At 46.0% G+C, this 70688-nt stretch overlaps 5 protein-coding genes and 1 non-coding gene across 9 annotated transcripts; 1 reads left to right on the top strand and 5 right to left on the bottom strand.

Moving 5' to 3' along the window:
- Positions 1–1232: 1232 nt before the first annotated feature.
- Positions 1233–1374, bottom strand: LOC111591034 (small nucleolar RNA Z247). Its single transcript, XR_004856798.1, has one exon. It is a non-coding gene; the product is annotated as a small nucleolar RNA Z247 (small nucleolar RNA).
- A 3363-nt stretch (positions 1375–4737) lies between these two features.
- Positions 4738–6960, top strand: LOC100277680 (uncharacterized). 2 transcript variants are annotated; one of them, NM_001349007.1, is made up of 2 exons: positions 4738–4868; positions 5954–6960. In NM_001349007.1, exon 2 carries the CDS (start codon positions 5973–5975, stop codon positions 6651–6653), a length of 681 nt encoding a protein of 226 aa, NP_001335936.1. In that variant the 5' UTR covers positions 4738–4868; positions 5954–5972; the 3' UTR covers positions 6654–6960. The 2 variants fall into 2 exon arrangements, with proteins under 2 accessions (NP_001335936.1, NP_001335935.1); NM_001349006.1 differs by having other exon boundaries at positions 5963–6960.
- A 2551-nt stretch (positions 6961–9511) lies between these two features.
- On the bottom strand, positions 9512–11170 carry LOC100277696 (GLABROUS1 enhancer-binding protein-like). Its single transcript, NM_001151198.3, has one exon. The coding sequence runs from the start codon at positions 11045–11047 to the stop codon at positions 9731–9733; it is 1317 nt and encodes a 438-aa protein (NP_001144670.1). The 5' UTR covers positions 11048–11170; the 3' UTR covers positions 9512–9730.
- A 12205-nt stretch (positions 11171–23375) lies between these two features.
- LOC100381521 (Protein disulfide-isomerase like 2-2) lies at positions 23376–28893 on the bottom strand. The gene is made up of 9 exons (NM_001361438.1): positions 28732–28893; positions 28480–28638; positions 27142–27255; positions 25894–26075; positions 25527–25626; positions 24650–24826; positions 24419–24564; positions 23891–24037; positions 23376–23801 (listed from the first exon to the last, which is right to left on the bottom strand). The coding sequence occupies exons 1-9, from the start codon at positions 28849–28851 to the stop codon at positions 23627–23629; spliced, it is 1320 nt and encodes a 439-aa protein (NP_001348367.1). The 5' UTR covers positions 28852–28893; the 3' UTR covers positions 23376–23626.
- Positions 28894–31161: 2268 nt separating this feature from the next.
- On the bottom strand, positions 31162–38669 carry LOC103647476 (protein HVA22). Of its 3 annotated transcripts, none has more exons than XM_008672009.4 (6): positions 35650–38669; positions 32418–35486; positions 32287–32313; positions 32048–32170; positions 31733–31910; positions 31162–31599 (listed from the first exon to the last, which is right to left on the bottom strand). In XM_008672009.4, the coding sequence occupies exons 2-6, from the start codon at positions 32462–32464 to the stop codon at positions 31570–31572; spliced, it is 405 nt and encodes a 134-aa protein (XP_008670231.1). In that variant the 5' UTR covers positions 32465–35486; positions 35650–38669; the 3' UTR covers positions 31162–31569. The 3 variants fall into 3 exon arrangements, with proteins under 3 accessions (XP_008670231.1, XP_020404098.1, XP_035821310.1); XM_020548509.3 differs by having other exon boundaries at positions 35661–35797; XM_035965417.1 differs by having other exon boundaries at positions 32418–38669.
- Positions 38670–66490: 27821 nt separating this feature from the next.
- Positions 66491–68115, bottom strand: LOC100280691 (uncharacterized). The gene has a single exon (NM_001153610.2). It carries the CDS (start codon positions 67797–67799, stop codon positions 66603–66605), a length of 1197 nt encoding a protein of 398 aa, NP_001147082.1. The 5' UTR covers positions 67800–68115; the 3' UTR covers positions 66491–66602.
- Positions 68116–70688: the final 2573 nt, after the last annotated feature.

The raw sequence follows: 70688 nt of genomic DNA on the forward strand, positions 1-70688 counted from the left end.
ATGTTTACGTTTGGCCACGCCATTCTGTTGATGAGCGTGAGGGCAGACACCAAATGAGTTATTCCAATTTGGCGAAGGAACGAATTTATTCTTACGTACTCACCACCCCAGTCTGTCGGCATGGCAATGATCTTACGATTGAACAATCGTTCAACGAGTTTTTGGAACTCATGAAAGACTTGGAACATCTCAGAATTGTGACGCAACAATTAAATCCAAGTAAATTTGCTATAATCATCAATAAAACTAATATAATATTTTTTGTTTCCAAAGGAATCAGTGGCTGGACCCCACACATCAGAGAAGATGAGGTCGAGAGGAGCACTAGATTTGCTAATAGAAACATGATAGGGAAGCTGACATGCTTTAGCACGTAGGCAAGCATCACACACAGATGTCTTATTTTCTTGAGCCGAACATAAAAGATTATTTTGATGAATGACACGAAGAACGATCTCATGAGCAGGATGACCTAGGTGAGCATGCCAGCGGAGCATGGTGGGCTTTATGGCGGAGAGAAGATGCTTCTGGTTGGGGTCAGCATGCTCGGAAAGGGATAGAGTCCTTCTCTACATGGCCCGTGAACCAGCACCTTTCTCGTGTCCTGGTCCTTTATCAAGAAAAAATTGGGATGGAATTCAATAATTGTGTTGTTATCCAAGGTAAATTTATGAATAGAAATAAGATTCTTATGTGTAAGAGGAACATGAAGGACTTGACGAAGATGTAACCGACGAGTGGAGGAGGGTATGACAGATGAGCCAATGCAATTAAAATTCATACCTGCGCCGTTGGCTGCCCGGATTTGATCAGTTCCAGTGTAGCCTTCATGAGTGGTGAGTTTCTCGAGCTCACCTATGATATGATTAGTGGCACCAAAGTCCAGTAATCATTGTGGATCATTACCTTGAGAGTATGTTGCAGACGCCGCGAGGCGTGAATCAGGAACATAGTCCTCATCAAATCGGTACCAGCATATGTTTGCTATGTCTCCGGTTTTGAAGCAAACTTGGCACTGTGGACTGTCATCGGAGGAACGGGAGGCACCATTATGCGACGATTGTTGCTATGTGAGAATCCACTGCGCGAGTTACCAGATGACTGCCCAAGTGAGGGTGCACGACCACGACCACACCCCTTGTTGCCATTTCGGTTCCAAGGAGTACCCCGACCCCGAGAGGCCGAATTTACAGATGACTGATAGGTGCCTCCAGATTGCCAGTTCGTGCGAAGTTCATAGCTCAACATTTGTGAGAGTAATTCAGAAGGCGTAATAGGTTCAACGCGACCAAGAATGGAAGAAACCAAAGGATTATAACATTCTTCATCAAGGCCAGTGAGGAGATAGGATACAAAATCTTCATCATTGAGAGGCTGTCCAGCAGTGCTCATGTCATCTACATATCCTTTCATCTTGGTGTAGAATTTCGTCGTTGTGGCAGCGCCTTTCTTCGTGGTTGCCAACGCTATGCGCATGTTGACGGAGCGAGCACGTGTGTGGGACGCGTATGTCGCGACCAGCGTGCTCCAGACCTCGGCCGAAGATGAGAGCGTTGCGACGTTTGTAAGAACCTCACGCGTCAACGAAGACAGGAGGTACCCCAAAACAGCTTGGTCGCGCGCAATCCAACGAGCGTACTCGGGATTTGGTACGGTCGACAAGGTGTCGCCGGGCTTGTTGGTGATGGTGGTCGGTGGTTCTGGGTCTGCACCGGTGAGGACGCCCTCTAGTTGCGCCGCTCGGATCGACAGCATGATTTGGGCACGCCACAACATATAGTTCGTGCGAATAAGTTTTCCAGTGATGGGAATTGAGAAGGAGGAGGGGATGGTGGTGGCTAATTCGTGTGCCATGTCTGAATGTGCTAGAGGTTTGACTCTGGTACCATGAAAACCTCAATTAGGTGAAGCGTTCTACCACTCTTGGTGGCCGCGGGTTATGTGTTTATATAGCGCCATTAGCTGGGCAAATAATAGGTACAAGAGATGAGGATTACATGGAGATAAGATCGGATCTATAGTTATCTAGTTAGCGGAGTAATAGCATCCTGAACAATAGCGTAACAACCTGCTACAAGTCCGTGTAACAAATAGTGCAGTTACGACAGGATCAAATCCTCCTCCAATCACCGTTCCGTCCAGTTGAGTTTTTTAAATTGGTGCCTTTAGTTTTGGTGGTGTGCTCACCTATACCCTTAGTCGTGTTTTTAAAAAAAACTCATTAATAAAATGATAAAAATGTAAAATATAATTTTCCCCTCGTTATACCACCTAATTTCTCTCATTATGACCGGCTGCTCTTCCCTGCTGCTCGTGTGCTCAACGACGAACTTGCCGGAGCGGCTTGCGGCCCTGGCCCTTGCCCCTTCACTCTCGCCGCCGTCATCAGCTTGTACCGCCAAGCTTGTCATGGCGTGCGTCTGAGAGCAGCACATGTGCTAGCATAGCCGCCTCGAGCAGCTCTACGTTACATACGCCTATGGCCTGTAACCCCGGCGGCCTCGACATCATCTGCTCTGCCTCTCCCTAACTCCTGTCAGCAAGTAGATACGGGATGCGTGAGACAGACTAGCCCACATGTCGGGCGGGCAGCAGCTCGAGCTGCACCAGAAGCCATGGTCGCGGGCGACGGGGAGGCTTGCACGAGCACGAGCTCGCCTGTGACGGTGTCCAGGTGGAGGGCAGGGGCGGCGACGACACGCGGGACCTGTGCCTGGCCGGCAGTGGCGCGCGGGAAGCGCTCGCGGTCTCGGCGCGAGTCCCCGTCGACCTCGGGCTCTGCTACTTCCGCGGGCGCGAGGACCAGGCGAGGCGCTCCAGGCAGCCCTGCGTCGGACTCCGTCTCCGGCGTGTCCACTAGCGGCGGCGAGGATGGCGAAGGGCATTGTAGCGTCGTCTGCAGGTGTGCTAGCTCGCGGTTAAATATATGATACGGTTGACATTTTTTTAAAAAAAAATTGATCATTTGTTTTATTAAAAAAATAAGTTATTATTTATTTTTTATGATTTATTTTATTTTTATGCATGACTTGAAATTTTACATTTTTAAATAAATATTTTATAAAAGACGAACGGTTAAAGTTTTTTAAAAAAAAACCAATAATATCATATATTTATAAACAGAGTTAGCAGGCTCTAAGACTAGGGGCCATTGGCCAAGAGAAAAGCCTAAAAGGCTAAGGGTGTATTTGGTTTAACTTTTGCCCCCTAAAAGGCAAATCAAAGGGCTGAATCTAGAAAACAGTTTTTTCTAAAAGCTTATTTTCTCGCAGTACAAAACTGAATGGACCTGTTTCTAATGGCTTTCAGACGAAACTGTGAAAACATATATCGAAAAAATTTTAACGGTTTTTATTGGTTTCCATCAAACGGTTTTTAGCTTTTTAACAACTCACAGTCCACAACAGCTTTTTTCACAGCTCACAACCCACAACAGCTTTTTTCACAGCCATAGCCCAACCAAATAGACCCTAAGAGTCTAAGGAGATCTCGTTCGTTCTATCTGCTGCCAAAGGATGGAGAGCCTCGGGAGTTGGAGGTTGAATTTCCCTAACATGAGGGCACCAATTTTGCTAAAGCTAAGTTAGACGTGAGATCCTAAGGGCACGTGGCTGGTGCTAGTGAGACCTCCAACGAATTCTTATGATCTTTGGAGGGCGTTTTGGGTTTTTTGTGCTGGCAACAGTTTCTTAGGCTTTCTCCATTAAGGTGCGCTATATGCTCCTCTTCTCTATATTTAGCGTGTGTTTGTGTTTGTGTCCTTTTTATCTCCAGCAGCATGCGCCAAGGGATCCACTAAAATAGTGCACGTCCCCGCTCCCCGGCGTCCTCTAAGGCTATCCGCAACCGTTACAAAAGCTAAGTTAGACGTGAGATCGTAAGGGCACGTGGCTGGTGCTAGTGAGACCTCCAACGAATTCTTATGATCTTTCGAGGGCGTTTTGGGTTTTTTGTGCTGGCAACCGTTTCTTAGGCTTTCTCCATTAAGGTGCGCTATATGCTCCTCTTCTCTATATTTAGCGTGTGTTTGTGTTTGTGTCCTTTTTATCTCCAGCAGCATGCGCCAAGGGATCCACTAAAATAGTGCACGTCCCCGCTCCCCGGCGTTTGTGTCCCTTCGTTTCAGGCTTGCTCGGATAATGCAACAACATGTGATGGAATTGTTACTGTAGCCTAAAATAATGTAGAATGATTACAACATCATGCGGTAAGAATGTACTATGTATAGTATTTTTTTACATTTGTGAATGGTACTTTTTAATAAAAAATGTGTACTATTTTAGGTGAACAAAAAAAAATATACGCCGTATCTTAATACGGGACATACAAACTAATTTTTCTGTTCGCCCGATACGAAAGAAATGTAGAAAACAATGTCTTGTTCATATATAGAATGAAATTTAGAGAACGCGGCTAGAGTAGAAGAAAATATAGATGATATAATTTTTTAGAGTAGAAAAGATATAGATGATAAAATCTTTTATAATGTGTTGTAAAGGATACAGAATATTTTTTAAGGATAAAATTTAGAGAACGCTGCCTTAAATGCTAATGAAATTTGTTAAACTTTTAACCGTCTGACATCAGAAATGTGTCATGTGTGAAAAAGAACGTCCCAGGAGGCCCGCATGCGAGTGAGCTCTCCGCGGGCCGAACAACCCCAGACTGGGCCGGCCGGCCGGCCGTCGCATTTTCCTTCCTTTTGGGAAAATCCTTCCGCACGACCCCGCGTTCCGCCTTCGTTTCTCTGCCTCTCGCCTAGTGTCGCGGTCCGACGACCGGTGTCGCCGCCGTCGCCGCCGCCGCCGCTCTAACGCCAGGTGCTGAGGCCTTCGCCAGCCTCTTTGCCGGCGACGAAAACCCACCAGGTATTCCCACCCGTTCTCTTCCCTTCCTGCTGTGCGAAACCGAGCACCCAAACCCTAACCTAAGGCTATTTGGCTATTTGATGCCTCCTAACTTCGAACTTCTTGGTTCTTGCAAAACTTATCGGCTGTTCATCGATGTCCCTTGGCTGGGTCCAGCCCTGGTGCACACGATGCCTGGCTTCCTGTTCTGATAGTTAGTATAAAGAAGATTTTAGAAATATCAGACACAATATTCCACATGGGCACATATGCCTGTGTGATGGGATTTGGTTTGACAGTTTTACTATGTATCAGTATCACCGCTGATGGTTGATACATATGTTTTTGCATGTTTCATGTAAAATTCGTGTTTCTGCAATCACGCCGAAGTTCTTTTAAGTTTCTCTGTTATTTTGAGTTGTTAGTCTCTACTTCTTTACAAGTCGCAGGACATTTGAGTAGAGGTCCAATTTAGGCGCAGTCACATGGTGAGAATGTGTTGGAATTACTGTACCTTAAATTTGTTCTGTTTGAAATGCCATTTTTCCAGTAGCAACCATAAATATCCAAGTTGTCCATTGCTATGGGGTTTCTAGGAATATAAAAAATGGACCTTCCCAATCTCTGTGGTGAAAATAATTATGCGTCTCTGGTATATGCATGCCAAATACATCTGATTTCCTCTGAAGCAGTTCCCGAACCAAAACAAGAGGTTCGAAGTTGGCAGTAACAGTGCCCACTGAGTTTCTGATCAAAACCAGGCATTTCTGTAACTTGTAAGTGTTTGAACTGTTTGGTAATTTGATGGAAAAATATATATTGCCGTGAATGAGGTAGTATCAATGTTCAGCTTGTGTTTTCCATACTTATAGAATAATGATCAGGATAACAAAGTAAATTGAGTTTGTTTTACTAAATTTATTATTAAGCTATATTTTTTTATTCTTGACTATGTGATAGGTCAGAGTAATTAAAAATATATATAACTTACCCTGTGCTAGCAAACATACTGTTGTATTATGATCCAGGGTCCTTCAGTTTATAGTTGTAATATGGACAAAGTGAATTTCTTTTAATAGACTTCATGGCATCTAACTTGCTATTAGATCTTACAGTCCTTTCAGGATGACCAAGTATACGAGGAACAAAAAAAGTTCATCTTCTCACAGTAGTTCCAGATTCAAAAGAGTTTCCAGAAAGGAGATGTCATTTGCAGTGGAGAAATACGCATGGACAAATGCAACTTGTCCAGTATGCATGGAATTCCCACACAGCGCTGTTCTTCTACTCTGTTCGTCACATGGCAATGGCTGCCGTCCATATATTTGTGCGTCCAGCTACCAGCACTCAAATTGTCTTGATCAGCTTGTAATGTCATGCAGAAAAGAAGCCTCTGAGGACCCAGATGCAATAGAGCTTATGTGTCCCCTATGCCGTGGCGAGGTCAAGGGATATACCTTGGTTGAGCCTGCTCGGAAGCAGCTGAATCGCAAGAGGAGGAGCTGCATGGAAGACGGCTGTTCGTACATGGGCACATACAGAGAGCTCTGCAAGCATGTCCAAAAGAAGCACCCTACTGCAAACCCACGAGCTGTGGACCCCTTGCATGCTTACAGATGGAAGCGGCTTCTATTTCGAAGTTCATTGCATGATATGATTTGTTCAACTACTTCAGAGGCTATGCGAAGGTTTTGTTCTCACATGCTGCAGATTGAAGAGGTTGTGGCTGCTTTGCGAGAGGGTGGTGATCATCGTGGCGCTACCAATGACGATCAACTGATCCATGATCTCTTGACCTCTCGCTGAAATGTGAGAACCTGTGTTGATCCTGCAGGCAATCTTTGCATGAATCCCCAACTTGGCACCCCTGCCGATTCACATTTTCTGACCCGACAAAGCAAACTAGTCTTCATCTGTCCTCAATGAAACAGACTGTTAAAGCTTTGATGGATTTATTCATTCACAGTGATAATGGCTGGTTGAATGGCACGGGGCTTTTTTTCGTACTCATCTAGCCTCTAGTGTGTCATGCGATGCACTGTTCCTGTGCACCCTCCCACTGTATGACTATGACATAACTGTTTCTTATGGAACGCAATGTGTTCCTGTTCATAAAACGAAATCTTGCCCCCTTTTTTCTGCATTTAAATGGGCTCGTTTGGTTTCCTCCCCGGCGAAGCTGCCTGGCTCATGCAGCGCTCCCAGGCGTTGGATTTTTAACGCCTGGGTCTGGGATGGGGCCGGGATGGTTTCCCTGGCAGGCAATTGTTGCCTGTGAGGGTTCCAACCAAACAAGCCCTTCTGCAAGGCGAATGCTGGGTATTGTTGCTTTAGCCTTCATGGAAGATCTGTAGCTTCGTGCTTTCAAATGTAATGGCTCTGTTGAGGTTTGGGGCTTGATTGGATTGTTGCCTAAATTGTCATACTTTGTCTAACTTTTCTATATAAGGTTAGTTCAATTCAAACGATTAATCTTAGGTAAAGTGTGGCACAGTTAGCCACGAACCAAACAGACCTTAAAACTCTAATTCCAAGCTTCTACTGAAGAAGTTAGTTTCGTCAAAAAATTTCTGCGTGTGGATCTCATTGTCATTGGCATACCAGTTTGATGCAGTGAAACTGGGCAATGCACAGGTTTTTTTCTTCAAATCAACCAGTTCCAATAAATTGACGATCTCATTGGCTTAGAGGCAGGCGATGTGGTCTAAACTCTAGGGTTCCTGGTAACCAATGGAAGCCGCATGGCCAATCGTTGACAGAAGCGCAGCTAAACCGATGTGGCATGTTTTGACCAGACGCCGCAATGAGGCTTGTTTGGTTTGTGGCTAACTGTGCCCCACTTTGCCTAAGGTTAGTCGTTCGAATTGAATAACTAACCTTAGGCAGAAAAGTTAGGCAAAGTGTGGCAATTGGGGTAACGAGCCAGCGGCGACCTCGTTTTGCCGCAGCAAGGTACGTGCCTGGATCAGCCTTGCCAGAAGCCAGAACAGCAAGAACAGATCGGCCAAGATACAGCTCTTGCCTCTTGTCTTGTCTTCCGGGAGAAGCTCGGCTCCACGTATGTCTTGTTTGGTTAGCTCCCAATTCATGTGGATTGAGTGAGATTAAGTAGTTTTAAATCACAAACAAATCAATCTTTTTTTTAACTTTTTGCAATCTCATATAATCCATAGGTAATGGAATTAACTGAACAATGCCTGATTTCCATGGATTTTGCAGATGGGGAGGGACTGGGTTACTGGGGGTGTATCGCTGGTTCGGTACTCCAACCCCAGGAATTAGCTTCTCCCAATCAGCAATCGATGCAGCAAATCGTTGCCTATGAACATTTAGCGGCATTGTTCTTCAGCGGCTAATTCCGGGCTAAAACGATTCGAACGGAGGACAAAAATTGCGGTGTGTTTGTGATTCCAATAGGCTACCATGATATGACTAGAGGTGTTTATAGATCGCGATCTAAATATTTCTTCACAATTAGGTAGACACTAAATTAATTTTAGTTAAAAAACTAAATAAAAATATAGTCTAATTCTAATCTAATCAAATTCTTAAATTTTATAGTGTAAAATTTAGAGCCTATACACCCACTATTCCCCTCATGAACTCTTTTTCAGCGACTTCGGCGCACCTTCGCCGCCGGCGAGCCCGCTAGCATGTCCCTTGGTCGGCATGTACCTTTTGAGGCAAGGCGTAGTATACCTTGCTAACCAGTTGAACCCATGAACTCATGTCACCAACCACATCGACATATCGAATAGACAATAGTGGTAAAAAGAAAAGGTCACGTCAAAACCCAAACGCCCGCAGTTAGCCATGATCAGTAAAGTGCATTTATGCGACAGTAATCAAAGTAACGGCAAACTTCACTACATAGTTCGATTTGGACTCGTCCTGGAGCCGGATCGTAGTTGCTCAAGCTCAAGTGTCAGATTTTCATAACTTTTTTTTTTATCACAATAGAAGAAGCTAAAGTTTGGAAGCATATGCGGTCAGCAAACTTTACAGCGTATGGACCATAAAATCAAATCAACACTGACAACAAGAGCCGGCGTCCTGTGGGCTGCCTGGACGCCTAGGCGATATGGCGGTATACCCTGTGGCGCGTCTCACCGCCTAGGTGATGACCACCATGAATACGAGCGGGTCAAATGTTCAGCAAAAGAAAAGAATTACAGTCTGATTTTCACATTAGTAGTTCAAAAGTCCTAAACGTCATATTCTGTAATCGAGTGCCATGGTGCCAAAACATTGTCCTGGAATAAATGTTGAAGTCTTCCATGGCAACATATATTTCCTCCGTTTTGACCATCAACAAACCTCTCCTCTGAACCACGATATTAAGAGGATCACCAAGTACGGCATTCCAGTCTGTAAATACAATCGGAAAAAAAAAGCACCACAAAAGGAGTAAAATAGAACAAAACCTTCATAATGAAGATGCATCAAACCAAACTTGACTAAACATACAGACTGTATACCATATAACGCAAAAGTTAGCACATGTATCATGTATGACACACAAAACACTATGGTACCGTTTGGTTCAGATATTTGTAACGTAATGGGTAAGTGATAACGTTAAATCATGTTTGTTTTAGTCCCACCGTAATCAGATATCATACTAAAAATTGATACCGGACTATTCAAACTTGTTACCAACAGTAATCGAATGTAAACCATTACCATTACCCTTTGCGTTACATTTCTTAAACCAAACAGCACATATGATCCACAGGAACAAGGGAAACACCATCAGTCTCACTTTCTTTCTGTACCTATATTCTTACTGAGACAAGTGCACCTTTGTCCATAAAAGTTAAGTAACTCAGCCACAAAAACTCTATCTAGAAACAAAAGAAGACCAGAAGACCATTCAGTCTCGGTCAACCCTCCAGCGCATCGAGCACCATCTTCACCGTCTCCTTCATCAGTTCCATACGGCGCAGCTGGTGTCTGATCTCTGTCAACCTGAACTTTCGCAGTTTTTCCTCCATCCCACGCGCTTTGGGGCCTTCGATCGACTCGAAGGCCTTCTTGAATGCTACCCCGTTCGGGTGCTCCTTTGACAGATCCTCCACAGTCTCCCAAAGGTAGGGGTAAGCATCCTTTCCCTTCTCAGTATCAAACTTCCCTCTGCTATTGGCTTTCACAGCCCCCAACCCAGCCCCGTTGCCGTTTGCCATGGCGATTGGCATAACCCTCCTGTTCTTGCGGGCACGTTCATCTCGGCCATTCTCCACATCCTCGTCACTCTCTCGAAACTCATGCTCCTCTTCGCTGTCACCACCAATCTCGTACCCATCACCACCGGTACTTCCTCCACCGTTAGCACTTCCTCCCCAAACCTTCTTGCCAATCTCATAGACGCTCTGTTCGTGCTGGCTGGGCAAGTCTGGATCCCGCCCGCTCTTGCCACGTGACGCAAGCAGGTTGTACTTCTGCTTGAGACGCCGTACCTTGTCACCGAGCTGCGTGGTGGTTACCTTAACGCTGAGCTCGCTCCGGATGCGGCCGTGTAGCTTAGAAATGTCGTACGTGGAGCCGGGGAGGACGCCACGCTTGGCGCGGTACGTGGCCAAGCCCCGCAGGATGACGATCTCGTCGTGGAGGCTCCAGAGCCGCGTCGGCCTCTTGAGGTGCTCCACGGATGACGGGACGGCGACGCTGCGGGGGCGCTTCGAGCGCTGCTCCGAGAAAGAGGGCACCATGGAGCGGCGCGGCGGATCCATTGGGCGCGAGCTGATGGGCTTGACGGCGGCGGCCTCGGCGCGGGACGGGCGCGGGGGCGCGAGCGGCGAGGCGTTGCCGTCGTCGGCGGAGTCGGCGCCGTCTACGGCGGCTGGGTCGGCGTCAGCGTCTGAGGCCACGCCGTCGGAATACGAGGCGGCGTCCGGGGAGCGGGAGCGGGAGCGCGAGCGCGGCCTGGTGCTCCTGGGCTTGCTCGAGGGCGACGCCGCGTTACGGGGCGCGGTGCGGTGGTCCGCGTCAGAGTCGTAGGCGGCCTCGGAGCCGGATCCAGCCGCGGTGGAGTCCTCCGCCGCCGAGGTGGGGCCAGCGGCGGTGGACTTAGGGTTAGGGTTGGGCGGCGGCGGCGTCTTGGACGGAGACGGGGATGATGGCTGGTGGTGGCCCGCGTCCGCCTCCGCGTCGGATGCCTCGGACGCCGACCCCGAGGCGGCGGCCGGGCGCTTCGGTGCCATGCTGGCGGCGGGGAAGCAAGCGCGCCTAGGGCCTCGGCACCGGGTGGTTCGGCGACTGCGGCGGAGAAACTCTTCTTCCTGTCGTCGCGCTGGTGTGAATTGCGACTTGTGGTGGGTTGGTTGGGTTTGTTCCTACCTGTACTGACCGATTTTTTAGGACGGGCGGAGCGACGCCGCGTGGGGTTCGGATTCGGTGAGCTGTGTGCCGCAACGCAACAGGCCCGCCGCACGCACCCGAGTTCTTTCCCTCTTCGGTGTCAGTGCGCCCGGACTGGGAGCGGGCGAGCGGCTGGCCCACTGGCCGTTTGGTTGGAATTGGTCATGATCTTCGCAAAGGGGGATCATTTGTCATTTCCTGCGGCGTAGGACTTGAGTGGATTTCACTTGGTTCATGAACGTGATGCCAACCATGACTTGAGGCACGACAATTTGGTGTCCACCTTTTTTTTATGATTTTCCTCCGTCCCAACTAGAAAGGTGTTGACGCCTTTTCGGAGCGCCAATTACTTAAGAAGAACCGGCGGCGGTGCCTTCTGCACAGGGGCGGACGGTCCGCGCGCAGGGGCCGGACGGTCCGCGGCCTGGTGCGAGGCGCGGTGGTGCTCTCTGCGCAAGGGCGGACTGTCCGCGGCCTGGGGCCGGACGGTCCGCGGCCTGGTGCGCGGCTAGGGCTCCTGCCTGACGGCCGGACGGTCCGCGCCCTGGGGCCGGACGGTCCGCGCGTACGCAGGGACGGCGGAAGATCGCCGACGGCGCCTGGATCTCGCTCCCGGGAGGGACCCCGTCAGGGAGTAGAGATCCTAGGTGGTGTCTAGGCTCGGGTAGACCGACCTAGACTCCTCTAATCGACGTAGAGTCGAGGAGAGGCGGAGAATTTGGGGATTGAGAGGCTAAACCTAAACTAGACTAGAACTACTCCTAGGATAAAATGCGAATAAAAGTTGTATTGATTCGATTGTTGATTATTACAAATCGGCCGTAGACCTCTCTATTTATAGAGGAGGGGGGCTGGACCCTTTACACAACTGATTCCGAGCTAATCCTGCGATTTTAGCCAACAACCGTAGCACAAAACTCGGAACCCTAATCTGATCTGCGCACGCGCGGACAGTTCGGCCCACAGGCGCGGACCGTCCGGACCGCGGACCGTCCGGCCTCAGGGCCGGACAGTCCGCCGGCTCATTTCTGGTTCGAACATATGCCCCCCTGCCTTTTGGTGGAGCTGGGCGAACCAAAAGCAACTAACTCGATGTGATTACATCGGTTTTCTTAGGCATCTTGCCACATACTAGGATGGTACTGTTTGAGGAAACGCCCATTCAAAGCCTTAGGTAAATCCTTGCCTTGTAATGTTTGTAGTAAATAGGCGTTACCAGACATCACCTGTTTCACTTTATAAGGACCCTCCCAGCTTGGCGACCATTTCCCGAACTTTCGGTCTTTATTCTTTAGAGGTAAAATGGTCTTCCACACCAAGTCTCCTACTTGGAATGATTTTGCTTTGACCTTCTTGTTGTAGGCCCTGGCTACCATGATCTTGTCCTTTTCTATTGCTCCCAAAGCTATCATCCTCTTGTCGGTCACCTCATCAATATTATCCATCATTGAATTATAATAATCAGTAGCAGTTAGATCATTTTGTCTGGCAAACCTGACAGCATTCAAACTTATTTCCACAGGTAACACTGCTTCCTGCCCATAGACAAGCTCAAAAGGAGATACTTTAGTAGCACTATGTTTAGATATTCTATAAGCCCATAAAGCTTCAGACAAAATCTTATGCCAATGTTTAGGATTATCAGATACCTTCTTCTTTATCAAATTAATCAACGTCCTATTACTAGACTCGGCCTGTCCATTGGCCTGAGCATAATATGGAGACGAATTAAGTAGCTTAATTCTGTATAATTCAGCAAATTCACGTACCTCCTTTGACATAAAAGAAGTACCTTGATCTGTAGTCAAGGTCTGGGGAATGCCGAATCTATGAATAATATGCTCAGTTATGAACTCAATTACCTCCTTGTGCGTCATGTTCTTTAGAGCAACGGCTTCAGTCCATTTGGTGAAATAGTCAGTGGCAACTAACACAAACCGATGCCCCTTTGATGATGAAGGATGGATTTCTCCAATAAAGTCTAATCCCCATCCTCTGAATGGCCAAGGCTTGATGATAGGATGTAATTCGGCTACAGGGACCAACTGTAGGTCGCCGCATTTTTGACACACTTGGCACCCCTTGTAGTACTTGAAACAATCAGCTGTCATACTAGGCCAATAAAAACCAGACCTTCGCAACAACCACTTCATCTTTGGAGCTGATTGATGGGTACCACAAATTCCTTCATGTACTTCGGCCATGGCTAATATAGCATCATCTGGGCCCAAGCACTTAAGCAGGACATCATTAACCGTTCGGCGGTAAAGTTCATCACTCATCAAAACATACTTGAAAGTTGTTCGCCGAATGTTCTTATCTGTCCTGATATTGGGATTTTGCAAATAATTAAGTATAGGTGTCCTCCAATCACTTGTATCGGCTTCATTGTCAGCCGAATCGATTAAGAGAACCTTTCTGGTAACCTCGGACGGTCCGGCGTCAACACGCGGACGGTCCGCGACCTGGGAATTTGGCTCTGCACCGGTTATCAGATTTTCAGTTTTGTGAAATTTCCCTCTCTTTATCCGATAACCCGATGCATCTTGTGCCAAGTTGTTAGCTCTATGATTCTCAACTCTAGAGATATGTCGAATACTGAATTCGTCAAAAGAATGGATTATGCTCCAACATTTCTCAAGATAGCTATTTAGAGTACCATCAAGACATTGATATTCTTCTAACACTTGTTGGACAACCAGCTGAGAATCACCAAATACCATCACATGTTTTACTCCCATACCATCTAAAAGTTCTAAACCGAATAGGAGGGCCTCATATTCAGCTTGATTATTAGTGCAATAAGTTTCCAATCGGCTAGAGAAGTCAAAGGAGACATTACTTGGTGAAACAAGCACAATGCCAATTCCTTGCCCTTCATTGCAAACCGATCCATCAAAATATAAAGTCCAAGGAGTAATAGTGAGGTATGACATGTCTAGTTCATGAATATCATTAACCCGATGTTCTACAATAAAATCCGCTACGACTTGGCCTTTCATAGATTTCAATGGTTCATAGGCCAAGTCATATTCTATGAGTGCATAAGCCCACTTACCAATTCTACCACTCATAATTGGGTTATGCAACATGTATTTGATTACATCGGCTTGTCCAGAAACAGTGCAATGACTAGACAGTAAATAACATCTACATTTGGTGCATGCATAAAACAAGCATAAGCATAACTTTTCAATAAAAGTGTACCTTGTTTCAGCATCCACCAACCTTCGGCTTAGATATGTCACCACATGCTCCTTTCCCTCAGTTTCTTGTGTCAGAACAGCCCCAATAACCTTGTCTTCAGCTGCAATGTATAGTCTGAATGGTGCTCCTACTTGTGGTGCTTTTAACACGGGAGCCGAAGACAAGTATTTTTAATGAGATCAAATGCTTCCTGCTGCTCTGCCCCCCAAGTGAATTCAGCATCATTCTTAAGCCGAAGGATAGGGGTGAAGGCATCAATCTTCCCGGCTAGGTTAGAAATAAACCTTCGTAAATAATTCACCTTGCCGAGAAACCTCTGCACTTCGACCTTACAAGTCGGAGGCCCCACATTCCGAATAGACTTGATTCGGTCAGGGTCTATTTCTATACCATGTTCATGGATGACAAATCCTAAAAACTTACCAGCCGACACTCCAAAAGCACATTTACGTGGGTTCATTTTTAAACCATATCGACACATTTTATCAAAGGCTTTGCGCAAATCAGCTATATGAGAACTAAACTCAGCCGATTTGACTACAATATCATCAATGTAGACTTCCACAGTGTTTCCTAACAACTCATGGAAGATCAGATTCATAGCCCTCTGATAAGTAGCACCAGCATTTTTAAGACCGAATGTCATGACAACCCATTCAAATAAACCAATGAAGCCTGGACATATAAAGGCCGTTTTAGACGCATCTTCTTCGGCCATGAAAATTTGATTATATCCGGCATTACCATCAAGGAAGCTAATAATTCTATTTCCTGATGCATTATTGATTAATGTGTCGGCTATGGGCATGGGATATTCATCTTTAGGAGTTGCTTTATTTAAATTACGAAAATCAATGCATACTCTAAGCTTACCTGACTCCTTCTTCTCCACCGGCACAATATTGGAGACCCACTCTGCGTATCTGCAAGGTCTAATAAAATTAGCTTCTAGCAGCCGGTGGATTTCGTCCTTGATTCGTGGGAGAAGATCTGGACGAAATGTTCTAGCTTTCTGCTTGAAAGGTCTGAAACCAGGCTTAATAGGCAGCCGATGTTCGACAATTTCTCGGCTTAGTCCAGGCATTTCAGTGTAATTCCAAGCAAAACAATCTGAATATTCCTTCAATAGACCGATCATCTCATTTCTAGAATCGGTCTCCAGGGTCTTGTTTACAAAAGTCGGCCTTGGAGTTTTACCATCTCCTATGTCAATCTCCTCCAAAGGATCGGCCGATGTAAACCCCTGTCCTAGTTTATCAAGATCTCTGAATTCCTCTATCATGTCCCCCACAGAGGGATCAGATGATCTTTGTGTGATGGCGGACTTTCCGGTCTCGGGGACCGGATCACCCGTAATACTGTCTTTTCGCTGTGGTAGATGTTCGGTCTTAAAGTCCGAACTCTTTTGTGAAAAACCAGACCATCCGGCCTTGGCGGCCGAACTGTCCGTGACCAAAGACTCATGAACTTTGTGTGTATTCATCATTTAACTTTATTTAGGATTTAGCCGATTCTCCATCGGCTCTAGCATTACAGGAATGAAACCTTTCTTATCTATACTTATGAATTGATAATCAGAAAAGTCTACTCCTGTGAGACATGTAGCAGTCTCATAAATCCAGAGTACAGGGGCATCGGCCACAGCGATGCAGGACGATACATCAGCATGTACTTGTTCTATGTCATCGCCTACCCATTGTATCAGCATTTGATGTAATGTAGAAGGTATACATTGATTGGCGTGAATCCAATCTCTGCCTAGGATTAAACTATAATTTCCTTCTACATCAGCGACGAAGAATGCAGCAGCAAGGGTCTTAGTCCCGATGGTTAATTCAACGGACGTGACTCCCCTGGCTTTGATCGAACTATCAGTTCCAACACCGCTGAGGGTCATGTTGGTCTTGACAAGTTCGTCATCTTGTTTACCTAATTTTCTGTATAATGAATAAGGCATTAGATTTACAGCCGCCCCTCCATCTACCAACATCTTAGCAATCGGTATCCCATCAATGTGGCCGCGTACGAAGAGCGGCTTTAAATGATTTACCGATTCTTTTGGTTTAGTAAAGGCGGCTTCTTTAGGACCAAAATCAAACTGGGCAACAACAGGTTCATCGTTGCCGATAATAGTACAATCGGCAGAAAATGTAATAATATTTACATCCATACCTGGGTGTTCTGGAGAAGCCTCGTAGTCGACCAGGTCTTCTCCCAGCAGGTCGTCCTCTTCCATTGATGTTGTTGTGTCGTTGGAGGCTTCCTGGTGAACGGCGGACGGTCCGCGTGCGGTGGCCGGACGGTCCGCGCCTGGTGCAGGTTGTCCAGAGACTTCCTGGTGAACGGCGGACGGTCCGTGCGCGAAGGCCGGACGGTCCGCACCTGGTGCAGGTTGACTTTCTATTTCTGTGGTCGTTTGTTTTTTCTCAACGGCCTTCGGTCTCCATTTCTTTTGCGGTGGCGGGTATAGTGGATGTGTGTCATTAAATGTCTTTTTCGCCTCCTTCTCCTGGCTCTCCTTTGCTCTTAGGCGCTGTAATTTTCTCTTTTGGGATCGTGTCAATCCCGCTGGGCACCATCGAGGCATGGAGTATTTTGGATCGGCTGTTTTGATGGTAGCCGTATCCTTTTCGGTTGTGTTGGCCGATTCGCCGAAAATCATCGGTCCTTTATTGTCTCCCTGTATGACAACATCTGCGGTGCCTATTTTGATGATGTCCTTTTTTGGTGTTCTTTGAGTTGCTACAGGCATATGCCCCCCTGCCGGATTGGTCGGCCTAGGAGGCCGAGTAGTCCGGCAATCTTGTTGGGCCTGTGCCTGGTGACCTGATTCAGCAGCGCTCAATCGGTCTTGCACTGGCGGCGCCAACCTATCAAAAACGGACGTTTGGGGTGCCCCCCAGGCGGGGTACTGTGGCATCCCAAATGGATATGGTGGCGTGCCCCACATTTGATTTGGGACATATGGTGGAGGTAAGTATGTGTATGGATATGGCATAGATGGATAAGGAGGTGGAGGGGTCCATGTCGGCATGTTAGGTCTCAATTGTACAATAGGACCTTTCATTTCTTCCGATTGGTGAGGTGGTCCAATCGGCCTGACCTGACGTTGCTCATGAATGGGTGAGTGGGGTCGCTTCGGTGGCCGGTCACTGGGGCCGGCCTTCTTTTTCACATATTTAGACAACAATTGATCAAAAGTTGGGCCAGGCTTGATCAGCCGACCAGCTGCTTTAAATGTATTTGTTTTCCACGTACCTATCTCTGGTCGTCGTGGTTTGAAGGTACGTGGTCGCTGCGAGTCCTGAGTACGGCCGGACCGTCCGCCGGAGCTCTCCGGACCGTCCGGTGGGGTCCCGGACCGTCCACGCCTACGTGTCGGACCGTCCGGGATACGCAGCACGGGTTCCTGCATCTGTCTCTCTGTCTGCGCTTGCCCCCCAGTGCTGGAGGCTGTGATGGTCACCTTTAGGGTCTCCCCTCCATCGGGAGTCTTCTCGGCTACCACTTTTCTGCAAGAAACTTTATGATCCTCATCGGCCTTTTTAGAATTGCCGATGATTGCCTCTTTGCCTTTGCTTTTATCGGCCGTGTTTGGCCGAACCAGGACTTTCTTGCCCTCAAAGTCGATCACGTTCATTGGAAAGGGCTCTGTATCCACCTGCATTTCCTGAAATTTCAATCGTCCCTCATTAATGGCCGATTGAATCTGTCGTCGGAATACATTACAATCATTAGTGGCATGAGAAAATGAGTTATGCCACTTGCAGTATGCACGACGTTTTAGCTCGTCGGCGGATGGAACAGTGTGATTTATTTTAATATTGCCATTTTTGAGTAATTCGTTAAATATTTTATCACACTTACCAACATTAAACGTAAACTTAACCTCCTCTTGCCGTTTCTTTTGAACCGGCTGCAAGGAGGAACAAGCCGAAGATTTGGCCTGTTTTGGCCAAACCATTTCAGCAGCATATACTTCGGCTGATTCGTCATCTGAGCTACTTTGGTCGCATTCTACTATATGTACGTTGTGACGCATTGTTTTAGCAGTTTCTTTGCTCCGGCTTTCGCAAGCCAAAGCCCTCTGGTGTAACTGTGCTAGTGTAAAAAATTGGATGCCTTCTAATCTCTCTTTTAAATAATATCGTAGACCATTAAAGGCTAATCCTACTAGCTGTTTTTCTGCTAAATGAATTTGAAAGCATCGGTTTCTTGTATTGCGGAATCTCCGGATGTAATCATTAACCGATTCGTCTTTTGTCTGTCGCAATGACACTAAATCTACCAAATCCAATTCATAATCACCGGAGAAAAAATGATCATGAAATTTTTGTTCTAGATCCCCCATGATGAAATGGAATTAGGAGGTAAAGTGGCATACCATGCAAACGCGGTTCCTGTTAGCGATAATGAAAATAAACGTACGCAGAATGCCTCTGTGTCGGCCAATTCTCCCAATTGTGCTAAGAACTGGCCTATATGTTCACGTGTATTTTTCCCTTGATCACCCGAAAATTTTGCGAATTTGGGTATCCTGGTTCCCTGTGGGTATGGGTGGTGATCAAATCGGCTGTCATAAGGTTTCCGATATGATTGCCCCCCAGGGACCATGCTTACTCCGAGCTTATCTCGGAACGCCCCGGCTATTTCTTCCCTTACTATATCAATGGCAGCCGGTGCGAGACCACCGGCTCTCTGGTCAAACATAGGTGGGGTTGGCTGGACATTAGCATGTTGTCTTTCCCCCCATTGGTTTGAGTTACGTGGTGCATTTTCATTTGCCCTATATGGGTTATAGGTTTGATCGTTCCTTTCCGGCCTTCTAGGTGGGGCCGGAAAGCTTTCCTGGGCTTTGGATCCTGAATTAATGGGCTGGTGTATCGCATAGTGTGATGGGAAGTGTTGCTGGGACGGGCGAGGATTCATGTAATAATCCTCCTCAAAAGACCCATGCGCGGACTGTCCGGATACGTACCCGGACCGTCCGTGGTTATATGCGGACCGTCCGTCGTTGTATGCGGACCGTCCGACTGGGTAGTTTGGGCTCTGTGCCGTGTGTGGTGGCTCGGGCGCATATCTAGGTAACTCATTAAAAATAGGCCCGACTGTTGCTGGCCCGGACGGTCCGCGCTCACGTGCGGACGGTCCGGGCATGTGCAGATCGGCTGGTTTGCTGCCGATTTGTGGTTGCTTAGGGTATGTGTCCATCGGCATCCCATAAAAGGGTTGTGACTGATCGTGACAACCTGTAGCCGATGTGTTACACGCGTTATCTTCTAACCCAACCTCGTGTGAAGGAAAATTTGCGATGTCAGACTTATCGAATGCACGTACTAGTCTCTTAACATCGCTTTGCATACCCCCTATGATGCTCTGCATTTGTTCACGCTGCTCTTCTACATAATTTCTAAGAGATTGTAGCTCGTTGGTATTACTTACATTGGGGATATCTGGCGTGGGTTGAAGCGAAGCCGGATCCGTCGCCCGATGTCGGACGACCTTGTTGTTCCTGTCCACTTTGAAGTTGGCCAAGAATTTCGCTCTCGCCTCCTGGATCATCTGCTCCTTGTGCTCCTCAAACTGGAGCTGCTCGTCAGCCGGCAAGGTTTCCCAAGTCGGCTCTATGATGTTGCTTGGAGAAATATCAGAGCTCTCCCTTGAACCGGCCATTGAGGACCGATTTGATGAGCCTAGATGTGTTTTCCCCAGCGGAGTCGCCAAAAAGTATGTTGACGCCTTTTCGGAGCGCCAATTACTCAAGAAGAACCGGCGGCGGTGCCTTCTGCACAGGGGCGGACGGTCCGCGCGCAGGGGCCGGACGGTCCGCGGCCTGGTGCGAGGCGCGGTGGTGCTCTCTGCGCAAGGGCGGACTGTCCGCGGCCTGGGGCCGGACGGTCCGCGGCCTGGTGCGCGGCTAGGGCTCCTGCCTGACGGCCGGACGGTCCGCGCCCTGGGGCCGGACGGTCCGCGCGTACGCAGGGACGGCGGAAGATCGCCGACGGCGCCTGGATCTCGCTCCCGGGAGGGACCCCGTCGGGGAGTAGAGATCCTAGGTGGTGTCTAGGCTCGGGTAGACCGACCTAGACTCCTCTAATCGACGTAGAGTCGAGGAGAGGCGGAGAATTTGGGGATTGAGAGGCTAAACCTAAACTAGACTAGAACTACTCCTAGGATAAAATGCGAATAAAAGTTGTATTGATTCGATTGTTGATTATTACAAATCGGCCGTAGACCTCTCTATTTATAGAGGAGGGGGGCTGGACCCTTTACACAACTGATTCCGAGCTAATCCCGCGATTTTAGCCAACAACCGTAGCACAAAACTCGGAACCCTAATCTGATCTGCGCACGCGCGGACAGTCCGGCCTCAGGGCCGGACAGTCCGCCGGCTCATTTCTGGTTCGAACAGAAGGATTGATAGGCAGGTTTTTAATAGATAATCCCTCTGTTTTTTATTTGTCGAGTTCTAGTTAAAAATAAACTAGCCTGCGATAAATATTGAAGAACAAATGTAGTGTTTGTGTTTCACCGTTTTTTATGGTGACAATTTGGCTTCCGGCGAGGTGCACGTAAAGGCAGGTATAACCTTAAGCCCATGGAACGGATTTTTAAGTACAGGAGGCAGCGAAAAAACTGTATGATACAACAATAATCCACTAGAATAAATGTAGTCAAGACACACTACTTCTTAGAGATTTCTCAAGAGATCCTATTGTTGACACCTTTTCAGACGCCAATCACTATAATGAAAAACGGTGGTGGTGCTCTTTGCACCGGCGCGGACGGTCCGCGACCTGGGGCAGGGCTAGAGTTTCCTGCCTGACGGTCCGGATGGTCCGCGCCTACAGGTCGGACGGTCCGCGCGTGCGCAGGGGCGGCGAAGGTCGCCGGCAGCGCCTGGATCTCGCTCCCGGGAGGGACCCCATCGGGGAGGAAAGATCCTAGATGTTGTCTAGTCTCGATAGGCCGACCTAGACTCCTCTAATCGACGTAGAGTCGAATAGAAGCGGAGGATTTGGGGATTGCAAGGCTAAACTAGAACTAGACTAGAACTACTCCTAAATGTACAAGAATTAAATGCGAGATAAATTGATTGTTGATTCGATTGATGATGATTGATCGGTCGTATTCCTCTGTATTTATAGAGGAGGGGGCTAGACCCGTTACAAACAAATTCCCCAAGCTAATTCCGAGAATCTAGCTAACAACTGTAGCAAGAAACTCGGAACCCTAATTGGCTCCGCGCACGCGCAGACCGTCTGGACCACCGGTGCGGACTGTCCGGACCGTGGACGCTCAATTTGGTGCTCAACACCTATATTAAATAGGGTTGTACATTAGTAGCGAAAGTTTTATTAGAATTTTATTTGTGTATATAAGTATTTTCGGGAACATTTTTAAAAAGAGTGAAAATTAAGTTTTACAATAATAAAACACTTTTGGTACCAATTATATAAGTCATGAAATTAAATATTATAAAACCATAGAATATAACTTACTATTGAGAGTGGGTGTTTTATGCATAATTCATTTTGACATGGAAATTTTGAAAATAACGATATAAAACTATCCACTTAGACTGGCCTTAGCATTAGTCATATAGGAATACTTTCTCTGTAAAAAAATACAACTATGAGTTATGTGCCAGTTAAAGTAGTTCATCTTTTGACCCAGTATTATAAAAATATGTTTCGTAATTAATATAATGGTGTTTACTTAAGATTATAAATATTGATACTTTATTATTTATAATATACTAAAGCATATAATTTTTTTGGACGGAGAGAGTACGTAGCAGTACCAACTAGCCGCTGCATCTGTGTTTGCCTATTTGCTGAAGCAGGGTTTAGACTTTAGAGGACAGGAAGCACAGACTATGAGACTACACAGTCCACGGAAAGCTTCCCAGTTGACTATAAGTTCAGTAACCACTACGGAGTAGTCGCTTTCCGAAATTGTCCGTTAGTGACGGGTACGGAGTAAACTGCGACTCGGAGTCTTCGGAAGCAGAGTACACTTGGCAAGGGACGCTGCTGTGCAGGTTTGCAGATCACCGGGTATTCTGCAATAGCTTGTTCGAAGTTTCAACGCAGCTTTCGCAAGTTCTCTTCTGTATCCTCTGCTCTGGGACTGGGAGTTTGGGTCTATCCAATGTGAGCAGCAGAGCAAAGTATAAGGCTAGCTCCAGCAAGGGACCCTAAAGGGTTCTGTACCCTAAATATAGAGGATCAAATGATTCTCTATGCTCTCCAGCAGCGTCCTCTAAACGGTCCTCTAAATTTAGAGGACGCTGCTGGATTCTCTATATATAGAGTTTCTCTAAACGGTCCTTTATCCATTTGAATACTTTAAATAACCGGTTTAGCAAAACTAAAATATGTACAATACATTTGAGAGTATAACAAATACGTATGTACAAAAAATAAAAATAAAAAATGTCTCTAATATAGATATTTGAGTATAGAGGACGTGATTTAGAGAACGTTGTTGGAGAGAAAGGAGATATAGAGGATAAAATCTTTTAGAGTATACTGTAAAGAACGGATATAGAGAATGAATATAGAGGACGTTGCTGGAGACAGCCTAAGACCGTCTCCAACAGATCTGTAAAGGCTCTGCACCCTAAAATTTAGAGAAAATTCTCGTCTCTACGTGTCCAGTAAGATTCTCTAAATAGTAATCTAAATTTAGAGAACGATGCTGAATCCTCTCCATATATAGTTTCTTTCTCTTCTACTCTATCTATTTGAATATTTTAAACAATAGATTTAACAAAACTAAAATATGTATAATATATTTGAGAGTATGACAAATATATATGTATAATTTTTTTTAAAAAATATATATCTCTAATATAGTTATTTACATATAGAGAACGAGATATATAGAACGTTAAGATTTAGAGGAGATAATTTTTTAAAAAAAGACCATAAAAAATAGATATAGAGGATAATAGATATAGAAGATAAATATAGATGATGTTGCTTGAGACCATCTAAAGCGACACCATTTGTTGCGGCAAGCAACGCCCACAACTGACTTTATTTCAGGGACAAAAAAAGATGTGCCTATCACATCAGTTCTCTTTAATCTTAACCATTCTAATTCTAGCATCCAAAATCTGAAAATTTAATGAGTTTTTAAAACATCAGAGTTCCTCAGATTTACAGTCAGGCTAATCGGCACGCAGATCAGTTACAGAATCGTCAGAACTACAACTCATCGTTTACTGAGGAGCTGTCGCCCATGAGCTCGTCAAGGGAGAATTCATCCTCTTCGATGACCTCTCCGTCTTTGCCGTCCCACGGCTCGGAAGTGACTACTGTCGGCGCAACGTTCAGAGGAAGATTTCCCTTTCCACCGCGCCCTGCTTCCTTCACAAACTCGCTGCACGAGATAACTTTCCGTTAATAATGTTTCTAATCAGAGCATGAAACAAGCGAAGGTATAATAATTAACAAGACCAGGGAGCTTACATGATTTCGTCGCGCTGGAAGGCATTACGGAGTGGAGCGTATGCACCTTTCTTCACGTTGAGAGCAACCATGGCGGGATAGCCGTAGCCGCCCACTCCAACCTGGTTCTCGAGATTAGCTTGCTTGCCAGCAGCTGTCCAGACAAAACTGCATGGCAAAAAGCATCCGGCACAGGGTGTGTAGTACTACCAAAGAAGAGGGAATTTCAAGAAAAACGATTGCACGGCATGCTTTTGTTGACATAGAATAGAACACTAGTCGTTGCAGTATGCTTGTAAAGTTTATGGTTTTAAATATCAACCTAAATATTTTGTTCACGCAAGGTTACCCTGCATCTTGTTTTACCTCTATATGTTAGCATTTAAAATACACACCTGTTACTGTTGAATGCCAATATTACTGTTCCTTTTTCATGGCACTAAAGGAAACTACTGTATCGGTTAAACTCTTGACCTTTTTCCTTTCTTTTGAAAGTGACGAAGCAGACACATTTTCGTAAGGTCTGTAATTAGCTAAGCTGACACTTGCCTGTATGGACTCTTTTTATACTTCTCAGCAACCGAGAGCAGGAGCTCAAGGTACTTGTTTCTTCCCTCTGCCTTTGAATCGAGGATGTCTGGAAGGAATGATACAAAACAAATGGCAGCAGAAGCACACTTCTCTTCCATGACATCCTGCAGGAGCCAAATCACATCAAAAAACAATGATGGACTAAATCATCACCAGAATTTTGTAGGTACCATGAAGGTTTAGCCTTACCGGGCCAGTCAACTCAGAAACTTCAACTGGGCCAGAGTTGGCTTCCAACTGCTCCAATGCAAAGGATTCAATGGCAGATGCAACTCTAGCCCCCTGGTAGGGGAACGGGCTCTCCTTATCAGCACCAAATACCAAAATAGTTGGAAAACCTTCCACCTTGTACTTGCTCATCAAGGACTGCAGAATAAGAAAATATTTGTTAATTATTAATAATAACTTGGAGTGTAGCAATTGTGAAAGAAGAGAAAAGCGGTTAGTCGGCCAGGAATGCATCCATGCTTTTAAAAGGTACTCATACACTACCTGAACTTTTGCCAACATAAATTTAGATGCTAAAAATCATGTAGCTTGACATCTTGAGAAAGTGGCATTACAAACAAGTGGATGGGATATTGGGATGTGATCCCAATCAAATAGCCTAAAAATTAAGTGTGATCCCAATCAAATAGCCTAAAAATTAAGTAACCAAATGGCTTATAGATTCTGAATAGAAAAGCTTGGTCGATGTGCTAGCTGACTACAGTATATGTCGCGGTTGCAATTGTGGCCCTTAAGGCTCTAAAACTCAAGTTATATTGCTACAAAAATGTGAATGTCTTAAAAAGTGTCAAATCCTTCATTAAATCCTTGGTGATCACCAAAATGGCAAGAACTCAGCAAGAATTTAAAACTAACAATAGTACTATAGCTTTATAGCCATTCTTCACTAGCTTGAGAATAAATTGAACGTTCTGGCAAGAGATTAATAAGTATGGGCAATACATTGAAAGATGCAACCTAGACTATTAGCAGTAATTATTTCCACAAAAGACAAACATAGGGTGAAGGGAAAGGTCATTACCAAAGAAAGTCAAACTCAAAGAACAAATACACACACCTTTTCAGCATCACAATCAACATGGCCTAGCTTCACTTGGCCCTTCAAGTTCTTCGCAGCCTTTTTCCATTCAGGTGCCAATTTCTTGCAGTGCCCACACCTGAACAAAAGCATATGTCAAACTTATGAAGCCCCTACAATAAATGAAGAGTGTACTAGAACATATAATGGCAATGGAAAATCATAAGATAAATAAACATAAAATTGAGGAGAATGCCCTAAAATACTAGCTGTGCGAGATTACATAATTTTACACAACTTAACGCAACCTTTTTTTTTTACTTCTATATTTGGGAAAATGGTAATAGAGAATGTAGAATAACCCAAGTTATATGATAAAACAATATGAGTACAGCAAGCCTCATACCATGGCGCAAAGAATTCCACAATCCAAATGTCCTTGCTTTTGACAACGAGTTCATCGAAGTTACGCGAATTTAATTCTACTGATGCACTTGGTTCATTTTTCTCACTTGAACCTCCAGATGTCTTGCCATTTGACCCTGCTGATGCCTTACCACTCAACCTATCTCTAAGAAGGGCCTTGACCTGTGAATAACAGAACACACACATAATTAGAGCAATGCATTGACTGCCTCAATGCCTACTAGAGAAGAACTTCATATGTTTGAGGCATTGGTTAGGACTTAGGACAGACATTTTTTTTAAATGACATAAAGAGCACAATGAAGAACTTAACCACAAAACTATTTCCATCCAATAGAAAGATGGCAGTTGTTTTGCACACTAAGACCCAAGTCATTCTTACGAGCTACTGAAATTAAATATTTTGCGAAAAGCGTAGACTGCTTAAGAAGAACCTTGACCTCTGAATAGCAGAACACACACAGAACTAGAGGAATGCATTGACTGCCTCAACGCCTATTAGATAAGAACTTTGAATGTCCGAGGCATATCCCAGTCATTTTTTAAAAGACTTAGGCTCCGTTTGGTTTGGGGTGACTAAAGTTTAGTGACTAAAGTTTAGTCACTTTTAGTCCCTAAAGAAGTAAACATGATGACTAAATTGGGTGACTAAACTTTAGTCCTTTAGTCACCAAGGGGATGACTAAAAAAGACTAAAGTAGTATTTTTACCTTATTTGCCCTCTCCACTTTCTTATTATAGCAAACATCCATTAATTAATAAGGGTAAAACAGTCATTATTCACAGCAATTAATGCTCTTTAGTCCGGTTTAGTCACTGGAAACAAACGGCGTACTTTAGCGACTAAACTTTAGTCACTAAAATTTAGTCTATTGACTAAAGGAACCAAACAGGGCCTTAAACATCACAATCAAGAATTCAACCACAAAACTACTTTCATACTATAAATATAGCAGTTGTTTTCTTAGTACACTAAGATTGAAAGTAAATAAGTCACTGGAGCTAAATGGTTTCCGAAAAGCATACTGCCTAGGCTTTGCACAAAGCATTAAATGTGTTCAGCAAAAAGGGACAGCAAAAGCATAACTGCATAAGTCATACCTACGACCTAGTACATATTAAAAGTGACTGAAATGCATCCAATATTCCAATGAACAAACAGAAGAAAAATAATGGCCATCTAAGTAGCAAAATAATGGCCATCTAAGTAGCATTTGATGCAACAAACCTGTGACAGAGCAAACTCTACGATTGGCTTTACATCTCTTGCTCCTTGATAATCGACTGGAGATTTACCAGGGGAAAACACCTTAATAGTGGGAAATCCCTTGATTCCGTATTCCTGCAAAAAAACATCATGCATTCAGAATCAACTAAACTGATAGCATTGCAAGGACAGATCTATAGATGAAAATTATGCAAGTCAGATCAAATTTGTGGCTGTCAGTTTCACATTACATGAGTCCAGAGGACTATTTGGGGAAGTGAAACAGAAAATTTATCAAACCCAAAGTATAAAAGAAGGTATCCTAATTTGTGGTCATTTTACCAGAATCAGTTTCATTGTTTCAATCATATTGTTCACCCTGAGTTACTACCGGGTCTTCTTTGTTGTCCCACAGGGAGAACCACTTATTGCATCCGACAACAGTTTGTTATGGCTATTTCATTATATGTGTGTTTGAGTCACATTAGCAATAAGCCATTGTCAAAACATTAACAAAATACTCAAACCATCATAGGCACTAAAATAATATAAAATTCTAGCCAATGCATTGACAATTCGACATGCAAGTTCATAACTAACAGTAGCCAAAAGTCAAAACCACTCACAAACTGCTATTTATAATAGTTTAACTAAAGGAACCTATAATAAAGTTTGCTACACATATGGTGGTTTCATTAATAGTAATGGAACAGGGATTTTACCCCTCCCCCCTCCCTCTTAGGGCTGGTTTGGCGATAAGGAAATTGGAGGAGATCCATGGGGAGGAAATCCCTTCCTATCCCCCATAACTTAAATCCCCTCCGGTATTACCGGGGATTGAAGAGAAAATTAGCTTAATTTTCCCCTCAATCCCCGGAAATTCCGGAGGGGATTTAAGTTTCTAAAGTAACCCTAAAACAACTTTCTGTGCAGAATCGCCATATTTCACTCTCTTACTTGTCATACAACAGATCCGTGTGCATAACAAAAATGGCATGAGTTCTAACTTATGCAAGTTCCTAAACTTTAAGCAAACACTAAAAAATAATCTAGATGCAATAAATACCAATAAATTTACCATTCCTAGACATAAACCACCAGATAAGTGTGACACTGCACTCTGGAGATCGGAACAAATTAATAAAACCTGTCCCCATCCCCAGTTTAGCATCTGGATATGGAATCCAACTATTGGTATGACACTACACATTAGGCTAGGGAATTATCACCTAATGCGACCAAACTAACTTACAATCGCAGCAAGTGAGCCGATATCACTCCATTGAACATTCAGATCAACTCGCACGCCCGTGGACGAATTACAGGGAAACAAGAGGGTGAATGAGGAGGCACACTCACCTGCGCGAGCGCCTGCTGCGCATCAGCATCGAGCGCTGCGACCGTGGCGACGCCCTTGAGCACACCGGCAGCCTTCTCCCAGGTGGGGGCCAACTGCTTGCAGTGCCCGCACCACGGCGCGAAGAACTCAACCAGCACCACGCGGTTCGAGTTCAGCACCTGCAACAAGGGCGATACGCGCCACACTGCTCAGAAAGAACCTAATGGAGGCGCCGATCTGGTGGCTGAGGGGCAGTGTGAGTCAGGCGATACCTTCGATTTGAAGTTGTTGGAGTTGAGCTGGAGGACGGGGGAGCCGGATGAGTAGAGTGCGGCGGCCGTGGAGGCGGCCGCTGCCACTAGAAGGAGGGCAGCGAGGACGGCGGGACGCATGGCGGAGCGGGGGAGCGGGAGGGATCAAACGGCAGTGGCGAGTGGCGACTAGCCATCGGGTTTCGCCGTGGTGCTGAGATTTAAAGCCTGGGCTGGGTCCTCGCGAAGAGACGGACGCGTGTGAAGACCTATCAATGATCTCCACGTTTGATGTTCGTCCACGTAGGAGTGGCTTCTCTTCTTGGCGCGAGCGCGACTCACGTGGTCGTTGGACCATTTGGAGCGGACTCTGGCCGGAGCATCGCTATTTTGAGTCTGCACAAAATATGATCCCAGTAGGCCTTTTGAAGGAAAGGGCGCAAATAATGTTAAGAAATAAAGGAAGAGATAGATTACTTCCACGTTATCGTCCACATCATCAATTTATATACAGTAAAAAAATATCGTAAGCATCTAGCGGTGAAGAATAACAAGATCTACAGCTTATAGCCTTTTCATCTCTCTCTTCTAAAGGGATGCGTTGTCATCCATTCACCGTATATAAATATGCAATGATCATTCTCTATGCCTTTGCGACATTCCATCTACATGTTATTAGCATGCTCTTTCATGAGCGAAAGAACCCTGACACAAGAATGGAGTTATCTCCTAACACAAAATTTAACAAAAGAAAGATTCATATTTAACAAAAGATTCTCCCAATGCCTCGGTTTCAACATCGTGTCCAAGGCTTAAATGGTCAAATCTGATTTGATAGCCTCGTTAAGCAAACCAACACTATGCATATAAATGTCCAATATATACCATGTTAGATTAAAATAATCAAAGTTACTTTGCTTTAATAGATCTACCAACTGATTATTATAATATTTATAGACACAACAATTGTAAGGACGTCAAAATAAACTTTTGATTCTTCAGAGCGAACCTACCCTATCAACATTTAACATGGAACAAAACTGAAAAATAAAACATCATAGATAATCCTATTAAATGCAAGATAGTATGACTCTTTTATCATGCATGGTGATCTCCATCATCAAGTCACGATTATGGCTATTAGTTGTTATATTTGAGCATACATTCACAATATTTCCTATAAAACTGGCTTTAAGCTAGCTGTCCAGACTGTTGCAGCTGCAATTTATAGAGACCAAATATCGTAAAAAAGTAGAAGTCGTTTCTAAATAAGCCACGACGAACAGGATACATTGTTTACAAATGACTGTCGCAGACATTCCAAATGGTCACATCAATGAGATAGCTATGCAAATCTAATCAAATTGATCAAATCAAGTCGATTCCGATACATTTGAAATGCCTCTATTTTTATTGTCGTGTGAGATAGAACGATAATAGTACATCCAAATCAGATCTATTATCTTTCTCAACGTGAAAGATACATGCACTGCTAACCATGGTACGACATGTTGTGCGAGTGGACAGGAGGGAAAGTGAACTATTTTTATACTTTGATGGTGATTTTAGACAGTAAGGGCATGTTGTGCGAGTGGTCAGGATTGAAACCGAACTAATCTTATGCATTGATGGTGATTTTAGCCAGTAAGGGCAAACAAGCTATGCGACTATACCGATAAATACCTAAATACCTTGTTCGTTCCAGTTTGCGCTACAACCAAAGCAAAGAAGATCCAATCCACTACGCATATTGCATATATGCAAACTATCTTGATAAATATACTAGCATATCTAACATGTTTAACTTGGAAGTAGAGAATCATGGATCGTTCACAATAGACGCGTTGCCCAACGAAAGAAGAATGTGTTGATATAGTGGAAGTAGTTGAATGTCCTCGCGTTCACCCGTCCTCCACATGTTCATCGTGGATCAACGCCACAACACCAACAGCAGTGTATCCACGATATCCATACGTGCGGAGATGAAACACTGCAACGTTGGTGTGTGAACAAGAGAAACGCCGCGCGACATAAAATTATCACTCAAGCATGCTAGATCACTCCGTATATAGACTCATGCTGGTGTGTTTTTACCCTAAAAGTATGTTAGTATTGTCCTAGATCATGATTGTCTCTTGGATTCATAAGCAACAAAAAGTATTGTCCTCAGCGTGATGGCGTGATCAAACAGATCATGTTCATTGTATATGCTTGTGTTGATATTATTACTCTGGGCCTATACTCGCCTCCATATATATAGCTACGATGTGATTTCCATTTGTTTGATTCCACTCTAATTCGAGAATCGTGTTGCTCGAACTAGTAGGCAATTGGTGGATCTTAGGTAGGTTATATATATGGGTGCGGATCTTTAGGGCATATGGTAAGATATCCAATAGGATTCAGCAATTATATAAGATAGGACATGGTTAGTAAGGACTGGACGATTAGTTGATTGTAATATCTTGTTTCCATCTTTCTTTATTACCGCTGGGCGGGGATCATATCCAAACAAACCATGCATATACACATACGAGCCTGTCACCTGTCAGTGCACAAGCAATCCAATATTCGGAATGTTTCAGCAATAAGCAATACACAGTTACGCAATCATCTCTGCTGAAATTTATTCGTTACAAAGGAACTCCTCCAGCTGAAGAATCAGGCCCATGTGAATTAGGACGAGCCTAGTGGAGTGACGATGTCCAAGTCAAGTGCTCTCTCGAGATGGTAGCTTACGACCGAGAAACGGATCGCGCGGCCGTCCTGCGCAGTTCAGGTGACGGCAGACAACGAACCGCGTTGGCGCAGTTCAGTTTTCTTCTCGGAAGAACCACGGCGTGTAGATTCTCGGGGCTCTCAGCTGTGCACGCCATGACGATGCTCAGCCTGCGCGTTCGGCAAACAAGCGCCGCGAGACAGGCAGAGAGAGAGAAGCTGCTTAGCCGGCGTCCGCGTGAGCGATCGAAGCAATCCGCAAAAGAGGCGCGGCGCGGACACACACGCACGCACATACACATACCTGGAAGACGTGCGGCACGTGGTCGGCGGCGTGGCCGTGGTGGTGACCGCGCAGACTCACCCCGTTCTTCCTCAGCTGCTCCCTGACGAACCTGTCGTAGATGAAGGACGCGCCCCTGAAGTGCGGCAGGACCAGCCACGCCGCCAGCAGCAGCTTCGCCTCGTACCGCAGCGGTATCCTGCCAAAAGCAATAAGGAAGGAGCATGCATGCGTATGTTTCAGCCAAAAACTAACCCGCATTACGCTAGCTGCAGGGCAGAGAGAAGAAGAAGAAGAAGAAGCAGCAGCAGCAGCAGCGAAGACCAAGTTACCAACCAGTAGAGGACATGCTCGGCCGCCATTTCGAAGAGGGTGATGAAGGAGTAGATTATCCAGTAGGCCAGCCACTGCTCGTCGTCCACCCTGGTCGCGCTCTCCATCGCGCAGATCGACGCGTACCTGATGTGTATCCACGTAACGTCATCAACATCTTAATTAGCTTGCACGTAGTACACACGTGTAGTATGATTAGTTACGCCATTGCTAGCCTAGAGCTTCTCTGTTTGACCACTTACAGAGGGTATATCAGAGTGAGACTCGGCCTGCACACAAGAGAAACGAGAAGAACATGAGCGATGGAGATCGAGGTCACTAATTAATCGGAGGATGGAGACAGGATGAGCAAGCAAGCTAGCAAGCATTTTACCCTGCGAGAGCGTGGAGGTGGGTGATGAGCGCCCATGTTTTACCCATCTTCCTGTTCCGACCCCGCACCAAATAAACTTGATCGCGATTCGAAAGAGATGGTACGTAGCTAGATTCAGTAGGGGATGCAAGTGCAACGGGGAAGCCTATTGTTTTGGGGGCTTTATACCGGCCGTGTGACGACGACGGTGACCATGAGACGTGCCCGGAGGACGATGGCACCGCATCGGGTGCCTAGCTTGGACGTGGCGTCCAAGGCAGGCGGGTCGCGCCCTCGCCCGACCAGATCGCCACCGGCTCGAATCGCTTTGCGTGGTGAAACTGAAAATGCCAGCCCTGCTCCCCGCCCTCCCGCTCCCGGACCACGGCGGCGCATGTGCTTGTTGCATCGCATGCGTGCGCCTTTCCTCGAGGCCGGGCCTTCCGCCGCCTCGTTTCGTTTCCTTCGCCGGGAATCGGAACCCCCGGACCAGGGAAATCCGGTATCCTAGGCTTCCTAGCGGCTATCGCGTCTCTGGAAAATGGAAACAACTTGTACGACGGTAGCTACAAGTTACACAAGGATGAAGGTGGTGGAATAACATAATTTTTTTAATATATAGAATATAGAAGGTAGAAGAGTTGATTTGGAAATTGATATTTTTTAAAAATTCCTCTCACCTCCTTTTTGTTAGACCTCTTGCATAAGAGCTTCAGCTTTGACTCTAACTTTTCTAATAAAACAGTTCCCTCTTTATGTGTAAAAAGAGACTCAGCAGGATCACCATACTTGATTAGAAACACCTCTCCTATTTTCACGTAAGAGGAAGAGTTAAAGAAGCCTCTTTTTTGGGCTCCTGGCTTCGCTTGGTTCCTAGGGGCAGCTCTTTTTTCCATTGTTATGGAGAAGCCAACAGGTGAGCCCTTCATTTGGTAGATTATTTGAAAGAGTTATTAGAGAAGCCTTTAAAAAAGTCCTATCAAAGAGAATCTTATTCTTGTGTTGATTTACACGGTTTTCACTAATAGTTTTTTTGAGAGGGTACAAGGACGCCACAAACTCATACTGCTACACATTACACCATATGCGTACACACGCGTGCGCGTCCATTACACACTAGGAAGGGACCGACCGGAAAAATCGAAAGGCCGTCGGGCTGGCTATGGCGACTGGTTGGACGATTTTTGACTGGTTATTTTGGTTTTCGACTGGTTATTTTGGTTTTTTCGAAATAGGAACCAAATTTGTTAACGGTCAAATCGGTTTCGGTTAGTTCGGTTTTGGTTCTAGTTATTTCGGTTCGATTTCTTGGTTTCGGATTATTTTCCCTACGCCTACCAACTAAACCGAACCAAAGAACCAAACAACCAGGCCTACCAACTAAGCTAAGGCTCGGTCCTCTTTCCACTAATAGATTAGTTTACACCGGATATGTTCACACTACAAGTTTTTAGCACGCTACTACAGTGAGATCATCGTCCATGGTTCGGGCTTTCAATTTTGTACTAGGAAAACTAGGCCAAAAGTTCGAAATTGCAAGGCCCAAAACTCAAGCATAAAAGACTGTCCGCAACAGATCATGTAAAATAGGGGATTTATATTGTAGATTATACTGTTTACAAAGTGAAATTTGAAATAGATGATGAAATAGAATAGCTGTTGGAGACAGTTCAAGATCTACGAAGTGAGGGTTGTGCTTGTGTCGTTGTGCGAAGGAATGTCTATTTCAATCGCTTAACTATCGCAAAAGTTAAAGTCAATCTTTTTCTTTCTTAACTATAAAACTAGACATAAATATCCACTCGTCTTTATTTATTTATTTCTGCTCAATATTTAAAAAACCATAACAAATCATTAAAAAATCATAAAATAGAAACCCCAATATTGTTAAGGTCTACATAATGAACATAAATTTTGTACTAAAGCATACCAAATTATATTTTTGCTGTGTAGATCTAACTGTTGGGTGTGTCCTCTACAGCCGGTCAATAGAGACTGGATTGGGCTTAACCCAACTATCGTTCCTTTAATCGGGCCCTTGATCGGGAGGGCCCACACTAACCACGGTTGGAGCCCCCACACACACGACGTTATATATAGGACTAAGGGGTCGCAGGAAAAACTAACGCTAGTACCTCGTCTCAAAACCCTAGTCCTCAGAGGCACCCATCACCTAGGCGTCGAAGTGTTTGGAAACGCGACAACCTACAGCGGCTCGGATCCCGATGCCTGCTGCTTCTCTGCAGGGCGACAGTATGAAGATAGCAACAACAACAAAGGTGTATTTCCCCGTTCCTCTCAATAGATCAGTAGATCAGATCTACACGTTATCAAGGTTTTACTTTCAGTTACGGATTGATATTCTAGGGACTTAGGAATCGATCCTAGACAGTATAGATTCTAACAATGGTATCAGAGCCGTCCTAAGAACCCTAGATCTCCTAATCCGCATTCGGTTTTATGAGATCACATAAAGGTCTCAGATCTATGTGATCGACTCATTTTTTTTTTATTATCATCGATCACCCGAGAACAGAAAGATTAGAATAGACTGAAATAATTTTAGATCTCGAGTTAGGTTTTTGGCCACTGTCAGAGACTGTCTCGACCAAACCCAAGAAATCCGAGATAGTAAAAAACAGATCGATGTTTTTAGGGTTAGGGTTTAATAACCTAACCCAAAATGAGTTTTAAATATATGTCAACAGAGATCACAGTGGCTCGGGATCTTTTGCATCCACGGCCTTGATGACAGAACAGATTAGTAAAGGTACAGAAAATTATCACAGAAAAATCTACGTTCTATCAACTCATAACTCGATCCCGAATATTACATTAGATCCATACATTCATTACACAACGAGGGATTCGGGTAAATGAGGACTAGATACGAGTTTTAAAAGTCGAAGACGGTCAAGAGACCGACTGATCTTACACACACCCGACCTGTCGTGCTCGGACCACCGTCAGCTCCCAGCAGACAGCAGCTCGCCCGCCCAAAGGGATGTGCTCGTTGGCGGCGAGGTCTGCGGGGCCCGTGTTTTCAGTGCAGAGAGACAGATCGATAAACAGGAAGCTGTTCTTGTACGGCTGAAAGAAAAAAATAATTATAGCAAAGAGAGGACATTGAGAAACCAATGACCGGTTGTCAGGTTCTCCCTGGCGGCCGAGTAGTAGTGCGGCAGGTGAAATTAAAAAAAAAAAACAGAGAGGGAGAAGAGGGAAAGTAGAACGGCGGCCAAAGAAAGCTCACAGGCGGCGTACAGAAACAGACGAAGCCGACAGAAACGAAAGGGACTCCGCCAAACATAGAGCGGCCAAACACAGAGAGCAGTGCGATGCCAATCTCTCTAGCGGCCGGCAGGAAGAGAATACAGGAAATAGCTAGGGTTTCAGTTAGCCCGAAATCTCCGCCCCTTATAGACAGCCTACAGTACCCGTGTTGATCTGGAACCGTCGGATGCCCACGGATGATCAGGATTGAGGCGGGATTGAAGGGGGGGGGCGCATGGGCCGGTTTGGTGGCCTAGGCCCAGGTTGCGGCCTGGCGCGCCTCGCCTGTGTGGGCTGCCTGGCGGCCAGGCTCCTAGGCGTTGGAGGCCATGCCACAGTGGCCAGGCATGGGCCACACAGAGCTAGGTCGTTAGGCCAGTTAGGCCATTTTGGCAAATTTAATTTCCAGCGAATTAAATTTTATTTATTTATTTCCTGGAATAGAAACACTAAATAGAAATTAGAAATAGTGAAGAAAAATTCAGAAAATCTGAGAAATATTTTCTCAGTTATAGAAAATACAGAGATATTTATGGACTATTTTCCGCTGCGTACTTTGGTACTTTATTTATGCAATTTTTCAGTGGATTATGAAACCAACGTGAATTAATTATTGTTTTTGAATTGCATAGAATTCAGAAAATTTGTGATAATTGAATATTCTAACCAACGTTAGATATTATTACCACATTTTGAACAGAAATATTTATATATTTTTTTCTAGATCATCCAACGATGATTTAGAATTTTAAGAACTAGATTATTATTTGTTTTTCTATGCATTATTGTTTATTATGAAGCCTACGTGGATTAATTCTCTTTAAGCGCATAGAAATTCAGATTTTTTGTGGTGATTGAATATTTTGACCAACGTCGAATATTGTTGCCACATTTTATACAAGAATTAAGTTTTCTAGATCATCCAACGATGGTTTAGAATTTTAGAACTAGAAAATTTGTAGATCAGACATGATTATTATTTGACCAACGTCGAATATTTAATTCATGCAAGTTCTATGTTTTCAGTATTCATGCAAGTCCTAAATATTTTCTGTTTTACTCTGCAAAAGTGCACATTTTGGCCTACTAGTTGGTCAGATAAGGTAGATTAAACCGCTATGTGGTATTTATTGTCACTTATGGCGGGAAAAGATTGAAATGATAACTACAGTGGATGAAATAGATTCCTCACTGTGGTTTGAGAAACCCATTAAGCCTACAGTAGGCTCACCTTAGGATGACCTTAAGATGGTGCAGTACAGCATCTATAAGGTCAACTGGAAAAGATCCAAGTGTAATGTACTTGAGCATAATAAGAGTTTCATTCAGGATCCTATTGAGGGTGCTATTCCAGAATATGAGACATTTCATGATCAGTAAAGCACATGTCTAAATGGACAAGTGTTATATAGATCAACTCATGACACAGTGTGTCTAGAAGGAGGAAAGGTTGATAAGTCAGATAAGTGATTCTATCAATCTTCCCAAACTAAGAATACTCAGACAGAACAAGACCTCTAAGAAAGGTTCAAGAATAAGATCAAACATGATCACGATGTTTTCTACATGCAACAATCAGACTGTTTCTCAGATCCCCTGAGACCTGCCTCTATTGCAAGAAGACAGGGCATACAATAGAAAGTGTCCAGAATTCCTGCAATAGAAGCTACAGAATGCAATTCCGTACAAACCTAAGGCTCCTAGAGGGCTGAAAACAGTTACAGTGGTTAACAGAAAGCAAGCAGACACTTAACTTCAGTTTCGTGATTAGACAATCAGCACATCCACTATCACTTCGGTGACAGAGACTGTGTGTTATTCAGTTTTGATAATAAAGATGTTGGTCTCGCCATCTGACGAGACATGCTTTATTTATCTTCGCACAGTGGTGCTAGATACACCAGAAAACAAACTAGCCAACATCGGCAGGAGTAAGAAAACAATGTGATGGAGAAACCTCGTCGGAATTATGGCACTATCGTTTGGGCCATATTTCGAGGGGGAGAAAAGAAGTCTCGTTAAGGGACAGATTCTCCATCACCTAGACTTGACAGACTTAGTGCAATGCAAAGATTGCATGCACAGTACGAGAGTGTTAGAAATTATTCATATAGATATATGTGGTCCTTTTCCAGTTAGGACAGTAGATGGGTTTTGACTTGTTCATAACCTTCACACATGACTACTCTCGCTACGATTATATTTACCCTTTTTTTAAGGGACAGATCATAAGATTTAGACAAGTTTAAATAGTTCGATGCTGATGTAGAAAAACAACACGATTTGAACACAAAGATTGTCATATCAAATCGTGTGGGGGAGTACTGAGGGCACCATACTGAGTATGGACAGGTCCCAGGATCCTTTCGCAAGGTTCATAAGTGAAAACAGTATTGTAGCTCAGTATTCAACACCTGGTGAACCGATGCAGAATGTGGTTGCCTAAAGGTGTAAGAAGAACACTGATGGACATGGTAATGAGTATGCTTAGTTACTTTAACTTACCATTGGGTCTATGGATGGAGGCTTTAAAAACCACCATGCATATACTAAATAGAGTTCCTAGTAAATCAGTGGCTAAAACTCCATATGAGTTGTTGACTGGCAGATAGCCCACGCTCAACTACTTCAACATATGGGGTTGTCCAGCAGAAGCTCGAATATTTAATCCTGGACAGGAAAAGCTAGATGAGAGAACCACTAGCTACCATTTTATTGGCTATCCTGAGAGATCGAAGTGTTACAGATTCTACTGCCCAGGCAGACAAACCAAGTTTATAGAAACCAGACATGCCATTTTCCTAGAAGATGACATGATCAAGGGGAGTAAGGTACTCAGAGAGGTTGACCTTCAGGAAAGAGGACGTATGTCCCGATTCCGATGGTTGAAGAACCATACTTCTCGATACCCGCTGTGGTTCCACCAACGGTTGTAACGACTCGAGGTGAAACCCCTGCTGCAAATATTGTATCACCAAGTGCAACTACTACAGAGCAAGTCACTACACCTTCTGCACATTCTGGCTCTTCTGAGTCGGTTGCACAGGAGAGTTCACATGACAGTAGTAGTGTCACGTCAAGTGATGCACTAATGCAGGAGCCCCAGAACGAACCAGAACTAGAAACAAAGTTTATGAAGGTCTCAAAGGTCTAGACGATCTGTGATTCCTGATGATTATGGAGTTTACACAAGTGTAGACATAGAAAGCGATGAGATTTATATGTGTGCGGACATTGAAGCAGAAAGTGATCCCATTACATATGAAACAGCTACGAGAAGCGCAAATTAGTGGGTCTAGAAGACCAAGCGTGACTCCAAAGGGAATATAGAAAGAGACAAGGACATGTGGCCAAGGCGTTCACACAGTGAGAAGGCATTGACTACCATGAAACCTTCTCACTTGTCCTAACAAAAGATTAATTTCGGATCATTATGGCACTAGTGGCTCATTTGATCTAGAGTTCCATGAGATGGATGTAATGAAACATCACTAAATGGAGAGTTAACAGAAAACATGTTCATGGCACAACCAAAGGGTTTTGTCATGAGCAGTTAAAGAAAAACAAGGGATGTCACTTATGGAGGTCCATTTAAGGATTAAAACATTTCTCCAGACAGTGGTACATCAAATCTGATCAGACTATCAGAAAGTTTTGGTTTCGAGGAAAACGAGGAAGACAATTGCATTTATGCAAAGTCTAAGGAAAGTATATCTTCCTTGTTCTGTATGTCGATGGCATATTTTTTTTAGCTAGTAGTGATAAAGATCTACTAGCGGAAACAGAAAGTTTTCGTTCCTCGAACTTCGATATAAAAAAAACATAGGAGAAGCCTCTTACGTTTTTAAATAGAATTTCACAGAGATAGGCATAATGAAGTATTAGAACTCTCACAGAAGTCATACATAGAGAAGTACTAAAGAAGTACAGTATGCATCAGTGTAAGGCCACGCCTGCGCCAATAGTCAAGGGTGATAAGTTTGGGAATCATCAGTATCCCCAGATTCAGTGACAGAAAGATCAGATAAAGTCAGTACCATATGCTTCTACTATCAGAAGCATTTTGTATGCTCAAATATATATTCGCCCTGACTTAGAATTTACTACCGGGATGTTTGGGAGATATCAGATCAACCCAGGCATAGAACACCGTTAAGCAGTTAAGAAGGCTCTAATGTACCTCCAAGGTACGAAAATGGCCTCATGCTAATAAACAGAAGATCTAGTTCCCTACTTCGAGGTATACATTTACTATATCTGGGGGAGTTATTTCTTATAAAAGTTGCAAACAGCGAGAGCATCGTCGACAATGCACGCTGAGTTTGTAACCATGCATGAGGCAAATGGGCAGGCAATAAAGATAAAGAAATTTGTACCCGGATTAAGAGTGGTTGATAGCTTAGAGCGACCACTGAGAATTTACTGCGATAATGAGCCAGCGGTACCGTATTCCTATAACAACAAGTCATGTGGCGCTGCCAAGTTCATTGACTTTTAGTGTTATGTTGTTAAGGAGTAGATTCAAGATCAAACCATAAAAGATGAGCATAACAGAACATAGCAGATGCCAGCGGATCCGCTCACAAAAAGGTCTTCCACCCAACGTGTTAAGATATCACGTAGCCGGCATGGGTTTAAGGGAGTGCCTATGATCTTGAATCACAGGGGCTACAGATTGCAACCAAATAAAGTCTTTTCCGTTCTGAAGCAGGCGAGCATGTTGTAGTCAATGAGTGCGATGATACTTAATCGGTCATTGTCACACATTGGTCTCTATGTGTAAACTTGTCGAGGGATGGAATCCAGAAAAGTTGAGTACAAGGAATGTAGAGAACAAAGGGGAGATTGTTGGGTGTGTCCTCTACAGCCGGTCAATAGAGACTGGATTGGGCTTAACCCAACTATCGTTCCTTTAATCGGGCCCTTGATCGAGAGGGCCCACACTAACCACGGTTGGAGCCCCCACACACACGACGTTATATATAGGACTAAGGGGTCGCAGGAAAAACTAACGCTAGTACCTCGTCTCAAAACCCTAGTCCTCAGAGGCACCCATCACCTAGGCGTCGAAGTGTTTGGAAACGCGACAACCTACAGCGGCTCGGATCCCGATGCCTGCTGCTTCTCTGCAGGGCGACAGTATGAAGATAGCAACAACAACAAAGGTGTGTTTCCCCGTTCCTCTCAATAGATCAGTAGATCAGATCTACACGTTATCAAGGTTTTACTTTCAGTTACGGATTGATATTCTAGGGACTTAGGAATCGATCCTAGACAGTATAGATTCTAACACTAACTAGTGAATTTGAACAAAAAATCATGCTCATTGGATCGCTATGACTGTATTGTTGATTTATCTAGATTTACATGTAGTTTTATCTAAGTTTGTCTAGATAAATATATAAATAAGTCATACATGATCCAATAAGTATGAAATTTTCATTACATCTCAAGCATAAAATTATTGACCAGTTATAAAAATGTCATTAAAATTGGACAGCATAAACTATAGCTATGAATTAATTGTAGAAAATTATGGATCCAAAACTATTATCATTGTTAAAGATACATAGCAGGGTATCAAGACCAACTCAACAAAGAAGGCTATGGCAACTAGGTCTACGGGCTCGGTCAAGAGCCTAGGGACTCGACTTATAAGTTCAGGGAAAAATCCTACCCACAAGGAAGCTCAAGAAAGATGAGAGCACCTAGAGGGGGATGAATAGGTGATCCTGTAAAAACTTAAACTTAAAGCCACAAAAACTTGATTAAGCGTTAGCACAATAAGGCCAAGTGGCTAGAGAGGAGTTCTTGCAAAACACAACAACCACAAGAGGATCAACACAGATAGACACAGTGGTTTATCCCGTGGTTCGGCCAAGTAAACTTGCCTACTCCACGTTGTGGCGTCCCAACGGACGAGGGTTGCAATCAACCCCTCTCAAGCGGTCCAAAGACCCACTTGAATACCATGGTGTTTTGCTTTGTTTACTATATCCCGCTCGCGAGGAATCTCCACAACTTGGAGTCTCTTGCCCTTACACTTTGATGTTCACAAAGAAGCACGGAGTAAGGGAGGGATGAGCAACGCACACGAGACACAAAATCACAGCAAATACGCACACACAAGACCTAGACTTGAGCTCAAAAGAATATCACGAGGTTCTCACTAGAACGGAGCTCAAATCACTAAGAATGTCGAACAAGTGCGCAAGAATGAAGTGTGAGTGATCAACAATGCTCAAAGGATGCTTGGTGTTCTCCTCCATGCGCCTAGGGGTCCCTTTTATAGCCCCAAGGCAGCTAGGAGCCGTTGAGAGCATTCTAGGAAGGCAATTCTTGCCTTCAGTCGCCTGGCGCATCGGACAGTCCGGTGCACCACCGAACACTGTCCGGTGCGGATCTCTTTCCTTATTTGGCGAAGCCGACCGTTGTAGATTCAGAGCCGTTGGCGCACCGGACACTGTTCGGTGCACACCAGACAGTCCGGTGCCCCCTTGTGACCGTTGGCTCGGCCACGCGTCACGCGCGAAATCCTCGGCCGACCGTTGGCTCGGCTGACCGTTGGCTCACCGGACAGTCCGGTGCCCCACCGGACAGTCTGGTAATTTATAGCCGTACACCGCCGTCGAAGTCCCGAGAGCAGCAAGTTCGCCAGAGCTAGCCTGGCGCACCTGAAAGGGAAATGTGCCTTTGGGCCATTTCTAAGTATTTTGGTGATTGAGTGCAAACACAAGTGCTTAAATGTGAAAATATGCCCAAGGATGAACAAAGTGCAAATCACAAGTTAAGGTATGTTTCTAAGCCTTAGTACATTGGTTTGTGTACTAATATTCTTGTCTAAGTGTTAGAAACAGGAAGAAGAAGAAAAGAAAGGAAGTGGAGAGTGGCTGTGTAAAGCCAAAGGCTGCTTCGGGCTGGGGCACCGGACTGTCCGGTGTGCACCGGACAGTGTCCGGTGCGCCAGACCAGCGCAGCGCAAACCAGCCGCTCTCGGGTTTTTCTCCGGCGACTTCGGCTAAAATTCACCGGACTGTCCGGTGTGCACCGGACTGTCCGGTGAGCCAACGGTCGGCCGGGCCAATGGTCGGCCGCGCGATCGGCGCGCGACACGTGGCCGAGCCAACGGTCGGAAGGAAGCACCGGACTGTCCGGTGTGCACCGGACTGTCCGGTGCGCCAACTGTGCGCTGATCTGCATCAGAAAGCAACGGTCGGATGAGCTTTTTATGGAAACTAATCGGGCACCGGACAGTGTCCGGTGTGCACCGGACTGTCCGGTGCGCCCGACGACAGAAGGCAAGGATAGCCTTCCAGATGTGTTCTCAACGGCTCCTAGCTGCCTTGGGGCTATAAAAGGGACCCCTAGGCGCATGGAGGATAAAACCAAGCATTCCTTGAGCACTCTTGATCACTCACACATCAATCTCGCGCACTTGTTCGACATTCTAGTGATTTGAGCTCCGTTCTAGTGTGCTAGTCTTTTGAGCTCAAGTCTGGGTCTTGTGTGTGCTTATTCGTTGTGATCTTTGTGTCGCGTGTGAGTTGCTAATCCCTCCCTTGCTCTGTGATTCTCTGTGAACATCTTTTGTAAGGGCGAGAGGCTCCAAGTTGTGGAGATTCCTCGCAAACGGGATTGAGAAAAGAAAAGCAAAAACACCGTGGTATTCAAGTTGATCATTGGATCACTTGAGAGGAGTTGAGTGCAACTCTCGTCCGTTGGGACGCCACAACGTGGAGTAGGCAAGTTTTGTACTTGGCCGAACCACGGGATAACCACTGTGTCATCTCTGTGATTGGATTCTTGTGGTTATTGTGTTTTGACTCCTCTCTAGCCACTTGGCATAAACTGTGCTAACGCCTAATCAAGTTTTGTGGCTATAAGTTTAAGTTTTTACAGGATCACCTATTCACCCCCCCCTCTAGGTGCTCTCAATTGGTATCAGAGCCGTTCTCTTCACAAAGGGACTTACCGCCCGAAGAGATGGATCCTAAGGGGAAGGGAATCGTGATCAACGACAAAGAGAAGGAGTCCTTCGTCAACGAGCCAAGGGATGACAAGTCCAACAACTCGGGCTCGGGCCACAAGCGAAAAGATGGGAAGAAGAAGAAGACAAGACGCATCAAGGAGATCGTCTACTACGACAGCGATGAGTCCTCTTCTTCCCAAAAGGACGACGACAACGACTACAGGAAGACGGTCAATTCGAACTTTTCATTTGATTATTCTCGTATTCCACATAGTTCGAATTCGCATTTGCTTTCCATTCCTCTTGGTAAACCTCCACACTTTGATGGGGAGGACTACGGATTTTGGAGTCACAAAATGCGTAGTCATTTATTCTCTCTCCATCCAAGCATATGGGAGATTGTAGAGAATGGAATGAAATTTGATAGCTCGGATAGCCCTATGTTTATCAATGAACAAATTCATAAAAATGCACAAGCTACTACTGTTCTCTTAGCATCTTTGTGCAGGGAAGAGTACAATAAGGTGAGCGGCTTGGACAATTCCAAGCAGATATGGGACACCCTCAAGATCTCTCACGAGGGGAACGACATCACCATGCTCACCAAGATGGAGTTGGTGGAGGGCGAGCTTGGACGATTCGCCATGATAAGGGGAGAAGAGCCAACTCAAACTTACAACCGGCTCAAGACCCTTATCAACAAGATAAGGAGCTACAGAAGCACGCGTTGGACGGATCACGACGTCGTCCGCCTAATGCTCAGGCGGATGATGATCAAGGAGGCAAGATACGTCGACGACGCGTTGAACGGTCCACTCCACGAGTCTCAACCCATTGCTCTAAAGGCAACAAGGAGCAAGGAGTCGCTACCTAGCAAGGTGGCGCAAGTTGAGGCGGCCGGGCTCAATGATGAAGAGATGGCTCTTATCATCAAAAGGTTCAAGACGGTGCTGAAGGGTCACAAGGGGCAGCCAAGCAAGAACAAGACAAAGGGGAAGCGCTCATGCTTCAAGTGCGGTAAGATTGGTCATTTTATCGCTAACTGCCCCGATAACGACAGTGACCAGGAACAGGGAAACAAGAGGGAAAAGAAGAAGAATTACAAGAAGGCCAAGGGCGAGGCGCATCTCGGCAAGGAGTGGGATTCGGATTGCTCCTCCTCCGACTCCGACAATGAGGGACTCGCCGCCACTGCCTTCAACAAATCGGCTCTCTTCCCCAACGAGCATCACACTTGCCTCATGGCAAGGGAAAAGAAGGTAATCACTCGTAATGCTAATACTTATGATTCTTCTAGTGATGATGAATCTAGTGAGGATGAAATTGATTACTCTAGTTTATTCAAGGGATTGGATAGAACTAAGATAGCTAAGATTAATGAGCTGATTGATGCCTTAAATGAAAAGGATAGAATCTTAGAGAAACAAGAAGACCTTTTATATGAAGAGCATGATAAATTTGTTAGTGCTCAAAATTCACTTGCTCTAGAAGTTAAAAGAAATGGAATACTTTCTTGTGAACTTTCTACTTGTAATGAAACCATTTCTTCTTTAAAAGGTGAAATTAATGTTTTAACTGCTAAACTAGAAGTAGCAAGTAACTCTTGTGTTGAAAATATTACAATTTGCACTAGGTGTAAGGATTTTGATGCTAATGCTTGTAGTGAACACTTAGTTTCAATTTCAAAACTAAATGATGAAGTGGCTAGTCTTAATGCTCAACTTAAGACTAGCAAAAGTGATTTTGAAAAACTAAAATTTGCTAGGGATGCCTACACGGTTGGTAGACACCCCTCAATTAAGGATGGACTTGGCTTCAAGAGGGAAGCCAAGAACTTAACAAGCCATAAGGCTCCCATTCCCGCCAAGGAGAAAGGGAAGGCCCCTATGGCTACTAGTGCTAAAAGGAACCATGCCTATTTGTATCATGATAAAAGACAAACTAGAAATAGAAGTTATGATGCTTTTGATTCATATGTTTATGATTCTCATGCCATGTTTGCTCCTAGTTCTTCTTATGTGTATGATAGAAATGTTACTAGGAGAAATGTTGTTCCTAAAAGAAATGTTGCAAATATTCATAGAAAAGTAGTGAATGAACCCTCTACAATTTATTGTGCTTTGAATGCTTCATTTGCAATTTGTAGAAAGGATAGAAAAATAATTGCTAGGAAGTTAGGGGCAAAATGCAAAGGTGATAAAACTTGCATTTGGGTCCCTAAGGAAATTGTGACTAACCTTGTAGGACCCAACAAGTGTTGGGTACCTAAGTCCCAAGCCTAAATTTGCCTTGCAGGTTTATGCATCCGGGGGTTCAAGCTGGATTATTGATAGCGGATGCACAAACCATATGACGGGGGAGAAGAAAATGTTCACCTCCTACGTCAAGAATAAGGATTCCCAAGATTCAATTATATTCGGTGATGGGAATCAAGGCAAGGTAAAAGGGTTAGGTAAAATTGCGATTTCTAATGAGCATTCTATCTCTAATGTATTTTTAGTAGAGAGTCTTGGATATAATTTGCTATCTGTTAGTCAATTATGTCATATGGGGTATAACTGTCTATTTACAAATGTAGATGTGTCTGTCTTTAGAAGAAGTGATGGTTCACTAGCTTTTAAGGGTGTATTAGACGGCAAACTTTATTTAGTTGATTTTGCAAAAGAAGAGGCCGGTCTAGATGCATGCTTAATAGCTAAGACTAGCATGGGCTGGCTGTGGCATCGCCGCTTAGCACATGTGGGGATGAAGAACCTTCACAAGTTTCTAAAGGGAGAACACGTGATAGGTCTAACTAATGTTCAATTCGAAAAAGATAGACCTTGTGCAGCTTGTCAAGCAGGGAAACAGGTGGGAGGCTCTCATCACACCAAAAATGTGATGACGACATCAAGACCCTTGGAGATGCTGCATATGGACCTTTTTGGACCCGTCGCCTATCTGAGCATAGGAGGAAGTAAGTATGGTTTAGTTATTGTTGATGACTTTTCCCGCTTCACTTGGGTGTTCTTTTTGCAGGAAAAGTCCGAAACCCAAGGGACCCTCAAACGCTTCCTCAGGAGAGCTCAAAATGAGTTTGAGCTCAAAGTGAAGAAGATAAGGAGCGACAACGGATCCGAGTTCAAGAACCTTCAAGTGGAGGAGTTCCTTGAAGAGGAAGGGATCAAGCACGAGTTCTCCGCTCCCTACACACCACAGCAAAATGGTGTGGTAGAGAGGAAGAACAGGACGCTCATCGATATGGCGAGGACGATGCTAGGAGAGTTCAAGACCCCCGAGTGCTTTTGGACGGAAGCCGTTAACACTGCTTGCCACGCCATCAACAGGGTCTACCTTCATCGCCTCCTCAAGAAGACGTCGTATGAGCTACTAACCGGTAACAAACCCAATGTATCGTACTTTCGTGTATTTGGGAGTAAATGCTACATTCTAGTGAAGAAGGGTAGAAATTCTAAGTTTGCTCCCAAAGCTGTAGAAGGGTTTTTATTAGGTTATGACTCAAATACAAAGGCATATAGAGTCTTCAACAAATCATCGGGTTTGGTTGAAGTCTCTAGCGACGTTGTATTTGATGAGACTAATGGCTCTCCAAGAGAGCAAGTTGTTGATTGTGATGATGTAGATGAAGAAGATGTTCCGACGGCCGCTATACGCACCATGGCGATTGGAGAAGTGCGGCCACAGGAACGAGATGAACGAGATCAACCTTCTTCCTCAACTATGGTGCAACTCCCAACCGAAGATGACGAACAGGTACCTCAAGTGGAGGCGCTTGATCAAGGGGGAGCACAAGGTGATCAAGTGATGGAGGAAGAAGCGCAACCGGCGCCTCCAACCCAAGTTCGAGCGATGATTCAAAGGGATCATCCCGTCGATCAAATTCTGGGTGACATTAGCAAGGGAGTAACTACTCGATCTCGACTAGTTAATTTTTGTGAGCATTACTCCTTTGTCTCTTCTATTGAGCCTTTCAGGGTAGAGGAGGCCTTGCTAGATCCGGATTGGGTATTGGCAATGCAGGAGGAGCTCAACAACTTCAAGCGCAATGAAGTTTGGACACTGGTGCCTCGTCCGAAGCAAAATGTTGTGGGAACCAAGTGGGTGTTCCGCAACAAACAGGACGAGCACGGGGTGGTGACGAGGAACAAGGCTCGACTTGTGGCAAAAGGTTATGCCCAAGTCGCAGGTTTGGACTTTGAGGAGACTTTCGCTCCTGTGGCTAGGCTAGAGTCCATTCGTATCTTGCTAGCATATGCCGCTCACCATTCTTTCAGGTTGTATCAAATGGATGTGAAGAGCGCTTTCCTCAACGGGCCAATCAAGGAGGAGGTGTACGTGGAGCAACCCCCTGGCTTTGAGGATGAACGGTACCCCGACCATGTGTGTAAGCTCTCTAAGGCGCTCTATGGACTTAAGCAAGCCCCAAGAGCATGGTATGAATGCCTTAGAGATTTCTTAATTGTTAATGCTTTCAAGGTTGGGAAAGCCGATCCAACTCTTTTTACAAAGACATGTGATGGTGATTTGTTTGTGTGCCAAATTTATGTCGACGACATAATATTTGGTTCAACTAACCAAAAGTCTTGTGAAGAGTTTAGCAGGGTGATGACGCAGAAATTCGAGATGTCGATGATGGGCGAGTTGAACTACTTCCTTGGGTTCCAAGTGAAGCAACTCAAGGACGGCACCTTCATCTCCCAAACGAAGTACACGCAAGATCTACTAAAGCGGTTTGGGATGAAGGACGCCAAGCCCGCAAAGACGCCGATGGGAACCGACGGACACACCGACCTCAACAAAGGAGGTAAGTCCGTTGATCAAAAGGCATACCGGTCAATGATAGGTTCTTTGCTTTATTTATGTGCTAGTAGACCGGACATTATGCTTAGCGTATGCATGTGTGCTAGATTTCAATCCGATCCTAAGGAGTGTCACTTAGTGGCGGTGAAGCGAATTCTTAGATATTTGGTTGCTACGCCTTGCTTCGGGCTCTGGTATCCAAAGGGGTCTACCTTTGACTTAGTTGGATACTCAGATTCCGACTATGCTGGATGTAAGGTCGATAGGAAGAGCACATCGGGGACGTGCCAATTCTTAGGAAGGTCCCTGGTGTCGTGGAACTCTAAGAAACAAACTTCTGTTGCCCTATCCACCGCTGAGGCCGAGTATGTTGCCGCAGGACAGTGTTGCGCGCAACTACTTTGGATGAGGCAAACCCTCAGGGACTTTGGCTACAATCTGAGCAAAGTCCCACTCCTATGTGATAATGAGAGTGCTATCCGCATGGCGGAAAATCCTGTTGAACACAGCCGCACAAAGCACATAGACATCCGGCATCACTTTTTGAGAGACCACCAGCAAAAGGGAGATATCGAAGTGTTTCATGTTAGCACCGAGAACCAGCTAGCCGATATCTTTACCAAGCCTCTAGATGAGAAGACCTTTTGCAGGCTGCGTAGTGAGCTAAATGTCTTAGATTCGCGGAACTTGGATTGAATGGTAGCATACATGTGTTTATGCCCTTGATCATGTTCATTCTGCAGTTTGTTGCTTATTGTGGTGCTCAAGTTGTACAAACACTCCCTGGACCTCACAAGTCCGTTGCAAAGTAATGCATATGTTTAGGGGGAGATGTGTTACAACTTGACCCTTTGAGACTAACCATGTGCTTGAGTTTGGTAATTTAGTCTCGAAGGAGGATTGAAAGGGAAAAGGTGGACTTGGACCATGAAAGACTTCCACTGCACTCCGATGAGAGGGTAACTAATTCCAAGTTCATCTCATGAAATCTTATTGCCATTTGCTCTTAATTGAAGACTTTGGTGAGGCAATGGGGTTAAAAGGCCAAGATTAATCCCGTTTTGGTGCTTGATGCCAAAGGGGGAGAAAATAAAGGCCAAAGTGATAAATGGATCAGCTACCACTTGAGAGATTTTGAAAATAGTAGAATAGAGTTTCTGTGTTGTTAAACTCTTTTATTGTCTCTCTTGTCAAAAGTTGGCTTCTTGTGGGGAGAAGTATTGATTATGGGAAATAGGGGGAGTTTTTGAAATCCTTGATCAATCTCTTTTGGAATGACTCTCTTTATGCTTCAACATGTGTGTTTGACTTAGAGATAGAGATTTGAGTTTGATTTGCAAAAACAAACCAAGTGGTGGCAAAGGATGATCCATATATGCCAAAATTGAATAAAACTCAAAGTTAGTTTTTATTTGAAGTAGTTTTGCACTTGTTCTAGTTGCTTTATGTTGTGTTGGCATAAATCACCAAAAAGGGGGAGATTGAAAGGGAAATGTGCCTTTGGGCCATTTCTAAGTATTTTGGTGATTGAGTGCAAACACAAGTGCTTAAATGTGAAAATATGCCCAAGGATGAACAAAGTGCAAATCACAAGTTAAGGTATGTTTCTAAGCCTTAGTACATTGGTTTGTGTACTAATATTCTTGTCTAAGTGTTAGAAACAGGAAGAAGAAGAAAAGAAAGGAAGTGGAGAGTGGCTGTGTAAAGCCAAAGGCTGCTTCGGGCTGGGGCACCGGACTGTCCGGTGTGCACCAGACAGTGTCCGGTGCGCCAGACCAGCGCAGCGCAAACCAGCCGCTCTCGGGTTTTTCTCCGGCGACTTCGGCTAAAATTCACCGGACTGTCCGGTGTGCACCGGACTGTCCGGTGAGCCAACGGTCGGCCGGGCCAACGGTCGGCCGCGCGATCGGCGCGCGACACGTGGCCGAGCCAACGGTCGGAAGGAAGCACCGGACTGTCCGGTGTGCACCGGACTGTCCGGTGCGCCAACTGTGCGCAGATCTGCATCAGAAAGCAACGGTCGGATGAGCTTTTTATGGAAACTAATCGGGCACCGGACAGTGTCCGGTGTGCACCGGACTGTCCGGTGCGCCCGACGACAGAAGGCAAGGATAGCCTTCCAGATGTGTTCTCAACGGCTCCTAGCTGCCTTGGGGCTATAAAAGGGACCCCTAGGCGCATGGAGGATAAAACCAAGCATTCCTTGAGCACTCTTGATCACTCACACATCAATCTCGCGCACTTGTTCGACATTCTAGTGATTTGAGCTCCGTTCTAGTGTGCTAGTCTTTTGAGCTCAAGTCTGGGTCTTGTGTGTGCTTATTCGCTGTGATCTTTGTGTCGCGTGTGAGTTGCTAATCCCTCGCTTGCTCTGTGATTCTCTGTGAACATCTTTTGTAAGGGCGAGAGGCTCCAAGTTGTGGAGATTCCTCGCAAACGGGATTGAGAAAAGAAAAGCAAAAACACCATGGTATTCAAGTTGATCATTGGATCACTTGAGAGGAGTTGAGTGCAACTCTCGTCCGTTGGGACGCCACAACGTGGAGTAGGCAAGTTTTGTACTTGGCCGAACCACGGGATAACCACTGTGTCATCTCTGTGATTGGATTCTTGTGGTTATTGTGTTTTGACTCCTCTCTAGCCACTTGGCATAAACTGTGCTAACGCGTAATCAAGTTTTGTGGCTATAAGTTTAAGTTTTTACAGGATCACCTATTCACCCCCCCCCTCTAGGTGCTCTCAGCACCGGACACTATCCGGTACACCACCGGACAGTCCGGTGCACCCAGACCGAGCTGTCTTTGGCTGAACAAAGCCATCTCTTTTCCAATTTGATTTCTCCTCTTTCCAGCACTTAGACACAATACATTAGTTCTCAAAACAATGTACTAAGTCTAGAAACATACCTTTAGACTTGATTTGCACTTTGTCCATCAATTGGCATAGATTTTCACTTAAGCACTTGTGTTGGCACTCAATCACCAAAATACTTAGAAATGGCCCAAGGGCACATTTCCCTTTCAATCTCCCCCTTTTTGGTGATTTATGCCAACACAACAAAAAGCAACTAAAAGAAGTGCAACATCAATACAAATGAGAACTCAAAATTGTTTTGATTCAAAATTGGCATATATGGATCATTCTTTGCCACCACTTGGTTTTGTTTTTGCAAATCAACCTCAATCTCCTATCTCTAATTCAAACACAATTGTAGAGACATAAAGAGAGTTGTTCCAAGAGAAATTGATCAAAGATTTCAAAAACTCCCCCTTTTTCCCATAATCAACCATTCTCCCCACAAGAGGCCACTTTTGACAAGAGAGACAATAAGAGAGTTTTGACAAACCAAAAGCTCTATTCTACTATTTTCAAAATTTCTCAAGTGGTAGCTGATCCATTTATTGCTTTGGCCTTATTTTCTCCCCCTTTGGCATCAAGCACCAAAACAGGATCAATCTTGGCCCTTTAACCCCATTGCCTCACCAAAATCTTCAAATAAGAGTACAAAGGCAATAAGGATATTGAGATGGACTTGGAGTAGGTTACCCTCTCATCGGAGTGCAGTGGAAGTCTTTCATGGTCCAAGTCCACCTTTCCCTTTCAATCCACCTTTGAGACTAAATCAAGCAAACTCAAGCACATGGTTCGTCTCAAAGGGTTAAGTTGTAGCACATCTCCCCCTAAATATGTGCATCACTTGCAAAAGGACTTGTGAGGTCCGGGGAGTGTTTGTACAACTTGAGCACCATAAATAAACAAAATGCATAAGGGAACATGATCAAAGCATAATACACATGTATGCTACAAATCAATCCAAGTTCCACGAATCTAAGACATTTAGCTCACTACGCAACCTGCAAAAGGTCTTCTCATCTAAAGGCTTGGTAAAGATATCGGCTAGCTGGTTCTCGGTGCTAATATAAAACACTTCGATATCTCCCTTTTGCTGGTGGTCTCTCAAAAAGTGATGCCGGATGTCAATGTGCTTTGTGCGGCTGTGCTCGACAGGATTGTCCGCTATGCGGATAGCACTCTCATTATCACATAGGAGTGGGACTTTGCTCAGATTGTAGCCAAAGTCCCGGAGGGTTTGCCTCATCCAAAGTAGTTGCGCGCAACACTGTCTTGCGGCAACATACTCGGCCTCAGCGGTGGATAGGGCAACAGAAGTTTGTTTCTTAGAATTCCATGACACCAGGGACCTTCCTAAGAATTGGCACGTCCCTGATGTACTCTTCCTATCGACCTTACATCCAGCATAGTCGGAGTCTGAATATCCAATTAAGTCAAAGTTAGACCCCTTTGGATACCAGATTCCGAAGCAAGGCGTAGCGACTAAATATCTAAGAATTCGCTTCACGGCCACTAAGTGACACTCCCTTGGATCGGATTGAAATCTAGCACACATGCATACGCTAAGCATAATATCCGGTCTACTAGCACATAAATAAAGTAAGTACCCTATCATTGATCGGTATGCCTTTTGATCAACGGACTTACCTCCTTTGTTGAGGTCAGTGTGTCCGTCGGTTCCCATTGGAGTCTTTGCGGGCTTGGCGTCCTTCATCCCAAACCGCTTTAGCAAGTCTTGCGTGTACTTCGTTTGGGAGATGAAGGTGTCGTCCTTGAGTTTCTTCACTTGGAACCCAAGGAAGTAGTTCAACTCGCCCATCATCGACATCTCGAATTTCTGAGTCATTACCCTGCTAAACTCTTCACAAGACTTTTGGTTAGTAGAACCAAATATTATGTCATCGACATAAATTTGGCACACAAATAAGTCACCATCATAAGTCTTAGTGAATAAAGTCGGATCGGCTTTCCCAACCTTGAAAGCATTAGCAATTAGAAAGTCTCTAAGGCATTCATACCATGCTCTTGGGGCTTGCTTAAGTCCATAGAGCGCCTTAGAGAGCTTACATACGTGGTCGGGGTACCGTTCATCCTCGAAGCCAGGGGGTTGCTCCACGTACACCTCCTCCTTAATTGGCCCGTTGAGGAAAGCGCTCTTCACATCCATTTGGAACAACCTGAAAGAATGGTGAGCGGCATATGCTAGCAATATACGAATAGACACTAGCCTGGCCATAGGAGCAAAAGTCTCCTCAAAGTCCAAACCTGCGACTTGGGCATAACCTTTTGCCACAAGTCGAGCCTTGTTCCTTGTCACCACCCCGTGCTCGTCTTGTTTGTTGCGGAACACCCACTTGGTTCCCACAACGTTTTGCTTGGGACGAGGCACCAGTGTCCAAACTTCATTTCTCTTGAAATTGTTGAGCTCTTCCTGGATGGCCAACACCCAGTCCGGATCTAGCAAGGCCTCTTCTACCCTGAAAGGCTCAATAGAAGAGACAAAGGAGTAATGCTCACAAAAATTAACTAATCTAGAACGAGTAGTTACTCCCTTGCTAATGTCACCCAAAATTTGGTCAACGGGATGATTCCTTCGAATCGTCGCTCGAACTTGGGTTGGAGGGGCCTGAGGTGCTTCTTCCTCTTCAACTTGGACATCCTGTGCTCCCCCTTGATCACATGCCTCCTCTTGATGAACCTATTCATCGTCTTGAGTTGGGGGATGCACCATCGTTGAGGAAGAAGGTTGATCTTGCTCCTCGAGTTCCTGTGGTCGCACATCACCAATCGCCATGGTGCGTATTACGGCCGTCGGAACGTCTCCTTCATCTACATCATCAAGATCAACAACTTGCTCTCTTGGAGAGCCATTAGTCTCATCAAATACAACATCGCTAGAGACTTCAACCAAACCCGATGATTTGTTGAAGACTCTATACGCCTTTGTATTTGAGTCATAACCTAACAAAAACCCTTCTACAGCTTTGGGAGCAAACTTAGAATTTCTACCCTTCTTTACTAGAATATAGCATTTGCTCCCAAATACACGAAAGTAAGACACATTGGGTTTGTTACCGGTTAGAAGCTCATACGAAGTCTTCTTGAGGAGGCGGTGAAGGTAGACCCGGTTGATGGCGTGGCAAGCCGTGTTCACGGCTTCCGACCAAAATCGCTCGGGGGTCTTGAACTCTCCAAGCATCGTCCTCGCCATGTCTATGAGCTAGCGTCCTGTTCTTCCTCTCTACCACACCATTTTGCTGTGGTGTGTAGGGAGCAGAGAACTCGTGCTTGATCCCTTCCTCCTCAAGGTACTCCTCCACTTGAAGATTCTTGAACTCGGACCCGTTGTCGCTTCTTATCTTCTTCACCTTGAGCTCAAACTCATTTTGAGCTCTCCTTAGGAAGCGCTTAAGAGTCCCTTGGGTTTCAGATTTATCCTGCAAAAAGAATACCCAAGTGAAGCGGGAAAAATCATCAACTATAACAAGACCATACTTACTTCCTCCTATGCTTAGATAGGCGACGGGTCCGAAGAGGTCCATATGAAGCATCTCCAAAGGTCTTGATGTGGTCATCACATTTTTGGTATGATGAGAGCTTCCCACCTGTTTACCTGCTTGACAAGGTGCACAAGGTCTATCTTTTTCGAAAGTAACATTAGTTAGACCTATCATGTGTTCTCCCTTTAGAAGCTTGTGAAGGTTCTTCATCCCCACATGTGCTAAGCGGCGATGCCACAACCAGCCCATGCTAGTCTTAGCAATTAAGCATGCATCTAGACCGGCCTCCTCTTTTGCAAAATCAACTAAATAAATTTGCCATTTAGTACACCCTTAAAAGCTAATGAACCATCACTTCTCCTAAAGACAGACACATCTACATTTGTGAATAAACAGTTATATCCCATATTACAGAGTTGACTCACAGACAACAAGTTATATCCAAGCGACTAACCTAAGAACACATTAGAAATAGAGTGCTCGGATGGAATAGCAATTTTTCCTAACCCTTTCACCTTGCCTTGGTTCCCATCACCGAATATTATTGAATCTTGGGGATCCTTGTTCTTGACGTAGGAAGAGAACATCCTCTTTTCCCCCGTCATGTGGTTTGTGCATCCGCTGTCGATAATCCAGCTTGTACCCCCGAATGCGTAAACCTGCAAGGCAAATTTAGGCTTGGGTCTTAGGTACCCAACTCTTGTTGGGTCCTACAAGGTTAGTGACAATATCCTTAGGGACCCAAATGTAAGTTTTATCTCCCTTGCATCTTGCCCCTAACTTCCTAGCAATCACCTTTTTATCCTTTCTACAAATAGCAAAGGAAGCATTGCAAGCATGATAAATTGTAGAAGGTTCATTAATCTTCCTAGGAACATGAGCAACATCTCTCCTAGGCATATGATGAATGACATTTCTCCTAGGCATATCTCTACCATGCATATAGGAAGAACTTGAAGCAAACATTGCATTTGACTCATAAGCATTACAACTCCTATAAGCATTTCTAGAATGTCTCCTATCATGGTACATGAAAGCATGGTTCTTTTTAGCACTACTAGCCATAGGGGCCTTCCCTTTCTCCTTGGCGGAGATGGAAGCCTTATGGCTTGTTAAGTTCTTGACTTCCCTCTTGAAGCCAAGACCATCCTTAATTGAGGGGTGTCTACCAATCGTGTAGGCATCCCTTGCAAATTTTATTTTATCAAATTCACTCTTGCTAGTCTTAAGTTGGGCATTAAGACTAGCCACTTCATCATTCAATTTAGAAATTGAAACTAGGTGTTCACTACAAGCATCAACATAAAAATCTTTACACCTATTGCAAATTGTAACATGTTCTACACAAGATGTTGATTTATTTGCTATTTCTAACTTAGCATTCAAATCATCATTTATGCTCTTTAAGCTAGAAATAGAGTCAAGGCATGTAGACAATTCACAAGAAAGCATTTCATTCCTTTTAATTTCTAAAGCAAGGGATTTTTGTGCCTCAACAAACTTATCATGTTCCTCATACAAAAGATCCTCTTGATTTTCTAATAACCTATTCTTATCATTTAAAGGATCAATCAATTCATTGATCTTATCAATTTTATTTCTATCTAAACCTTTAAATAAACTAGAATAGTCTATTTCATCGTCATCACTAGACTCATCATCACTTGAAGAAGCATAAGTAGTATCCCGAGTACATACCTTCTTCTCCTTCGCCATGAGGCATGTGTGACGCTCGTTGGGGAAGAGGGCCGATTTGTTGAAGGCGGTGGCGGCGAGTCCTTCGTTGTCGGAGTTGGATGACGAACAATCCGAGTCCCACTCCTTGCCAAGGTGTGCCTCGCCCTTAGCCTTCTTGTAAGTTTTCTTCTTTTCCCTCTTGTTCTCTTGTTCCTGGTCACTATCATTTTCGGGACAGTTAGCGATAAAATGACCAATCTTACCACATTTGAAGCATGAGCGCTTCCCCTTTGTCTTGTTCTTCTTGGGATGCTCCTTGCGGCCCTTTAGCGCCGTCTTGAAGCGCTTGATGGTGAGGGCCATTTCTTCATCATTAAGCCTGGCCGCCTCAACTTGCGCCACCTTGCTAGGTAGCGCCTCCTTGCTCCTCGTTGCTTTGAGAGCAATGGTTTGAGGCTCTTGGATTGGGCCATTCAACGCATCGTCAACGTATCTAGCCTCCTTGATCATCATCCGCCCGCTTACGAACTTTCCAATTACTTCCTCGGGCGTCATCTTGGTGTACCTAGGATTCTCACGAATATTGTTCACAAGATGTGGATCGAGGACAGTAAAGGACCTTAGCATTAGGCGGACGACGTCGTGGTCCGTCCATCGTGTGCTTCCATAGCTCCTTATTTTGTTGATGAGGGTCTTGAGCCGGTTGTACGTTTGGGTTGGCTCCTCGCCCTGATCATCGCGAATCTCCCAAGTTCGCCCTCCATCAACTCCATTTTGGTGAGCATGGTGACATCGTTCCCCTCATGTGAGATCTTGAGGGTGTCCCAAATCTGCTTGGCGTTATCCAAGCCGCTCACCTTATGGTATTCGTCCCTGCACAAAGAAGCTAGAAGAACAGTAGTAGCTTGTGCATTTTTGTGAATTTGCTCATTTATGAACATGGGACTATCAGTACTATCAAATTTCATTCCACTCTCTACTATCTCCCATATGCTTGGATGGAGAGAGAACAAGTGACTACGCATTTTGTGACTCCAAAATCCATAGTCCTTCCCATCAAAGTGTGGAGGCTTGTGTCACACCCGGTTTTAGAAGGCAAACCGAATGCAAACCATGTACGTGCCAGGATCAGTTATTCACGTACACAGCAGTTACATAACATGGACATCATCACACGGTGCTCAAAATAGTATTAAAAGGGAAATAATAGTCGATTACATCATACGTCTGAGACGTCCATATAGTTCTTGCAATAAATCAAAGTGCGGAAAAGAAACGTAGATAAACGCGGCCTTCACAGGCAGCCAACTGGGGGTTGCCGCTAACCCACACCTAGAACTCGTCGTAGTCATGGAACTCCTGGAAGTCTCCTTCCACAGCTTCATCTTCTCCTGAGCAGTGGTTGCAATGCTGACAACCTGGGGGGGGGGGTTTGGTGTGTAGAGCAAGAGTGAGTACACATCAACATACTCAGCAAGTATCCTGTTTGGCTGTAGTGGACTAGCTTTATGTGGGGATAAGTCAAGCAGTTGCTTTTAGTTGGTCAGGTTATTATTTACTAATAGAAAGCCAGGTTTTAGCATTAATCCAAGTTATTATCCCGATGTACCCTTTCCAAATGGAAAGAATACCACTTACCAACACCATAGTCATAACCAGAACCATCGGTCTCATAGCCACCTGTAGCATAATGTCTCTGATCAAGTACCACTAATCACTGGAGCTCCCTTGGCCGCTCATAACCGCGAGCATGGCTGATATATCAGTTTTCAAACACTCTGCAGAGGTTGTGCACTTTACCCACAAGCCGTGATTCCCTCTTGCCTTGGGCCGATCAAACCCTTAAACACTACCAAGGTGAATAGGCAGGGTTTCACTACGTAGCCTTTACAAAGATTCCCCGGGGCTGTAGCCGCCCGTTAGGTTTCCTAAATGTACCGCACTCCTCCCCAAGGGACAAATCAACCTTGGCAGAGCGAGCCGCATACACCGAGCCCCATTGACGGCACAACGGCTAAGCGAACTACACCCCGGTTCCTCTAATTATTTAGCTAAGGGCGTCCCATTCCACCCTCATGGTTGCACTGTTTTCCCGGGCGGTCATCCATAGAACAGGTCCTTACGGAGAGGCACTCGAGAAACCGCTCGAGCCCCCTTGAAGACCACAAGTACAACATCATAATAAGAGAGGGGAAAACAGCGTATCATAAATAATTCTCATCATGTTCATTAATTAGAGTTGAGCAATAGCATAAAGCTAAACAATAATAATAATAACCCAACCCAGATAGGTAAACAAGGACATGGATCACAAAAGCTAGTCAATCCTTAGGTATAAATGTGTAAAGCGGGAGGTGAATTAAATAATGAATAGGACAGAGATAGGTCAAAGGACACTTGCCTCCACCAACCGACTGCTGCTCAGGGGCTTCTCCTGCGAGTTCCTCGGGCTCTTCAACCGGATCGTTCTCTAAGCGAGTGCAAACATACATACATCCATCCATTGAAAATAGGAAACCAACAGTACACCATACAAGAGAACAAGTAAAGCAAATATGCATAGAATACCACATACGATAATGAATTTACCATGGTTAGAAGGAAACGAGGGAAGGTCCCGCAAGGGTTAAGGCTTATGCTCGAGGGGCACTACGGGTGGGTGAATAACTAGACGTTACGCGCTCTAGTTCCAGTTGTTATTAACAAAAGAATTAGCTACATGCACTAATGTAATCGCGACCACTTTTAGTAGATTAACCTTGAACGAGATAGACGATTAGTTATACAAATTAACTAACGTAACCGATTTCCAAATTGAGACTCCTATCTTATTAATATAAACGACATGATTAGCGCATATAGGATACGGGGGGGGGGGGGGGGGGTAGACGGGGCACGACGGGTCGTGCCAAGGCACTGCGCACTACACGGGTACGCGCGCGAGGCCGCACGCACACGCCACGGACTAGCCGTGCGCACGTCGGGGCCGAGCGCTAGCCGAGCTCAAAGCCGCGCGCCATAGGCACGCTGGGCCAAGCTCGAGGCCACGCAGGGGCCGACACGACGTGAGCAAGGCACGACGGGGCGAGCGGGCAAGCATGCCGGGGCAAGCGAGCGCGGGCGAGCGAGGATACGGCCGGACGAGGCTAAGCGCGGGGACGGGCGGCCGAGCCGGGGCACGGGGCGGTTGAACCGGTCGGGGGGCGGTTGAACCGGCCAGGGGCAGGGGCGGGGGCGGCCAAGCCGGCGGCGGGCGGGCGAGCACGAGGCGGGGCGGGACGGCTCGCCGAAGGGCGACCGGGGGCAGGGCCGAGCGCGGCTCGCCGGGGGCGGCCGGGCACGGGGTGGCGCGGGGCGCCGGGGCGGCCAGGGAGCCGGGGCAGCCAGGGAGCCGGGCCGAGCGGGCGAGCGGGGCTCGCCGGACGAGGGCGCGGCCGGCGCGGACGCGGCGAGGCGGGGCCGGCGCGGGCGCGAGCGCAGCCGGGCGCGGGCGGCGCGGGGTGGCCGGGGCCGGGCCGAGCTCGCCGGGACGGTCGAGCCAGGGGCCGAGCCGGGCGGGGTCGAGGCGGGACGCGGCCGGGCGGGACGCCGGGGGCGCGGGCGGGCGCGGGGAAGGGCGCCGGAGGGAGGAGAGGGAGGGGAGGAGGGGGGGAGGGGGGAGCCTCACCGGCGGGCGGGGAGGGGCGGCGGCGGCGGCTCGGGCGAGCAGGGGAGGGCGGCGGCGGCGGTTAGGGCAGGGGTTAGGGTGAGGGAGGGAGAGAGAGAGAGAGAGAGATGACGGGCGGGGCCCGCGGGAGGATTTTTGGAAAAAAGAAAAAAGGTGGGGGGCGGTTGGGCCGGTTGGGCCCAAAGTGGGGGATGGAGGGGGCGCGCGGCTGGGCCGGCGCGTGGCCCACGCGGGAGAGGGGGGGAGGGCGGCTGGGCCGCCAGCTGGGCCGACCGAAGGGGGGGGGGGGCTGGGCCGAATAGGGGAGAAGGGGGGGAAAGAGAGGGAAGAAAAAGAAAGAAAGAAGAGGAAAAAAAGAAAAGTCTTTTTCTTTTTTTTTCTAATTTCTAATTTTCTCTAGACGAAAGCATTCACATTTTTAATCAAACAAAAAGTATGCATAGTTCGGCATGGTGCATCAAACAACATAAAGTATTTTAAGGTTTTGCTTAACACGGGAATTCCAAGCCAAACCCCGCTATAACTTTGGAAAAGATCAAGGTTTAGCGAGGGAACAAGAAAAGAAAATGGTAACGCCTGAATTTGGTGAGAGAAAAGAAGAAAAAATTCTACCCCCAAATTCAGGGCGTTACAGCTTGCCAAGAGGAATGGAAAGCAAATGTGCATTTGAACTATACGGAATACGAGAATAATCGAAAGAGAAGTTTGAATTAACCGTCTTCTTTTTCTCGTAGTCGTTGTCGTCATCCTTTTGGGAAGAAGAGGACTCGTCGCTGTCGTCGTAGTAGACGATCTCCTTGATGCGCCTCGTCTTCTTCTTCTTCCCATCTTTTCGTTTGTGGCCCGAGCCCGAGTCGGTAGGCTTGTCATCTTTCGGCTCATTGACGAAGGACTCCTTCTCCTTATCATTGATCACAATCTCCTTCCCCTTAGGATCCATCTCTTCGGGCGATTAGTCCCTTTCTTGAAGAGAACGGCTCCGATACCAATTGAGAGCACCTAGAGGGGGGGTGAATAGGTGATCCTGTAAAAACTTAAACTTAAAGCCACAAAAACTTGATTAAGCATTAGCACAATAAGGCCAAGTGGCTAGAGAGGAGTTCTTGTAAAACACAACAACCACAAGAGGATCAACACAGATAGACACAGTGGTTTATCCCGTGGTTCGCCCAAGTACAAAACTTGCCTACTCCACGTTGTGGCGTCCCAACGGACGAGGGTTGCAATCAAACCCTCTCAAGCGGTCCAAAGACCCACTTGAATACCATGGTGTTTTGCTTTGTTTACTATATCCCGCTCGCGAGGAATCTCCACAACTTGGAGTCTCTCGCCCTTACACTTTGATGTTCACAAAGAAGCATGGAGTAAGGGAGGGATGAGCAACGCACACGAGACACAAAATCACAGCAAATACGCACACACAAGACCTAGACTTGAGCTCAAAATAATATCACGAGGTTCTCACTAGAACGGAGCTCAAATCACTAAGAATGTCGAACAAGTGCTCAAGAATGAAGTGTGAGTGATCAACAATGCTCAAAGGATGCTTGGTGTTCTCCTCCATGCGCCTAGGGGTCCCTTTTATAGCCCCAAGGCAGCTAGGAGCCGTTGAGAGCATTCCAGGAAGGCAATTCTTGCCTTCAGTCGCCTGGCGCACCGGACAGTCTGGTGCACCACCGGACACTGTCCGGTGCGGATCTCTTTCCTTATTTGGCGAAGCCGACCGTTGCAGATTCAGAGCCGTTGGCGCACTGGACACTGTCCGGTGCACACCGGACAGTCCGGTGCCCCCTTGTGACCGTTGGCTCGGCCACGCGTCACGCGCGGAATCCTCGGCCGACCGTTGGCTCGGTTGGCCGTTGGCTCACCGGACAGTCCGGTGCACCACCGGACAGTCCGGTGAATTATAGCCGTACGCCGTTAATCATCTCCCGAGAGCGACGAGTTCACCTGTGAATGGCTCACCGGACAGTCCGGTGCACCACCGGACAGTCCGATGATTTATAGCCATACACCACCGTCGAAGTCCCGAGAGCAGCAAGTTCGCCAGAGCTAGCCTGGCGCACCGGACCCACTTGACAGTCCGGTGCACCCAGACCGAGCTGTCTTTGGCTGAACAAAGCCATCTCTTTTCCAATTTGATTTCTCCTGTTTCTAGCACTTAGACACAATACATTAGTTCTCAAAACAATGTACTAAGTCTAGAAACATACCTTTAGACTTGATTTGCACTTTGTCCATCAATTGGCATAGATTTTCACTTAAGCACTTGTGTTGGCACTCAATCACCAAAATACTTAGAAATGGCCCAAGGGCACATTTCCCTTTCAAAAGATGGCAAAGATCCTATGAGATTAGGAGATATGATTGATATCCATGTAGATAGGGTAAACCTGAATGATAAGGATGAAACACATGTGCTGATAGAGATAAGATACCCAACCCGAGATAGGCTCGATTATGATTTCCATGTTAGATTTGGTTGCTATCCATATTCGATAACCGACTAGGATTCATGTCACAAACACCACCCCTCCTTGGACTATAAAAGAAGGGACATGACACCCAAAGAGGGCGTATCATCTAATCATATGTAGAGTGTCATCTCACACCGAGAGCCTGCACTTGTGTAAATCTTTAATTTCTTGTGCATTTACTTTCACTTCTAGATTTTGCAACCTACCCTGTAAAATCACTGTCAAATAATCCTCGACATTTGGTGCGCTAGGTAGGGGAACTCATGTTGATGATAAAAGATCTCATGGCAATGATGGGTTTTGCATAAGAAGATGTTTTCTTTGACACCTTCAAATTCATCGTCGATTCACTCAAGAATCTTGGGCATGTCCCAGATGTTCTGGTGACAACAGTGACCCCGCCCAAGCTTTGGAAGATCTAATCTGCACTTTGGCTCAGACATTGCCTTGTCACCTACTCGGACTTGGACTTAGGTCTGCCTCAAACTCCGACTTCGTCTTAGACTTAGACTCTTATGACTTTGGGTATTAATTCATGTTCATGGTGGACTCTGGACTCCGGACACTAGGACGAACAACCCTCAAAACATGCTGACGATGAAGCTGATGTTGTAGCTAGACGATAGAGTAATCAAGAAGAGTTATGTCAGCGTGGTTGAGATGCTCATGACTAGATTTAGATGGTTGACTTCCATGGCTAGAAAGTCACACTATGCTTGGGAATGATATCTCTAGATGACCGGGCATTGTTGTGCTAGCCTTCCATCGAGGGATGCTCCAAACATGTGCTCGGTGTACGACTGGTGTCACTTTCCATTGCCCTAGTTGCATCTCTCTAGCTCCCTAGGGGCTAAAAAATATTTGGCCTCATGCATGGGTGGTGACATGCTGCGACTTTGATGTGTTGCACGTGGAAGATGGTAGTGCATGCTGTTGAGGTGGGTAGAAAAAATAGTGTGTTTTATGCATATGGTGCATCTTCATGTTATGTGTATACATAGCTGGATGGTTCAGGGTAGAGTGTCAGATGGTCTAAATGGACTCCGAATAGTTCGGTTTGTGTCGTGGGACGGTCCACGAATGGGGTGAGGTGTCTGAGATTATTCCTGGGATGTGTGGCCATGTATGGCGTTGCCTGCATGGCATCCGCGTAGATTGGTGTAGGGTCAGACTGTCCGGCAAAGGACACCGGACGGTCTGTGATGTGGTCGAACGGTCCGAGATAAATCTCGGATGGTCCAACCGTGCTTAGAGTCGGTCGCACGTGAGGTGGCGGCGGATGTGATGGTGCTACGAAATTGTTCATCGGCATACCATACAATGGCTAGGCCAATGATGACCCATTTATAACCGATGTGTTGGGGTAAAGGTGGCTCTATGTTATGTTCATGTGGAGGGAAAACTCAGAACAGTGGTAGATTTTTCACGAACTGTAACACTCTGTCCACTCCCGACCCGACGATACTTAGTTCTGGCAGCCCTCTAGGATCATAGACCATCCCCACAGACTATCACGAGTCTTTTGTGCGCACTTTGTCCTCACTCATGTGTACCTAAGAAGACTTCCTAGTCGGCCACCCGTCACAAGATTGCTCTAGGCCAAGCATGCTTAACCTAGAGGTTCTTTCGAGACAGGCTTCCGAAAAAGAAGATCCACCTTATTGGTATGAGTACTCTATTAATTCTTTTAAGCGTTGGACCAGGATATCACATAATCCACTTGGGCCAAAATATCACAAACCTCCCCCTTAGAAGACCGACGTCCTCGTTAGTCAACCCCAAGATAGGAACCTCCTCTCTTGGCCATCTCTGTGTCTAGTGTTGTCATATGTCATGTCATGTGACCACTATCGGCCCACATAAGCCATGCTCCATATGCCCGAATCCCTAGCCCACACACGCCTATGAAACCGCGTGGGTCGGCTTTGATACCATTTGTAACACCCCGTCCACTCCCGGTCTGGGATGCTTACTCCTGGTAGCCCTTTAGGATCAAAGACCATCCCCACAGACCAACACAATTCTTTTGTGCGCACTTTGTCCTCACTCATGTGCACCCAGAAGACTTCCTAGTCAGTCACTCATCCTATGATTTTTCTTGGGCCAAGCACTCTTAACTTAGAGGTTCTTTCGATATAGGCTTCCGAAAAATAAGATGCACCTTGTTGGTATGAGTACTCTATTAATTCTATTAAGCCTTGGACCAGGATATCACACAATCCATTTAGGCCAGGATATCACATGAACGTGTTATCTCCTTAATGGATTCATCTATATATTGTTTTAACTGATCCCCCGTTGTTCTATAAGAGACTTAAAAGATGGATTTAGAATACTTACAGTGGGGGCATGAGGCAAAGGTAGGATAGATGTCGTCTCGATCTCCCCCTCCCGATGATCTTCTGGTGACGATCTACCGTAAAGTGTGATAGGTATTTCTCACACCGTTCGACAAGTTGTCACAATACTTCCTCCTTGTTTTGCTTCATGATGTCCTCAAAGCGTTGTCGATCATTAGCCGATAGTTCCTCTAGGGTCGACTTTGATGATGTTGCTAGTGAAGATTTTAATGAGATCTTCAGAACCGACCATTTAGGAGGTCGATTTTAGTATATCTAAATACCCTGGTCCCAGCGAAGTTGTCAAAAAGTGTGTTGGTGCCTTTTTGGGACAAACACTAATGATCCCTAGATCCCGCTCACAGGCAACGGGACCTTAGGGAACCTCTCTGTGAGGCAGCGAACCATCCGTGGTAGGTCACCAGATCGTCCGCGGTAAATAACACTACCTGCAATATAGTCTTGAATTCCATCTCTATGTTAGCACCCTTCTAGGGCCAAACAACAATGAATCCTAGAGCCTTAACGTGGTGTGCAGGACCTTAGGTTTGACTCTTCAAGGTGTCGGACGGTTGACGATAGTTCGCCGGACCGTCCGTGGTAGGGCCTCGGACTGTTCGTGGTAGGGCTCCGGACCATCCGCGGTAGGGCAACAGACCGTACGTGACAACACAGATAGCTCTTGGGTGAACCTGTATCTCACCCCCCTCCCTCAGGAGGGGCCTTGTTAGGAAAAGATCCTAGGTCATCTTGAGGTCGGTAGGCCACCCAAAGACGCTTCTAGACAACTGAGAGTCCAATAGAGGTGAATATTAATATAGAGAAACTATAACTAAAACTATGCTACATCTACTCATAACGCATGAATGATAAATAATATAGATAAATTGGTTCAATTGGATTGTCTTCGGGGGATTATTAATCGGTCGTACCCCTTTATATTTATATGGGATCTGGACCCCGTTTCTAGGCGAGATTCAACAGATTCTCACATATAGGTTAAGATAAGCACGCATGTGATAAAGTATTCTCGTTTGGTCGCAGACCGTCCGGACTAATCCGTGGAGCGTCCGAGCCACATAGTCGGATCGTCCGACTGTGCCCAGGTATTAAATATGGTGCTCAACAAGGTGATTGTTTAGTACCAGCTTAAGTTAAGAACCGATATTAAAGGTTTACTTTTTAGCAGTAGTTCTAGCTAAGAACAGATACTAACGGCTCGCTTTAGTACCAGATTATGCAACTACGACTAAATCATGTACTGTAATGAACCTCTCTCGAGTAGTGAATGTACTTTCAAAGCGTTGAGGTATAACTAAATTGCGTATATTCTCTCATACTTTAATCTTTTGGGTCAAAAATGATCGGGGCATGTACTTGAGTATGGCCTTAATTCAAAAGTCTCAAATTTCAAGTCCTTGCAAGTGTAATTTTAAACAGAAGATTTATTATTTGTTCATAATTCACGTTAAAGGCCCAAGAGATTCTCCACGTAGTCATGGTAGGGTTGCACTCAATAGAATGAGAAACTAACAAAGCTGGACCAAACGAGTCACGTTACTATTTACAAAGAGCATAGTGTACAATCGGGCGGGCGCAAAAGAGCAAAAGGTTATGGTTTAACCCAACAATATTGCGTTCGGTTAGAAAACTAGAAAAGCTCGATCAGGTTTCCGCCTTCCCTACCGTCTAACGGCGCAGCGACGAAGGGGTTCCAGTGATTAGAGACGTGACCCCCGCCGTGGTAGGCGACAACGCCAGCGCTTGGTCTCTCCTCGTCGAATGTCACCCATTCCGTTGTTGCCATCACCACCGCAGTGTTCGTCGACGTTGACCCCGCGTCCTTCACGTCCGCCGCCGCCTCTGCCTCTGCCTCTGCCTCCGCCTCCGCCTCCTCACCGCTTTCGTTCTGGATGTCACTCTCACTCATGAGGATCCGCTCGAGGTCCCGGACGTCGTCGTCTTTCAAGCGAACTAATGATGTCGGGAGCTTGCGCGCGTTGGCCACGCCGAGCTCGCGGCACAGGTCGAAGTAGGACGAGAGCTGAGCGCTCTGCTCCGCCGCCCGCCAGAGCACCTTCACCCCTGCCGCCATGACCTCCTTGCGGGTCGTCAGCATCGCCGGTCCGCCCTGAACGCCGCTGATGAGGAACCGCGCGATGCCGGTGCATATCTCGCCGTACACCTGGAAGATCTCGATGAGGACGCAATCCATGGCCTCGAGGACCAGCGGCACCTCCATGCCGTCGCCGTACGGGCGGATTTGTAGGAGCAGCTCGAGCATGAACTGTTTCTTCGCTATCCGATCAAGACAGGCCGTCTGGGGATCCGAGCACCTTTCGGCGTCGTCATCGCCGTCGGTGTCCTCCTGCGCGGCGAAGAGGGAGCGGTAGTCCAGAAACCGGAAGTAAGCGCGCACAAAGGCGGAGAAGGCCAGGGACCTGGCCGCCGCCGACGAGGACCGGTCTCGGAAGTCAGCGAGCTCGAAGGGGACGCGGCCGGCGCGCGGCGCGCGGCCCGAGCGGAGGAGGATGCCGTGCGCGATCATGAGCGACTTGAGCGCCACGACCCAGCACCGCGTCCGCCGCGCGCGGCGCGCCAGCGCCCACATGACGGGCCGGATGAACGTGGGCGACGAGCGCGCCCACGCGAACACCCGCGCGGCGCTCCGGTAGTCCATCCACCGGTCCTCGTGGCTCGTCGCGCGGATCACGGCCGCCTCCAGCTCCCGGTGGTGCCACGACGACGACCCGGCCCGGCGCGGGCGCAGGCGCGCCAGGAGCAGGCTCCTCCTGTCCTTGAGCGCAGCGGCGGCGCGGCGCCACCACTGCCGCACGGACGACGTCATGGCCGGACCCTCCGGCGCCTCGCGCCTGCGTCGTCGCCGGCCTCGAGGCCGTGCCACGGCGGGGTCAATGCGGTCGAGGACGGTCTCCCGCCAGCTTTTGAGGTCATTGACAGACAACTCAGCATGGTAAAGAAAGATGGAAGAGAGGCGTACCAAGAATGGCCGCCATTAATTGCGCCAATGAATGGAACGTTTGCACGCAGAAGAACGTGAACATAAAGGTAATCGTGAACGGCCGACACCTCAGGCTTTCTAAATTTCGCCACATCTCGGCTTGCTAGCAGAAACAGGTAAACAGCCTGCTTGCCGGCTCGGTGTTTTTTTTTTTGACAATTGCCAGCACATCCATGGCAGATGACAAACACAACCGCACAGCACTGTTTGGTTTGTTTGCTCATGTCAGCAACAAGTGTAGTCTCGTGACGAGACGAGGCGGGCATCAACGCAAGGTTTCGGTGAATGTTTATGGGGTTCCTTTTGAGATCAGCTCCTTCTCCGTTTGTGGGTGATAGGCTCTATTCTAGGTGTAACCGTGTAACTTAGAAAGTGGATATGGGCTACACTCGAAAAATGAGAGTGGTTCGTATTTTGGTTGTTGTGACACATGCGAATCATATCCTAGTGTCCGCAGAAATAGTAGTTAGTGAAGGGTTATACGAGATTTTTATTTAAAGTTGATAAGATTCTCAAAGATGGGAGGTGGACAATAATCATGGATAACCGAGACGGGGATGATAAGGCAGAAGGTGCGAATGAAGATGATCCTGAGAATCATGAAAATGATACGTTCCCTTTGGGGAGGCAGCGGATGTCATGGAGGATAATGCTTTCGAAAGTGATTCTTGGAAGCCACAGGATTGGGTGTTGGTCAATGGGATGGAGGTTCAACAAGAAAAGCAAAAAATTAGTGAGTTGGAGGCGGGAAGGGTTCTTGTTCCAGAAATTTTGGCTCATGATGAACCGATAGCTTTGGAGTCATTTATTTATGTTTGTGCTGATCAGGAAGTAGTGCCAGGAAATAGTTCTTTTGTGAGGTTTGTGATGGGATCTGATGAGCTAAATAAGGCCGATCAAGCTGCTGATGGCCATGATCAGGCATCAGGAGGGTGGCGCTTGCTGGTGGTTTATTCGGTGCTGACGGACTGAATAGTGTTGATGCTGGACTTCTGTCGGATCAGGTTCCAGCCATTCGGCCCTTTTGCTGGTGGTTTGGTTGGTGTGGACGGGTAGGCTTTGGCTGATGTCAGCCTTCAGTTTCAGCTTGCGATCGAGTCGCTCGTCGAGCCCATGAGGCCTGCTGCTAATTTACTCAACCACCAGAATGACTCATCGGCTCCTCTTCCTTTTCACGATATTCCCTGTCAGGTAGCTGATTATTCTGTTAATTTGTCAATTGAAACAGATGCACAGGAGAGTTCCATTCATCTGGGACAAGTTAGGTGCTGTTTGGTCCTTGTAATTGTAACGTATTCCGATTTCAGCTATAAGTGTTTTCATCTGATTTTGTTTGGTGCCAGCCGCCTGTGTAATCGGATACAAAGTAATCAGATACGGAACATACACTTTTGTTACCGCTCCTTCGGCTCTGTAATCCGATTTCAACTATTTAACTTTGTTAGTGTCGTGAACCAAACAAAATACGTTTTCGGTTACGCTGAATCAAATCACAGTGTCATCTGATTCCATTAATGATCCCAATACACAGATCTCCTGTTAGCAAAGACTACGCCGAGCTCCTTCTCCAGCTGCGCGGTCTGCTCCTCCAGATCGGCCAGTTCGTCGCCCCCCTCCTGCTTCTGCAGAAGAATCTGAACTTTTGCTCTGTAATCTCGATCCTGAAGAGATGTGAACTACATTCTACGCGTCCGCCAGGTCTGCCAGGTAAGAAATCTTGGTTATCGATCTCTATCTACCTTCTCTTCTACATCGTTTCTGTCCATCCTTTCTCTCTCGCCACTACCTTCTTTCCATCGTTCTGATGCGAGATTTTGAATATAAAAGGGAGGCTCAGGATTCGCCGTCTCACGATGGCGAAACAGTCTCTTTCATCTGGTCCGTTGGGTGGTTACCCAGAGAATTCAGAGTTGGAACGTTTTCTAGATTTGGAGCGATTGCATCGGATGAACGAATGCTTAGTCGCATCAACTAGTAAAATGGGTCCAGTTGTTCATGGAGTAGAGAATTTTCATGGAGGCCGTTTCTGGGCTCTTGCAAACAACTCCGATTCAGACTCAGATGTGGAACAAACCAGTGTTCTACCAAAGACACGACAATTGCAACAGTTGGCACCACCGGTATCATCAGTGGTTCCACATTATTTCCCAGCCGGATCTGTCCTATCTCCAGTATTGTCAACAACTTCTGGGCATAGGTCTGTTAGATCTTTTTCCTCGCCGATGTTGGAGTCTGCGCAGAAACGAAAAGATCGACGGCCTTGGAAGGGACGCATTCCAGCGCCTCGAGTGTCGCCGTGTTTAACAATGGGAGATGCAATCAGCAGGGCCAAAATCATACAGAAAAAAGCAAACTCTTGACCACGATCTGGGATTACTAAGATGCATTCTTCTTTGGATCAGCGACAGCCATCAACCGTAATTAGGAAAGAATTTCAAAATTCTTCTAATGGGCGTATTCTCAGGCGTAATGCTGGGTGCGTTGATGGTCCAGTGTCCTCTGTTTCACGTACAATGAAATTGGGCCCTCGTATGCCGTATAGGCCCACAGTTGGCCTTGTCTCCCTGTTTGCACGAACGGGCACCAATATTGGGGTGTCTAGGGCTCCTATTGCACGTGAGCACTCTGAAAACAAATCTTCCGTCGCCCCTCTGTCTTTCGCTGCTTCCTACGCTCAGGTGGCGGCTCGGTCCATGGAGGGGGGGAATCGCCAAG

Source organism: Zea mays, chromosome 2 (assembly GCF_902167145.1).
Source record: "Zea mays cultivar B73 chromosome 2, Zm-B73-REFERENCE-NAM-5.0, whole genome shotgun sequence".
Classification (NCBI taxonomy): Eukaryota; Viridiplantae; Streptophyta; class Magnoliopsida; order Poales; family Poaceae; genus Zea; species Zea mays.

Excerpts from the sequence above, each read along its gene's own strand:
- LOC100277696 (NM_001151198.3), bottom strand. The coding sequence starts at position 11,047 with ATGGCACCGAAGCGCCCGGCCGCCGCCTCGGGGTCGGCGTCCGAGGCA.
- LOC100277680 (NM_001349007.1), top strand. The coding sequence starts at position 5,973 with ATGACCAAGTATACGAGGAACAAAAAAAGTTCATCTTCTCACAGTAGT.
- LOC100381521 (NM_001361438.1), bottom strand. The coding sequence starts at position 28,851 with ATGCGTCCCGCCGTCCTCGCTGCCCTCCTTCTAGTGGCAGCGGCCGCC. Across the intron at positions 24,038-24,418 it reads TATAAAAAGAGTCCATACAG|TTTTGTCTGGACAGCTGCTG; the intron begins GCAAGTGTCAGC and ends TTTGCCATGCAG. Across the intron at positions 23,802-23,890 it reads TTCCAGCGCGACGAAATCAT|CGAGTTTGTGAAGGAAGCAG; the intron begins GTAAGCTCCCTG and ends TATCTCGTGCAG.
- LOC100280691 (NM_001153610.2), bottom strand. The coding sequence starts at position 67,799 with ATGACGTCGTCCGTGCGGCAGTGGTGGCGCCGCGCCGCCGCTGCGCTC.
- LOC103647476 (XM_008672009.4), bottom strand. The coding sequence starts at position 32,464 with ATGGGTAAAACATGGGCGCTCATCACCCACCTCCACGCTCTCGCAGG. Across the intron at positions 32,171-32,286 it reads CTCACTCTGATATACCCTCT|GTACGCGTCGATCTGCGCGA; the intron begins GTAAGTGGTCAA and ends GATACACATCAG. Across the intron at positions 31,600-31,732 it reads ACGTGCCGCACGTCTTCCAG|GCTGAGCATCGTCATGGCGT; the intron begins GTATGTGTATGT and ends CCGAACGCGCAG.